At 47.7% G+C, this 72,089-nt stretch overlaps 2 protein-coding genes across 2 annotated transcripts; one reads left to right on the forward strand and one right to left on the reverse strand.

The window, feature by feature from the left end:
- The first annotated feature begins 26,151 nt into the window (after positions 1-26,151).
- On the forward strand, positions 26,152-31,260 carry LOC109787377 (E3 ubiquitin protein ligase DRIP2). Its single transcript, XM_020345937.4, has 7 exons — positions 26,152-26,677; positions 27,491-27,590; positions 28,608-28,935; positions 29,106-29,536; positions 29,650-29,700; positions 29,971-30,043; positions 30,708-31,260. The coding sequence occupies exons 1-7, from the start codon at positions 26,284-26,286 to the stop codon at positions 30,891-30,893; spliced, it is 1,563 nt and encodes a 520-aa protein (XP_020201526.1). The 5' UTR covers positions 26,152-26,283; the 3' UTR covers positions 30,894-31,260.
- A 3,772-nt stretch (positions 31,261-35,032) lies between these two features.
- Positions 35,033-35,449, reverse strand: LOC109787374 (uncharacterized). Its single transcript, XM_020345934.1, has one exon. It carries the CDS (start codon positions 35,447-35,449, stop codon positions 35,033-35,035), a length of 417 nt encoding a protein of 138 aa, XP_020201523.1.
- Between the last annotated feature and the right edge of the window lie 36,640 nt (positions 35,450-72,089).

The following is a 72,089-nucleotide window of genomic DNA, read 5'->3' on the forward strand; positions in this document are numbered from 1 at the left end:
GCCGTGGGATCCATTGGCCTTCTATACGGGCCGTAGGATCCATGGGCCTTCTACGGGCCATACGATGCATGGGCCTTTTATGGGCCGTAGGATCCATGGGCCTTCTACGGGGCGTATCGTCATTTCGCCAATCGTGGGTTGTACTATTCGTGGACAATAATGGGCCGTTTATTGGCCGTATTTGATAACTCTATGAAAACAGCCCAACGGGTTTTTTTTCGACATGAAAATGGCCCAACGTATTAACGGGCCACAAACGGGCCGACTGTAACCACGGGTTGAATTTGGCCCACAAGCAGAAAATGACAGTAACGGGCCGTAAGTAACCGAATGCTGGAAATGAGCCCAAGAATAAATGGGCCCTGAGAAGGCCGAAACATATCATGGGCTGGAAACGGCCCAACGGAATAATGGGTCGTTAATGGGTGTAAAGTGATACACTGTTCATTACGGGTCAGTTTTACCACGGGCCGTTAAGGGGCCGAGGGTTACTAAGGGCCTCATATGGGCCGAAAGACGTCATGGGCCATACATCGGCCGGAAGTTAAAACGGGCTGGAATTATATTGGACGGCCTAGATGACGCTACTAGGCCTAATTCGGATAGGCCGTAAACGGGCCCTGGGATAGCGGGCTGTAAATGGGCTATATGCGAACAGGCCGTTAACAGGCTTGCCGTGGGCCGGCCCACCACCTTTTGACCAAGTCAAACGGGCCGGCCTTTTCACAGGAATGGGCCTCTGTTGGGTCATGCCACGTGTCGGCGTATCATAGGCGCTTTGGGTCCAATGAGTGGATGACATCTGTCCCAATGGTGAGCCGACACGTGTTTTCTCCAGCCAATGATGATTTTACACGTGGAAAATCCCCATTGGTCGGGGCTGTTAACGGGTTATCGGATCCAAAACCGGACCCGATAGCTTAACGGCGTTCCGTTACGGTGGATGCCACGTGTCAGTCACCCTTGACGAAAGCACTTCTGTGACGCGCGATTTATCGTCATGGAAATGGACACTTCCGTGATGATAATTTTGGTAATGTCATGAAACACTTCTACAACAGCACAGGTATGACTATCTTGATTATATCATAAATTTGTCATGGATGTACATGCATGACAGAAAACGTGACCTACTGTGACAAACACGTATCATCACATAAGTGTATTTTTTTGTAGTGACATGTTCCTGTGACTATGAGATTATGCAACTCCCGAATACCGGAAAAACACTTTGTGTGCTACCAAACGTCACAATGTAACTGGGTGATTATAAAGGTGCTCTACAGGTGTCTCCGATGGTGTTTGTTGAGTTGGCATATATCGAGATTAGGATTTGTCACTCCGATTGTCGGAGAGGTATCTTTAGGCCCTCTCGGTAATGCACATCACAGTAAGCCTTGCAAGCAATGTGACTAATGAGTTAGTTGCGGGATGATGCATTACGGAACGAGTAAAGAGACTTGTCGGTAACGAGATTGAGCTAGGTATTACGATACCGACGATCGAATCTCGGGCAAGTAACATAACGATGACAAAGGGAACAACGTATATTGTTATGCGGTTTGACCGGTAAAGATCTTCGTAAATATGTAGGAACCAATATGAGCATCCAGGTTCCGCTATTGGTTATTGACCGGAGACATGTCTCGGTCATGTCTACATAGTTCTCGAACCCGTAGGGTCCGGACGCTTAAAGTTATGTGACGATCGGTATTATGAGTTTTTGTGTTTTGATGTACCGAAGGTAGTTCGGAGTCCCGGATATGATCACGGACATGACGAGGAGTCTCGAAATGGCCGAGATGTAAAGATTGATATATTGGACGACTATGTTCGGACACCGGAAGTGTTTCGGGAGGTTTCGGACATATACCGGAGTACCGGGGGATTACCGGAACCCCCCGGGGAGTATAATGGGCCTATTGGGCCTTGGTGGAGAAGAGGAGGGGCGGCCAGGGCAGGCCGCGCCCCCCCTTCCCCTCTAGTCCGAATTGGACAAGGAGGGGGGCGGCGCCCCCCTTTCCTTCCCCCCTCTCTCCTCCTTCCCCCTTCTCCTACTCCTACTAGGAAAGGAGGAGTCCTACTCCCGGTGGGAGTAGGACTCCCCCTTGACGCGCCCTCCTCCTAGCCGGCCGCCTCCCCCCCAGCTCCTTTATATACGGGGGCAGGGGCACCCCAAGACACAACAATTGATCATTGATCTCTTAGCCGTGTGCGGTGCCCCCTCCACCATAATCCACCTCGGTCATATCGTAGCGGTGCTTAGGCGAAGCCCTGCGTCGGTAGCATCATCATCACCGTCACCACGCTGACGTGCTGAAGAAGCTCTTCCCGGATGCTCTACTGGATCGTGAGTTCGCGGGACGTCACTGAGCTGAACGTGTGCTGAACGCGGAGGTGCCGTACGTTCGGTGCTGAGGATCGGTCGATCGTGAAGACGTACGACTACATCAACCGCATTGTTATAACGCTTCCGCTTACGGTCTACGAGGGTATGTAGACGACACTCTTCCCTCTCGTTGCTATGCATCACCATGATCTTGCGTGTGCGTAGGATTTTTTTCAAAATTACTACGTTCCCCAACAGTGGCATCCGAGCCAGGTTTATGCGTAGATGTTATATGCACGAGTAGAACACAAGTGAGTTGTGGGCGATACAAGTCATACTGCTTACCAGCATGTCATACTTTGGTTCGGCGGTATTGTTGGATGAAGCGGCCCAGACTGACATTACGCATACGCTTACGCGAGACTGGTTCTACCGACGTGCTTTGCACACGGGTGGCTGGCGGGTGTCAGTTTCTCCAACTTTAGTTGAACCGAGTGTGGCTACGCCCGGTCCTTGTGAAGGTTAAAACAGAACTAACTTGACAAAATATCGTTGTGGTTTTGATGCGTAGGTAAGAACGGTTCTTGCTCAGCCCGTAGCAGCCACGTAAAACTTGCAACAACAAAGTAGAGGACGTCTAACTTGTTTTTGCAGGGCATGTTGTGATGTGATATGGTCAAGGCATGATGCTATATTTATTGTATGAGATGATCATGTTTTGTAACGGAGTTATCGGCAACTGGCAGCAGCCATATGGTTGTCGCTTTATTGTATGCAATGCAATTGCCCTGTAATTGCTTTACTTTATCACTAAGCGGTAGCGATAGTCGTAGAAGCAATAGTTGGCGAGATGACAACGATGCTACGACGGAGATCAAGGTGTCGCACCGGTGACGATGGTGATCATGACGGTGCTTTGGAGATGGAGATCAAAGGCACAAGATGATGATGGCCATATCATATCACTTATATTGATTGCATGTGATGTTTATCCTTTATGCATCTTATTCTGCTTTGTTTGGCGGTACCATTATAAGATGATCCCTCACTAAATTTCAAGGTAAAAAGTGTTCTCCCTGAGTATGCACCATTGCCAAAGTTCGTCGTGCCGAGACACCACGTGATGATCGGGTGTGATAAGCTCAACGTTCATCTACAATGGGTGTAAGACAATTTTGCACACGCAGAATACTCGGGTTAAACTTGATGAGCCTAGCATATGCAGATATGGCCTCGGAACACTGAGACTGAAAGGTCGAGCGTGAATCATATAGTAGATATGATCAACATAGTGATGTTCACCATTGAAAACTACTCCATCTCACGGCATGGTCGGTTATGGTTTAGTTGATATGGATCACGTGATCACTTAGATGATTAGAGGGATGTCTATCTAAGTGGGAGTTCTTAAGTAATATGATTAATTGAACTTAAATGTATCATGAACTTAGTACCTGATAGTATTTTGCTTGTCTGTGTTGATGTAGATAGATGGCCCGTGCTGTTGTTCCGTTTAATTTTAATGCGTTCCTTGAGAAAGCAAAGTTGAAAGATGATGGTAGCAATTACATGGACTTTTTCCGTAACTTGAGGATTATCCTCATTGCTGTACAGAAGAATTACGTCCTGGAAGCACCGCTCGGTGCCAGGCCTGCTGCAGATGCAACTGTCGACATTAAGAACGTCTGGCAGAGCAAAGCTGATGACTACTCGATAGTTCAGTGTGCCATGCTTTATGGCTTAGAACCGGGACTTCAACGATGTTTTGAACGTCATGGAGCATATGAGATGTTCCAGGAGTTGAAGTTAATCTTTCAAGCAAATGCCCGGATTGAGAGATATGAAGTCTCCAATAAGTTCTACAGCTGCAAGATGGAGGAGAATAGTTCTGTCAGTGAACATATACTCAAAATGTCTGGGTATAACAATCACTTGATTCAACTAGGAGCTAATCTTCCGGATGATAGTGTCATTGACAGAATTCTTCAATCACTGCCACCAAGCTACAAGAGCTTCGTGATGAACTATAATATGCAAGGGATGGATAAGACAATTCCCGAGCTCTTCGCAATGCTAAAGGCTGCGGAGGTAGAGATCAAAAAGGAGCATCAAGTGTTGATGGTCAACAAGACCACCAGTTTCAAGAAAAAGGGTAAAGGGAAGAAGGGGAACTTCAAGAAGAACGGCAAGCAAGTTGCTGCTCAAGTGAAGAAGCCCAAGTCTGGACCTAAGCCTGAGACTGAGTGCTTCTACTGCAAAGGGACTGGTCACTTGAAGCGGAACTGCCCCAAGTATTTGGCGGATAAGAAGGATGGCAAGGTGAACAAAGGTATATGTGTTATAGATGTGTACCTTACTAATGCTCGTAGTAGTGCCTGGGTATTTGATACTGGTTTTGTTGCTAATATTTGCAACTCGAAACAGGGACTACGAATTAAGCGAAGATTGGCTAAGGACGAGGTGACGATGCGCGTGGGAAATGGTTCCAAAGTCGATGTGATCGCCGTCGGCACGCTACCTCTAGATCTACCTTCGGGATTAGTTTTAGACCTTAATAATTGTTATTTGGTGCTAGCGTTAAGCATGAACATTATATCTGGATCTTGTTTGATGCGAGACGGTTATTCATTTAAATCTGAGAATAATGGTTGTTCTATTTATATGAGTAATATCTTTTATGGTCATGCACCCTTGAAGAGTGGTCTATTTGTGTTGAATCTCGATTGTAGTGATACACATATTCATAATGTTGAAGCCAAAAGATGCAGAGTTGATAATGATAGTGCAACTTATTTGTGGCACTGCCATTTGGGTCATATTGGTGTAAAGTGCATGAAGAAACTCCATACTGATGGACTTCTGGAATCACTTGATTATGAATCACTTGGTACTTGCGAACCATGCCTCATGGGCAAGATGACTAAAACGCCGTTCTCCGGAACAATGGAGCGAGCAACAGATTTATTGGAAATCATACATACTGATGTATGTGGTCCGATGAATATTGAGGCTCGCGGCGGGTATCGTTATTTTCTCACCTTCACAGACGATTTGAGAAGATATGGATATATCTACTTAATGAAACATAAGTCTGAAACATTTGAAAAGTTCAAAGAATTTCAGAGTGAAGTCGAAAATCATCGTAACAAGAAAATAAAGTTTCTACAATCTAATCATGGAGGAGAATATTTGAGTTACGAGTTTGGTCTAGATTTGAAACAATGCGGAATAGTTTCGCAACTCATGCCACCCGGAAAACCACAGCGTAATGGTGTGTCTGAACGTCGTAATCGTACTTTACTGGATATGGTGCGATCTATGATGTCTCTTACTGATTTACTGCTATCATTTTGGGGTTATGCTTTAGAGACGGCTGCATTCACATTAAATAGGGCACCATCGATATCCGTTGAGACGACGCCTTATGAACTGTGGTTTGGCAAGAAACCAAAGTTGTCGTTTCTTAAAGTTTGGGGCTGCGATGCTTATGTGAAAAAGGTTCAACCTGATAAGCTCGAACCCAAATCGGAGAAATGTGTCTTCATAGGATACCCAAAGGAAACTGTTGGGTACACCTTCTATCACCGATCCGAATGCAAGACATTTGTTGCTAAAAATGGATCCTTTCTAGAGAAGGAGTTTCTCTCGAAAGAAGTGAGTGGGAGGAAAGTAGAACTTGATGAGGTAACTGTACCTGCTCCCTTATTGGAAAGTAGTTCATCACAGAAACCGGTTCCTCTGACACCTACACCAATTAGTGAGGAAGCTAATGATGTTGATCATGAAACTTCAGATCAAGTTACTACCGAACCTCGTAGGTCAACCAGAGTAAGATCCGCACCAGAGTGGTACGGTAATCCAATTCTGGAGGTCATGTTACTTGACCAAGGCGAACCAACGAACTATGAAGAAGCGATGGTGAGCCCAGCTTCTGCAAAATGTCTTGAGGCCATGAAATCTGAGATGGGATCCATGTATGAGAACAAAGTGTGGACTTTGGTTGACTTGCCCGATGATCGGCAAGCCATAGAGAATAAATGGATCTTCAAGAAGAAGACTGACGCTGACGGTAATGTTACTGTCTACAAAGCTCGACTTGTTGCGAAAGGTTTTCGACAAGTTCAAGAGGTTGACTACGATGAGACTTTCTCACCCGTAGCGATGCTTAAGTCTGTCCAAATCATGTTAGCAATTGCCGCATTTTATGATTATGAAATTTGGCAAATGGATGTCAAAAACTGCATTCCGAATGGATTTCTGGACGAAGAGTTGTATATGATGCAACCAGAAGGTTTTGTCGATCCAAAGGGAGCTAACAAAGTGTGCAAGCTCCAGCAATCCATTTATGGACTGGTGCAAGCCTCTCGGAGTTGGAATAAACGTTTTGATAGTGTGATCAAAGCATATGGTTTTATACAGACTTTTGGAGAAGCCTGTATTTACAAAAAAGTGAGTGGGAGCTCTGTAGCATTTCTAATATTATATGTGGATGACATATTGTTGATTGGAAATGATATAGAATTTCTGGATAGCATAAAAGGATACTTGAATAAGAGTTTTTTAATGAAAGTCCTCGGTGAAGCTGCTTACATATTGGGCATCAAGATCTATAGAGATAGATCAAGACGCTTAATTGGACTTTCAAAAAGCACATACCTTGACAAAGTTTTGAAAAAGTTCAAAATTGATCAAGCAAAGAAAGGGTTCTTGCTTGTGTTACAAGGTGTGAACTTGAGTCAGACTCAATGCCCGACCACTGCAGAAGATAGAGAGAAAATGAAAAGTGTTCCCTATGCTTCAGCCATAGGCTCTATCATGTATGCAATGTTGTGTACCAGACCAGATGTGTGCCTTGCTATTAGTTTAGCAGGGAGGTACCAAAGTAATCCAGGAGTGGATCACTGGACAGCGGTCAAGAACATCTTGAAGTACCTAAAGAGGACTAAGGATATGTTTCTCGTTTATGGAGGTGACAAAGAGCTAATCGTAAATGGTTACGTCGATACAAGCTTTGACACTGATCCGGACGATTCTAAATCGCAAACCGAATACGTGTTTATATTGAACGGTGGAGCTGTCAGTTGGTGCAGTTCTAAATAAAGCGTCGTGGCGGGATCTACGTGTGAAGCGGAATACATAGCTGCTTCGGAAGCAGCAAATGAAGGAGTCTGGATGAAGGAGTTCATATCCGATCTAGGTGTCATACCTAGTGCATCGGGTCCAATGAAAATCTTTTGTGACAATACTGGTGCAATTGCCTTGGCAAAGGAATCCAGATTTCACAAGAGAACCAAGCAAATCAAGAGATGCTTCAATTCCATCCGGGATCAAGTCCAGGTGGGAGACATAGAGATTTGCAAGATACATACAAATCTGAATGTTGCAGATCCGTTGACTAAGCCTCTTCCACGAGCAAAACATGATCAACACCAAGACTCCATGGGTGTTAGAATCATTACTGTGTAATCTAGATTATTGACTCTAGTGCAAGTGGGAGACTGAAGGAAATATGCCCTAGAGGCAATAATAAAGTTATTATTTATTTCCTCATATCACGATAAATGTTTATTATTCATGCTAGAATTGTATTAACCGGAAACATAATACATGTGTGAATACATAGACAAACATAGTGTCACTAGTATGCCTCTACTTAACTAGCTCGTTAATCAAAGATGGTTGAGTTTCCTAGCCATGGACATGAGTTGTCATTTGATTAACGGGATCACATCATTAGGAGAATGATGTGATTGACTTGACCCATTCCGTTAGCTTAGCACTTGATCGTTTAGTTTACTGCTATTGCTTTCTCCATGACTTATACATGTTCCTGTGACTATGAGATTATGCAACTCCCGAATACCGGAAGAACACTTTGTGTGCTACCAAACGTCACAACGTAACTGGGTGATTATAAAGGTGCTCTACAGGTGTCTCCGATGGTGTTTGTTGAGTTGGCATAGATCGAGATTAGAATTTGTCACTCCGATTGTCGGAGAGGTATCTCTAGGCCCTCTCGGTAATGCACATCACAATAAGCCTTGCGAGCAATGTGACTAATGAGTTAGTTGCGGGATGATGCATTACGAAACAAGTAAAGAGACTTACTGGTAACGAGATTGAGCTAGGTATTAAGATACCGATGATCGAATCTCGAGCAAGTAACATACCGATGACAAAGGGAACAACGTATGTTGTTATGCGGTTTGACCGACAAAGATCTTCGTAGAATATGTAGGAACCAATATGAGCATCCAGGTTCCGCTATTGGTTATTGACCGGAGACATGTCTCAGTCATGCCTACATAGCTCGAACCCGTAGGGTCTGCACGCTTAAAGTTCTGTGACGATCGGTATTATGAGTTTTTGTGTTTTGATGTACCGAAGGTAGTTCGGAGTCCCGAATATGATCACGGACATGACGAGGAGTCTCGAAATGGTCGAGATGTAAAGATCGATATATTGGACGACTATGTTCGGACACCGGAAGTGTTTCGGGAGATTTCGGACATATACCGGAGTACCGGGGGATTATCGGAACCCCCCGGGGAGTATAATGGGCCTATTGGGCCTTGGTGGAGAAGAGGAGGGGCGGCCAGGGCAGGCCGCGCGCCCCCTTCCCCTCTAGTCCGAATTGGACAAGGAGGGAGGCGGCGCCCCCTTTTCCTTCCCCTCTCTCTCCTCCTTCCCCCTTCTCCTACTCCTACTAGGAAAGGAGGAGTCCTACTCCCGGTGGGAGTAGGACTCCCCCCTTGGCGCGCCCTCCTCCTGGCCGGCCGCCTCCCCCCTAGCTCCTTTATATACGGGGGCAGGCGGCACCCCAAGACACAACAATTGATCATTGATCTCTTAGCCGTGTGCGGTGCCCCCCTCCACCATAATCCACCTCGGTCATATCGTAGCGGTGCTTAGGCAAATCCCTGCGTCGGTAGCATCATCATCACCGTCACCATGCCGTCGTGCTGACGAAGCTCTTTCCGGAAGCTCTACTAGATCGTGAGTTCGCGGGACGTCACCGAGCTGAACGTGTGCTGAACGCGGAGGTGTCGTACGTTCGGTGCTGAGGATGAGTCGATCGTGAAGACGTACGACTACATCAACCGCGTTGTTATAACGCTTCTGCTTACGGTCTACGAGGGTACGTAGACGACACTCTCCCCTCTCGTTGCTATGCACCACCATGATCTTGCGTGTGCGTAGGATTTTTTTTTTGAAATTACTACGTTCCCCAACACACGCACCCTTTTAGACCGAAAGCGGAAGCATTAGTTTAATGCGGTTGATATAGTTGAACGTCTTCTCGATTCAACCAATCAAGCACCGAATGTACGGCACCTCCGAGTTCTGCACATGTTCAGCTCGATGACGTCCCTCGAACTCTTGATCCAGCAAAGTGTCGAGGGAGAGTTTTGTCAGCACGACGGCGTGGTGACAGTGATGGTGAAGTGATCCACGCAGGGCTTCGCCTAAGCACTACGACAATATGACCGGAGGCGTAAACTGTGGAGGGGGGCGCCGCACACGGCTAGGAATCAATGTTATGTGTTCTAGCGGTGTCCCCCCCCCCCCACATATATATATATAGGTGGGAGATTGAGAGGGGCTGCAAGGGGCGCCCCAAGTAGGAGTAATCCTACTTGGGCGCCTCCTCCAAGTCGGCCTCCCACCTTCCATGTCCATCGGAGGGGGAAGGAAAGGGTGAGGCCGAATCCTCCCCTTTCCTTCTCCCTTCCATTCCTTTCCTTCTCCTCCTATTCAGCCTATATGGGGCGCACCAGTCCCTTTTGGGGCTGGTCCATGCTACCTCTTGAGCACTGCGTTGGTTTTCCCTTGAAGAGGAAAGGGTGATGCAGCAAAGTAGCATAAGTATTTCCCTCGGTTTTTGAGAACCAAGGTATCAATCCAGTAGGACACTACACGCAAGTCGCCTCGTACCTACACAAACAAATAAGAACCTTGCAACCAAAGCGATAAAGGGGTTGTTAATCCCTTCACGGCCACTTGCAAAAGTGAGATCTGATAGAGATAATAAGATAAATATTTTTGGTATTTTTTATGATATAGATTGAAAGTAAAGATTGCAAAGTAAAATAGATTGGAAACTTATATGATGGAGAATAGACCCGGGGGCCATAGGTTCCACTAGTGGCTTCTCTCAAGATAGCATAAGTATTACGGTGGGTGAAAAAATTACTGTCAAGCAATTGATAGAAAAGTGCATAGTTATGAGAATATCTAGGCATGATCATGTACATAGGCATCACGTCCGCGACAAGTAGACCGAAACGATTCTGCATCTACTACTATTACTCCACACATCGACCGCTATCCAGCATGCATCTAGAGTATTAAGTTCATAAGAACAGAGTAACGCATTAGGCAAGATGACATGATGTAGAGGGATAAACTCAAGCAATATGATATAAACCCCATCTTTTTATCCTCGATGGCAACAATACAATGCGTGCCTTGCTGCCCCTGCTGTCACTGGGAAAGGACACCGCAAGATTGAACCCGAAGCTAAGCACTTCTCCCATTGCAAGAAAGATCAATCTAGTAGGCCAAACCAAACTGATAATTCGAAGAGACTTGCAAATATAACCAATCATACATAAAAGAATTCAGAGGAGATTCAAATATTGTTCAGAGATAATCTTGATCATAAACCCACAATTCATCGGATCTCGACAAACACACCGCAAAAGAAGATTACATCGAATAGATCTCCAAGAAGATCGAGGAGAACTTTGTATTGAGATCCAAAGAGAGAGAAGAAGCCATCTAGCTAATAACTATGGACCCGAAGGTCTGTGGTAAACTACTCACACATCATCGGAGAGGCTATGGTGTTGATGTAGAAGCCCTCCGTGATCGATTCCCCCTCCGGCGGAGTGCCGGAAAAGGCCCCAAGATGGGATCTCACGGGTATAGAAGGTTGCGGTAGTGGAAATAGGGTTTCGTGGTGCTCTCGGATGTTTTCGGGGTATATGAGTATATATAGGGGAAAGAAGTCGGTCAGGGGAGCCACGAGGGGCCCACGAGGGTGGGGGTGCGCCTACCCCCTGGGCGCGCCCTCCTGCCTCGTGGCCTCCTCGTTTCTTTCTTGGCCTCCACTCCAAGTCTCCTGGATTGCGTTTGTTCCAAAAATCACTCTCCCGAAGGTTTCATTCCGTTTGATATTCCTTTTCTGCGAAACACTGAAATAGGTAAAAAAACAGCAATTTGCACTGGGCCTTTGGTTAGTAGGTTAGTCCCAAAAATAATATAAAAGTGTATAATAAAGCCCATTAAACATCCAAAACAGATAATATAATAGCATGGAACAATAAAAAATTATAGATGCGTTGGAGACGTATCAAGCATCCCCAAGCTTAATTCCTGCTCGTCCTCGAGTAGGTAAATGATAAAAACAGAATTTTTGATGTGGAATGCTACCTAGCATATTTTTCAATGTAATTTTCTTTATTGTGGCATGAATGTTCAGATCCAGAAGATTCAAGATCAAAGTTTAATGTTGACATAAAAATAATAATACTTCAAGCATACTAACTAAGCAATCATGTCTTCTCAAAATAACATGGCCAAAGAAAGTTCATCCCTACAAAATCATGTAGTTTGGTCATGCTCCATTTTCGTCACACAAGAATGCTCTCATCATGCACAACCCCGATGACAAGCCAAGAAATTGTTTCATACTTTAGTAATCTCAAACTTTTTCAACCTTCACGCAATACATGATCGTGAGCCATGGATATAGCACTATGGGTGGAATAGAATATAACGATGGGGGTTATGTGGAGAAGAAGAAAAAAGGAGAAAGTCTCACATTGACGCGGCTAATCAACGGGCTAGGGATATGCCCATCAATTGATGTCAATGCAAGGAGTAGGGATTGCCATGCAATGGATGCACTAGAGCTATAAATGTATGAAAGCTCAACAAAAGAAACTAAGTAGATGTGCATCCAACTTGGTTGCTCATGAAGACCTATGGCATTTGAGGAAGCCCATTGTTGGAATGTACAAGCCAAGTTCTATAATGAAAAATTCCCACTGGTACATGAAAGTGACAAAACAAGAGACTCTCTATCATAAAGATCATGGTGCTACTTTGAAGCACAAGTGTGGAAAAAAAGATAGTAGCATTGTCCCTTTTTATTTCTTTTCTGTTTTTTTGGGCCTCTCTTTTTTTATCTGGCCTTTCTTTTTTTTGGGACAATGCTCTATTAATGATGATCATCACACTTCTATTTATTTACAACTCAATGATTACAACTCGATACTAGAACAAAATATGACTCTATATGAATGCCTTCGGCGGTGTACCAGGATGGTCAATGAATCAAGAGTGACATGTATGATAAATTATGCATGGCGGCTTTGCCACATATACGATGTCAACTACATGATCATGCAAGGCAATATGACAATGACGAAGCGTGTCGTAATAAATGAAATGGTGGAAATTTGCATGGCAATATATCTCGGAATGGCTATGGAAATGCCATAATAGGTAGGTATGGTGGCTGTTTTGAGGAAGATATAAGGAGGTTTATGTGTGATAGAGCATATCGTATCACGGGGTTTGGATGCACGGGCGAAGTTTGCACCAACTCTCAAGGTGAGAAAGGGCAATGCACGGTACCGAAGAGGCTAGCAATGATGGAAAGGTGAGAGTGCGTATAATCCATGGACTCAACATTAGTCATAAAGAACTCACATACTTATTGCAAAAATCTCCAACTCATCAAAAACCAAGCATTACGCGGATGCTCCTGGGGGGATAGATTGGTAGAAAAAGACCATCGCTCGTCCTCAACCGCCACTCATAAGGATGACAATCAAAGAAACACCTCATGCTTCAAATTTGTTACACAACGTTTACCATACGTGCATGCTACGGGACTTGCAAACTTCAACACAAGTATTTCTCAAATTCACAACTACTGAACTAGCACGACTCTAATATTACCATCTTCATATCTCAAAACAATCATCAAGTATCAAACTTCTCATGGTATTCAATGCACTTTTTATGAAAGTTTTTATTATACCAATCTTGGATGCCTATCATATTAGGACTAATTTTATAGCCAAAGCAAATTACCATGCTGTTCTAAAGGACTCTCAAAATAATATAAGTGAAGCATGAGATATCAATAATTTCTATAAAATAGAACCACCACCGTGCTCTAAAAGATATAAGTGAAGCACATAGAGTATTCTAATAAATTCCGATTCATGTGTGTATCTCCCAAAAGGTGTGTACAGCAAGGATTATGGTGGTAAACTAAAAAGCAAAGACTCAAATAATACAGGACGCTCCAAGCAAAACACATATCATGTGGTGAATAAAAATATAGCATCAAGTAAAGTGACCGATGGATGAAGACGAAAGAGGGGATGCCTTCCGGGGCATCCCCAAGCTTAGGCTTTTGGTTGTACTTGAATTTTACCTTGGGGTGCCTTGGGCATCCCCAAGCTTAGGCTCTTGCCACTCCTTATTCCATAATCCATCAAATCTTTACCCAAAACTTGAAAACTTCACAACACAAAACTCAACAGAAAATCGCATGAGCTCCGTTAGTGCAAGAAAACAAACCACCACTTTAAGATACTGTAATGAACTTATTCTTTATTTATATTGGTGTTAAACCTAATGTATTCCAACTTCTCTATGGTTCATAGCCCCCGATACTAGCCATAGATTCATCAAAATAAGCAAACAACACACGAAAAACAAAATCTGTCAAAAACAGAACAGTCTGTAGTAATCTGTATCAAACGTATACTTATGGAACTCCAAAAATTCTTAAATAAATTTGTGGACGTGAGGAATTTGTCTATTAATCATCTGCAAAAATAATCAACCTAAAAGCACTCTTCAGTAAAAAATGGCAGTGAATCTCGTGAGCGCTAAAGTTTCTGTTTTTACAGCAAGATCATAAAGACTTCACCCAAGTCTTCCCAAAGGTTCTACTTGGCACAAACACTAATTTAAAACATGAAAACACATCTTAACAGAAGCTAGATGAATTATTTATTACTAAACAGAACCAAAAAGCAAGAAACAAAAATAAAATTGGGTTGCCTCCCAACAAGCGCTATCGTTTAACGCCCCTAGCTAGGCAAAGAGATTTCAATGATGCTCACATGAAAGACAAGAATTGATGCACAAAGAGAGCATCATAAAATACGTGACAAACACATCTAAGTCTAACATACTTCCTATGCATAGGCATCTTATAGGCAAACAAATTATCAAGGCAAGCAAAAACTAGCATATGCAAGGAAGCGGAAAGAAAACAATAGCAATCTCAACATAACGAGAGGTAATTTAGTAACATGAAAATTTGTACAACCATATTTTCCTCTCTCATAATAATTACATGTAGTATCATAGTCAAATTCAACAAAATAGCTATCACATAACATATTCTCTAGATGATCCACATGCATGCGAAGTTGACACTCTTCCAAAATAGTGGGATTATCATTAACTAAAGTCATGACCTCTCCAAACCCACTTTTATAAAAAATACCATAAGATTGAACATTCTAAAAATATGTGGGATCTAAAGTTGAAACTCTTCCAAACCCACTTTCAATATTATTGCAAACACTATTATCAATCTCATATTCATCATGGGGCTTAAATAAATTTTCAAGATCATAAGAAGAATCACCCCAATCATGATCATTGCAACAAGTAGTAGACATAGCAAAACTAGCATCCGCAAGCTTAGGGTTTTGCATATTATTAGCATTGCAAGCATGCTTTTTATTCAAGGAGCTATCGTGAATCTCTTCATAAATTTCTTCATCACAATTTTCAAATTCACTAATTTCAAGAAAAACCTCATAAAGATAATCTAGTGCACTCAAATCACTAGAAATTGGTTCATCATAATTGGATCTCTTAAAAAGATTAGCAAGGGGATGAGGATCCATAAAATTTTAGCAAGTGAAGAGAGACGAACGGAAAAAGAGGGCGAATAAAACGGCAAAGGTGAAGTGGGGGAGAGGAAAACGAGAGGCAAATGGCGAATAATGTAATGCGAGGGATAAGAGTTTGTGATGGGTACTTGGTATCTCTTGACTTAACTTGACTTGACTTGGCGTAGATCTCCCCGGCAACGGCGCCAGAAATCTTTCTTGCTACCTCTTGAGCACTGCGTTGATTTTCCCTTGAAGAGGAAAGGGTGATGCAGCAAAGTAGCGTAAGTATTTCCCTCAGTTTTTGAGAACCAAGGTATAAATCCAGTAGGAGACTACACGCAAGTCGCCTCGTACCTACACAAACAAATAAGAACCTTGCAACCAACGCGATAAAGGGGTTGTCAATCCCTTCACGGCCACTTGCAAAAGTGAGATCTGATAGAGATAATAAGATAAATATTTTTGGTATTTTTTATGATATAGATTGAAAGTAAAGATTGCAAAGTAAAATAGATTGGAAACTTATATGATGGAGAATAGACCTGGGGGCCATAGGTTTCACTAGTGGCTTCTCTCAAGATAGCATAAGTATTACGTTGGGTGAACAAATTACTATCGAGCAATTGATAGAAAAGTGCATAGTTATGAGAATATCTAGGCATGATCATGTATATAGGCATCACGTCCGCGACAAGTAGATCGAAACGATTCTGCATCTACTACTATTACTCCACACATCGACCGCTATCCAACATGCATCTAGAGTATTAAGTTCATAAGAACAGAGTAACGCATTAGGCAAGATGACATGATGTAGAGGGATAAACTCAAGCAATATGATATAAACCCCATCTTTTTATCCTCGATGGCAACAATACAATGCATGCCTTGCTGCCCCTGCTGTCATTGGGAAAGGACACCGCAAGATTGAACCCAAAGCTAAGCACTTCTCCCATTGCAAGAAAGATCAATCTAGTAGGCCAAACCAAACTGATAATTCGAAGAGACTTGCAAAGATAACCAATCATACATAAAAGAATTCAGAGGAGATTCAAATATTGTTCATAGATAATCTTGATCATAAACCCACAATTCATCGGATCTCGACAAACACACCGCAAAAAGAATTACATCGAATAGATCTCCAAGAAGATCGAGGAGAACTTTGTATTGAGATCCAAAGAGAGAGAAGAAGCCATCTAGCTAATAACTATGGACCCGAAGGTCTGTGGTAAACTACTCACACATCATCGGAGAGGCTATGGTGTTGATGTAGAAGCCCTCCGTGATCGATTCCCCCTCCGGCGGAGCACCGGAAAAGGCCCCAAGATGGGATCTCACGGGTACAGAAGGTTGCGGCGGTGGAAATAGGGTTTCGTGGTGCTCTCGGATGTTTTCGGGGTATATGAGTATATATAGGCGAAAGAAGTCCGTCAGGGGAGCCACGAGGGGCCCACGAGGGTGGGGGCGCGCCCTCCTGCCTCGTGGCCTCCTCGTTTCTTTCTTGGCCTCCACTTCAAGTCTCCTGGATTGCGTTTGTTCCAAAAATCATTCTCCCAAAGGTTTCATTCCGTTTGGATTCCGTTTGATATTCCTTTTCTGCGAAACACTGAAATAGGCAAAAAAACAGCAATTTGCACTGGGCCTTTGGTTAGTAGGTTAGTCCCAAAAATAATATAAAAGTGTATAATAAAGTCCATTTAACATCCAAAACAGATAATATAATAGCATGGAACAATAAAAAATTATAGATACGTTGGAGACGTATCAGTTTGTCCAACTCTTGGCCCATTAGGCCCATATAGCTTGCCGGGGGTTGCCCGGAACCCCTTCTGGTGACCCGATACGTACCCCGTACGCCCAGGACACTTCCGGTGTCTGAATATTATCGTCCTATATATGAATCTTTACCTCTCGACCATTTCAAGACTCCTCGTCATGTCCGTGATCTCATCCGGGACTCCGAACAATATTCGGTCACCAAATCACCTAACTCATATAATACAAAATCGTCATCGAACGTTTAGCGTGCGGACCCTACGGGTTCGAGAACTATGTAGACATGACCGAGACACCTCTCCGGTCAATAACCAACAGCGGAACCTGGATGCTCATATTGGTTCCCACATATTCTCTGAAGATCTTTATCGGTCGTACCGTAAAGACAACATACGTTATTCCCTTTGTCATCGGTATGTTACTTGCCCGAGATTCGATCGTCGGTATCTTCATACCTAGTTCAATCTCGTTACCGGCAAGTCTTTTTACTCGTTCCGTAATACATCATTCCACAACTAACTCATTAGTCACATTGGTTGCAAGGCTTATTATGATGTGCATTACCGAGAGGGCCCAGAGATACCTCCCCGATACTCGGAGTGACAAATCCTAATCTCGATCTATGCCAACCCAACAAACACCTTCGGAGATACCTGTAGAGCATCTTTATAATCACCTAGTTATGTTGTGACATTTGATAGCACACAAGGTATTCCTCCGGTATCCGGGAGTTGCATAATCTCATAGTCGAAGGAATATGTATTTGACATGAAGAAAGCAATAGCAATAAAACTGAACGATCAACATGCTAAGCTAACGGATGGGTCTTGTCCATCACATCATTCTCCTAATGATGTGACCCCATTTATCAAATGACAACACATGTCTATGGTTAGGAAACTTAACCATCTTTGATAACGAGCTAGTCTAGTGGAGGCTTACTAGGGACACAGTGTTTTGTCTATGTATCCACACATGTATCAAGTTTTCGGTTAATACAATTCTAGCATGAATAATAAACATTTATCATGATATAAGGAAATATAAAATAACAACTTTATTATTGCCTCTAGGGCATATTTCATTCAGAGAGCGCATTTTCTCTATTCATTTTCTCGTTGCGGCCTCTTTTTTAAATATAATCTAGTTGCACCTTTGTTGACCACCGCCTCTGTCTTCTTATCCTTCGCCCCTTCCATACTGAGGATCGTGTCACCACCCGGCAGTAACATGGTGCGCCGGCGCGACAAAATATGCTGGCCGTAGGATAATTCATTCGACAATGGGGATGAATTGGAAATTCCGCATCGAGATGACGTGAGATCTCTGTTCTTCCTTTTTTTCCAACAAAGTTGCACGGCTTTTTGAGCAGTCTTACAGAAAAAACATTGATATCCATTAGTAGTCTAGATGACACTGATAAAAAAAAATAACTAGGTCTCAACTGACGGAACTAAAAACATTATTTTCAGCCAGATATATACGTCTTGATACGGTGTAGCCACTATGGATGGGCCAAGTGAAATGGAGGTGGGTAAAAGGTTGGCATGAGCGAGGGTAGTCATCGACACACCATAGTGATGGAGGAGACAGGGGAGATCTCACCAAAGTGGCCAGGGTACCAAGAAAAACCCACTACAAGTAACAACAAAGGTAGAGCCCACACAGGAGACCTCGATTTAAATTGGGGGTTAACATTGAGGATGTTCATCAAGGTTTGGAAAAGGCACAGATTGATCCTTGACTAGCAGAGCCAATATGTTGGGATCGGATGACGCAATTGTGACACCGCGATAGTTGCTTTTAAAGGACACCCCTGCAATTTTAGGGTCGAGAGATGGCGAAGACAGAAGCGAATGTGATCATGTTGCACACAAAGGGCCAAACTAAATAAAAGGTGATGGTTCTTTATGTTAGCAATGTCGTGCCTTGGTGGAGATGGAATACTCAAAATGGAACTACTAGAGGAATGGATCTTCAAAAGCAAAACTTGAGTTTTTTTTGCACAAATCGATTGTATCATTTGAGCATATCCCACGTGGACCCTCAAACAACCCGCAAAACGTCTGAACGGAGTTGTCCGAAAGTAGCAAGCCATCCAACATCGTCCCGCATACGTTGCGGACTCGTCCGGCTGTCCCAAATCCCGCAACCCAAAAGCAAAGCCGTAGGAGCTTTGCGGGCGTTCGAACCTCCGTCACGTAAAGACTCCGACATCGTCGGCCCATCCAAAGACCCACTCGAAGCCCGTGTCTCTGTCCTTTCCCTCACTGCTATTATTTTGAGTGTCGTGGACTTAAGAAAAAAACAGGAGCATACGTTTAGGGGACGGGGTTGGATGGCCGGCTCCTATATCACTGTCCGCGGATTGGTTTGGACATTGTGTAACCTTGGTTGCATCAATTCCCCCGTACTCCCTTTGCTTCTTCCTCTTCTTCCCTTGCTCTATTGGTTTTCTCTCTTCTTCTTCCTTGGAGGATGAACTGATTTTCGTCACCCTTGGTGGTGGTTGTTGGATGGAGGGTAAAGCATCCCCATTCACTCATCTGCAAAGTCCAAAATGACCCTAGGGTATAACCCTAATGGGTAGTGGGTTTATGCACCTGTTTGGGCTGCCTAAAAGGCTTCAAATGGCCATCTCCTCACAACCCATACGAGGAGGATATCCCAACATTAAGTTCGGCCATATACACTTGATCATGGAGGCAACAAGGTTGATGAAGAAGACTACGACAATGGATTCCCCCTCCGGCAGAACTCTGTAATAGGCCTATAGATTGGATTTTCGCGAAATAGGAACTTGCCATGGCGATGAACTTTTTTCAAAATCGATAAACTTGTTGCTAAGAACAAGAGCAAAACGGTTTTTTTTCTAAGAAAAACTACACATATTGTGAATGGGGATGCTGGCGGTTTGAGCCTTGTGTTGGAGAAGCCCACTTTTTTTCTGGTCAAAGCATTTGATGGTGATATGACAATCTCCCCAAAGGTCGTGATTTTTTCCGGTCGAGGTGTAATCTTGCCGTACCTGTTCGGGTGGAGGCATGGAGCATCAGTATGCCGTGCTGTGTTCGACTGATTGTCGTCGACAAACCTTTGTTTTTCATGAGAAAAGCAAACTGATGAACGCAAGTGTGAGCTCGTGACCTTTGGCACTTCGATGCTGATTATTCGACTCTCGTCAAGCCATCTCGCAGCCGCGGATTCGTATGTTTGACAATAGCATGCCGTAATATTCTCGTTGACCATTTCATCACATTAAATACTTTTTCATAGAAGCAAAAAGACAGTCTTCCACAGAGGAAACAGGGCTTCCTCGAAACAACGAATAGTACAAGGAAGCACATGACGACTGACAAAAACAATAACAAAGTACTATTAACTAAGAATAACTCGGTAACCAGGAAACCAACTAATAGCTACTCCCTCTCTCCTATAATATAAGAGCATTTTTTATACTTTACTAGTGGAAAAAACGCTCTTATATTATGGGACGGAGGGAGTAGTAATCTTGTGCTGCGAAATCAAATTCTGCTTCTTCGAATGCGGTGAGTAATTTCCTGCAACAATAGGACAGGTTTAGTCGAAGCGAAAGCACTGCAAAAATCTATCAAAGATGCAGGTAGCTAAAATATCCTGAACGAGCAGATCAGGGCACATACTCCCTCCGTTTCATTTTAGTTCGCATATAAGATTTGGTCAAAGTCAAACTTTGTAAAGTTTGACTAACTTTATAGAAAAAATGTATTAACATCTACAATACTAAAGTTATATGTTATGAAAATTAATTTCATCATGCATCTAATAGTATTGACTATATAGTGTGGATGTTAATATCTTTTCTTATAAAGCTAGTCAAATTTTACAAAGTTTGACTTTGACCAAATTTTATATGCAAACTAAAAAGAAACAGAGGGAGTACATATTTTGTTGAAGCTGGCAATGTCGCAGCTCTGCACGAACTCGTCGACGGGCTCAGCACAGAGATGGTCCTCGATGAGGTCGTCGACGGACAGGAGATCGTCGACGATCGTCAGCATGATCTGCATCTTGCTCATCCCGTACCCAACCGGAACAAGCTTGGCTGCAAGAATAAGGTGGCACGCAATCCAAATAAGCGCCCTAAATTAAGTGCTTGATTTAATTTCACGAGTGGATAGACAGCCGCGTAATTCAGAGCTAGCGGCAAGGAAACCAGACATGCATGCTCCCCCATGTCAATCCTTCCATGGCGACGCCTCGCACGGCTTCCTCGAGCTTGGCCATGTCGGTCTCGTCGTCCCACGGCTTCACGTCAGCAGAACCGACGACTTCGCGCCCGCCATCAGTCTTGTGGGGTTATATGTCAGAAAATTAAGAAATCTATAACGGCGCCATGAAAAAAAAAAGCTTCGACCCAGCTCTGAGAGATGTTTCATTGTTTATCTCCAATACGTGGGCAGGTGATGGTGGACTTGGCGTCGACGAGGTAAAGGCGACGTGACGCAAAGCAAACGCTATCGATGGAGAGTTCTACTGGAAAAATATCTGGTGCTCCGGGAGCACCTAAGGTTAGGCGCTCCCATGCGAGCTCGGCCGTTGGATCTCAGATCCAAAAGCTCCTGTGAAATGATACACCTTTTTGCAAAAAAGGCCATGTAGAATCTAAAATGCGCGCAAGTACAGCAGCTACGGAAGCTCCTCGTGTGTCGTTGGATCTGAGATCCGAGGGTCCAGAAGTCCGTATCATGGGAGCACCTATGCTCCCGTATCACAGGATACTCTCCCGAGTTCTGCTCTACGGGGAAGGAGAGGCGAGCGGAGACTCACCGGTGGAGGCGCCGCAAATCGACCGGCTACGACGAAGGCGACGTACGTACGTACGGTTGCCGCGACCGAGCTCGGTTCCGGAGAGGGGGCGGCTAAGGTTTGGAGCGTTTGACGTGCGTGACGTGATGAGCGTCGTCAAATTAAATAGGCACGCAGCCGAGAAGGCCGACGGCGTCACGGCTCGGGAGGGCTCCGTGCGTGCCACGATCGGGCGGTGTCTAACTCGAATCCGGACAGGACCCGCCTCGTGGACGATCGATCCACGGCGCGTACAGCCGCTTCGAGGTTGATGGAAGGAGGTCACGTCGCGGATCGGCGTCCCATCCAATGCGCCCGAACCGCACGGCACGGGTGCAGACCGCGGGACCTCCCAGGAAACAAACACCAGCGCAGCTCGTGTCTATCTATCTACGCGCGCGACGCCGGCCGACGCGGCCGGAACCCATGGCCCCCGGCTGCCTCCTCCGCTTCTCTGCTCTGCCCATCGTCTCTCGACACACACAGAGCAGAAGCAAAAAAAGCACGAGTGTACGTAGGTATATGGCCGGCAGCATACGACACGCGTGTTCCGTTCCACCGGGGGTGGGGTGGGGTGGGGTAGCAGGTTGGGTTCACCTCACGCTTTCCCTTCGTGATAAGATTGCACGATTTCTCCTCCCTCCCCGTCTCTTTGTATCGGTGATCCGCAGTCGGTATTCAGAACAGCAGGGCATAATGCGCCCGGCAGCCCTGGCACCGCCTGGCCATATGATCTACAGACAACGACTTTCAGCAACGGAACTGCGCCAGGGATGCGAGGCCGGTCACGATGGGGAGTAACTTAGACTAGTAACATGTAATGGTTAGTAACATATAGATATATGTAAGCCTTCATTAATTAAGATATAGACTCATTTTATCTCGGGGTGTGTTATGTTACAGTAACATATTATGCTACCACAAGCATCTCTCTCCTCATTAACTCCATGCCACATAAGCAAATTTATGTTGGGATGTGTTATGTTACTACCTAAATTACTCTCACTATGACTAACCTTACTAAGGCTGAAAAACGAAGAAACCCAGGAAAAAAAATCCCGGAGAACCTAGGCCACTGTAGTTGTTTTTTCTTGAGAAATAGATCACTGTAGTAGGTTGTATTTAAGATCCGGGTTAAAGTAAGCGGCAAGGCAGCAACATGCAGCTGCAGCCCGAACATGCGGGGTACTACTACTAGTGGGCCAGGCCAGGCCAGGCTACGCGTGATTAATTCCAGTCCAGACCCAGCCAACCAAATCTCAATTCTCTGACCAAAAGAGCACTGATTATCTACAGAGCTGCGCACAGAGAATACTCGTCACGTGTCCAAAACATGTTGTTGTTTATACTTTCCAGAAAAGAAAACACGCTACTGCCCGTTGTTTTTTGCACGTACGTAAAAGAGACCAACCAAGATCGCATCCGCATCCGCTGCACAAAAAGCACAAATCACCAATCTTCCAGCAGCAGGACAGACAAGGAGGAACAATCAGGATCCTTCTTAAGAGCACGGTTAACAATATAGCCGATTGATGTCTATAACATATTATCGTGTCATCTATAGCTAATGTAATAGGCAACATGTATAGTATTCCCTCCGTCCGGGTTTATTAGGCTTAAAGACTTAGACCAAGACACATAGTAATTTGCTCACATTAATTCTTTTATTTCACTTCCAATGCACTCTCTCACATGCACACGGCCAATAAAAAAGCACGCATGAAGTGTATTAATTTTCCAGCCATGACACTAACAATAATGGCTTTCAATGCAACCAATGAAATGGTTGCATGCATGTACCTTTCCAAAGCGTGGCCTTATAAAAAAAGACATGCTTGTGATGCTGAGAGGCCTGATAAACCTATACCAAGAGAGCAGTGGACTACAAGAATATTATATTTTTACCATATGACCACCACACACTCTCGCATAGTTGGTGTGATGACGTACTTTTTATTCACTCTCCATGCTTAGATGAATATAATGTATCAGATATGAGATACATGTGGGGGACATAAATTAACGATTGTCCGGTCAGTAGCGTGTCCATGTATGTTTGAGGGCCGGATTGGATAGATGCTTTTAGAGCAACTCTAACGGGCCGACCCAAACGGATGGCGCATTTGTCCGTTTGGATCGGCCGTCAGTCCGGCGTCCGCCCAGTTTTGCATTTGGATCGGCAGTGCGCCCAACGCACCGACCCATTTCATGTTCGCATTCAACTTTTAAATAAAAAAGGCCCGCGGCCGATCATGCCAGCGTCCATGTCTCATGCCAGCACCATGCCGGCTTCAGAAAATACCACAGTTCATGCTGGCGCACTCACCAGCCGGCCGGCACACATGCCAGCACACAAAAAAGGGTGGGACTTGAGTTCGACCACGCCATCGCGGCTTCCGTGGTCATGCCGGCACACCTGGCGGCATACAAAGAAGATGGTCCTCGCCGCCATAAATCACTCGTCATCGAACTTGAGCATGTCGGCCTGCATCTTCTCGAACCAAGGCCTCTTCCTTGGCGACACGGTGTTGAGATCCACCTTCATGATCTCCACCCCGGGTTATCATGCTCGCAAGAGGCACTTCTTTCGCCTTTGTCTTGGCGTTGGCTAAGGTTTACCCCTAGCATGTAGAGCGCCTACCTCGTTCCCGCCGCGACGCGGGCGTTGGTGAACTCCTGCTGCGCGGCGGCGACGGCGGCGGCCTCATCCCTCGTGTCTGCGGCGTGCCTCCGGCCCTTCCTCTTGGCCGACTCCCTTGCCCGCTGTTCGGGCGTCAGCGCCTTCTTCGGCTTGGTCGCGGCGGCGGTCTTGCGCGGGGCACGAGGCTTGCTTTTCCCGGAGGGGACGACGGCACAGGACGAGGCGAGGGAGGCGAGGTCGGCGGCGGCGTCGAGGTCGAGGTCGATTGCGTCCTCCATGGCTGGTTGGGGGGCGGGGGCGCGCGCGGGCGGGAGTGTTTTTGGGAAAAATGGGGGGAAATGATGGTGGCTGCCACCGACCGACGGGCCCGGGGAAAGGAGTAGGTGCGCGCGCCCGTCCGTCTCGTGTCCGCGCCTACGCAAATCCGGCTCAAAATTGGGCCGGGAGTGGGTCGCCCGCGGACAAAAACGGACGCGGGCGGACGAAATGGGTCGTCCCATTGTAGTTGCTGTTAGGAGCCAGCTCAAGTAGCCCATACTACTATTTTCGAGTGAGACATTCGTTTTTTTCTCCTTTATTATTTTCGATCATTTCTCTCCTGCTTTGGGCGCACAAGAATGCAGGTCACATCGCGAATCGCCGCCCCGTCCCATCCCACGCATCCAAACCGCACGGGTGCAAGACCGGAGAGCCGCCCGGCCGTGCGGCCTCCCAGGAAACAAACACCAGCCAGTGCCAGTGCCAGTGCCAGTGCCTATCTCTATCTGCGCGCGCGACGCGACCCAAACCCATGGGCCCGGCACCGCGTGCCGCCCGGCGTCTCTGAAGACACAGACACAAAGCAGAAGCACGACTGAGCGTAGTACATGGCCGGCAGCATACGTACGGCACGCGTGTTCCGTTCCACCGGGAGGCAGGTTCGCCTCACGCTTTCGTGATATTCTCTTTCCCGTGATAATATTGCACGTCACGATTTTTCGTCCCTCCCGTCCCGTCGCCCTCTCTCTCGGCGATCAGCATTCAGCAGCAGCAGTTTCTCAGGAATACAAGAGCACAATGCGCCTGGATAGACAGATACTAGTAGAGCCAGGGTTCTTTGACCGATCTGGCACAGGCACTGAACTGAACGGCTGTATGTAAGGCCCAGGGTTAGTTAAGAGCCGGCTTAAAGTAAGCAGCCAACATGCGGGGTGCTACCAGTGGGCCAGGCTACGCGTGATTAACACCAAACCCAGCCAAGCAACCCATCTCAATTCTCCGACCAAAAAGAGCTCTGATTATCTAGAGACACAGAAAACAGAGAACGCTCGTCACGTGTGGAAAACATGCTGCCTGTTGTTTATCCTTTCCGGAAAGGAAAACACGCTACTGCCCATTGTTTTTTGCACGTACGTAAAGAGACCAACCGAGATCGCATCCGCATCCTCATCGGCCGCGCAAAAAGCACAGACCACCAATCTTCAGCAGCAAGACGGAACAATCAGAGGAGAGGAGAGGAGAGATAGACGACGCGGCATCCCAGCCCAGCTGGGACGACACGTTAACGAACCGCCAGCTCGCCCTCGCCTCGCGTCGCAGCTCGCCCGCTTTTCTTTTCTTTCTTTTGCCTTTTTCTCTCTCTCTTTTGCTTGTCTTGGTCGCTCTCAGCCTCGCACCGCACCACGCATCCTTTCTCCGCCTCCCTCCCTCACCCCCCCCCTCGATCTCTCCTCCCCTCCCTTCCACCATCCCGCAACGACCATCGACGACCCATGCGCCGCTAGCCAGCCATGCAGCCACACCCGGACCCCGCCTCGCCCGAGCGTCAGGAGGGCAGCCCGCCGCCCCCGCCGGAGCCCATGCCCACGGAGGAGACGCAGGCGGCGCCCGAGCCGGATGCGGAGGAGGAGGTGAAGGACGCGCCTGCCGTGGAGGTGGAGCCGGAGGAGGCGGTGGACCGGGACGACGAGGAGGCCAAGGGACGGGAGGAGGAGGCCAAGGACGGGGACGAGCAGGAGGAGGCGGAGGAGAGGAGGGGCAGGGGGCGGAAGCGAGGGAGGCGGCCCGGCGCGCCCAGGGGCCTGGTCATGGTGAAGCGGGAGCTGCTCGCGCGATGCATGACGTGCCCGCTCTGCAACCGCCTCCTCCGCGACGCCACCACCGTCTCCGAGTGCCTCCACACATGTGAGCACCACCAAATTCTCCTCCCCTTCCACCTCCTCCCTCCTCCCCTGCCTCCGTCGCGCCACGATTCGGTACGTCCCTGATCTGGCCAGCGCGTACGGCGCATCCGGGACGTGGGCGCTCGTCCGCTCCAGCGCGTTGACGCCTCGCCCGCGCTGGGATTTCGCTTAATTTACTACAGCTTGCCGGGCCTGGCTCCCACCTCACGTCGCATGAGTCGTCGTCGTCGCTCGCTCTGTTTTACGTGCGTGGCCTCTGTTTCCGTTCGTCGGTCATCGATCTGCATGGATAATATGCCAATCTTAAACCTTCCACGTCCTGGATCGCTGCTACTCCATCCGGTTTGAGTGCTTGCCATGATGCCTCATTCATGACCAAGACTTGATTAGCCATTATTTATTGTCGACACTCCAGAAATGCTTCGACCATTCGTCCATGTCGACCCTCTGTTTCATTACGCCTCTGCCTATTCTGGGGCTAACTAGAACTAGAAATAACTGACGCCTACTCAGCATGGAAGTTATCACTGTTACCCCATACGATATCCGAGTTGCTTCTGCAGCATTTCTGTTGTTCCTTCTTTCCTGGGTAACCGTGATACTTCTTTTCATTATTTATTCCATGGTACTATGTTCTACCGCTAGGCGTCTGAGCCTACCATTAACTATTGAGCTCAGTGTACAACAGAGGAGTAATATAGGTTGTGCGAAGCTATGTTTCCTCTATTTACTGAGTATTTACATCACTTGTTACTACTAAATTTATCTTACGTTGTTCATTATGTCAGAGCTCTAATTCTTGCATTTGATGCAGTTTGTAGAAAGTGTATATACAAGAAGTTTAATGACGAGGAGGTAGAGTCCTGCCCAGTATGTGACATTGATCTTGGCTGCACTCCAGTCGAGAAGCTTAGGTATGCTTATGCTTACGACTATGTACTCCATTGTTTCCACTTTCTTTGTTGATGTACATCTTAAGGCGAATATAACTGTGCGCGGTACTGTCAGTTTTCACCTTATTGTTAGCTTTTCTGGAAATAACTTTGCAGTAGTTAGTGCTACATGTAGAACTTATTTGCTCAGTTCAATTTTTCGTTAGCAAAGTTTGAACACAATAGGAGGTAACACACTGGAATAAAGCGTGCAAATGTTGCAATCTGCGCTGGAACTTAGAAACCATCTGCATAAATCTGGTGGACACATAGATTTTTAAGGCCCCTCACATCTTAGAATTCTCGGCAACACAGCAAGCAATTTATATGAATGCTGTAATACACCAATACTGTTTGCCTAAGTTGTATGCTTTCTAGTTTCTACGCTGATGATACTGCAATTTGAAAGCATAAGGGCCCATTTTGGTGGTAGGCTGTTGTGTTTCTGATTGGCTACACTTGTTGCCTTTTATACAGACTAGGCTTTTTGTGCCTAAACTCTTCCAACCTGAATAAAGATTGGCTCTTGGGCCCTTCGGGATAAGTAATTTGAATTAGAGATTCCCACTTGTCATAATACTCTACTAAATAAAAGCTTGCTCTGTTTCTTGTTTTGTTGCGGTGTCTTTTCCAGTGCTTTGATTCTGATTTTCTCCCTCACTGGACTATATTGGACTGCTGGTAGCCTGTGAAAGTGTTGGTTGAGGTCAATTTCATTCATGTCCTGCGAAAACAGTCAGTTTGTCATACTCATTGTTTGCCTGTTAAAATGAGCTGTTATATTACCATAATATACACCTAAATAGTTTTGCAAAGACCCTAACAGTATGTCAATCTTGATGTGACTCCAGTCTGTAGTACCCGCTGTGGGAGTGTGTGGTGGTGTGTGTGTGCGTGCCTACATTGTACTTGGTGTTTCTAAAAAAGACCCAAACAGTATTTTTCTTCTTCTAATATATGTATTCCTTATACTGATATTTATACATTTTCTGTATTCAGAGCTGACCACAGTCTGCAAGATGTAAGATCCAAAATCTTCCCCTTCAAAAGAAAGAAGATTAAGGCTGAAGATGTTGCATCTCCTGATTCACCTCCTAATAAAAGGAAAGAGAGATCCATCTCTTCATTAGTGGTCCATACACCTAGATTAACACCGACAGGATCGACTGGACGGCGGACAAAGGTAGTTACCAGGAAAGCTGCTGCTGCCTTGCATAGCCTTGGTCCTACCATTGACAGTCCTGTGAAAAAGGAAAACAGTGACAAGAGTGCTCATAGCTCAAGCTTTCCTGCTAATTTGGGCAAAGTGCCAAAAACAAAGAGACAGGTAAACAAGCGACACCTTAGCATTTTCCTGCTAGTTGCGCTAGAGTTTAAAAAAAAAAAATAGTTGCGTTGGAGTTAGCTGTGGAATGTGCACCGAATTACCAAACACAACAATTGGATTAGCTAGAAGACTGTGCAAGCTCTGCAGTAACTTGAACCTTTTTTCTCCAGATATTGTCAAATGCGGAGGAGGCATCTAACTATTCCAGCAATAAAGATACTGAAGACGATAGTAAGGACATGGCAGATAATGCTGAGCTCTGGAGACCTTTAAATTGTTTGGTTGAAGCTGCAAACAGGACAAAGTCCTTTCGGTCGAGTTTACAAGGTTCAGGTGTTAAAAGAGAGCAGCTTAATGGTTCTCCCAGTAGCACAAATGGTATCCAAACAAACCCAAAAGAGCATCCGAAGAGACCCAAAACTGAGGATGATAAGAAAGATGCTCCAGTTTCACCAGTGACGCTAAAAAGGAAACTTAAAGGGACTGGGCGGAGAAGGAGCGGACTTCGAGCTCCAGCCGATGGGGATCCTGATGGGGCACTTACGCAGAACGAAAAGAGATTCAACTGCATATGGTTTTCGTTGGTTGCTTCACTCGAACAGTAAGCATAATCAGTTCATCACGCTGTCATAGTGTCACTTTGTTTTAAATTCAGAAGAAGCAACAACTCGCACAGGTTTGTATCTTATCTTCTTGTGCCACTATATTTTTCAGGAAAGGGGACTCACCTCTACCACAGATACCTTCACACTATTTGCGAATAAAGTAAGCTCGTGTTTATACCCTGTTTTTTTGTGGATCTGAGGTTAACGAGTTTTGTTTAGATTTATAAGCTGGGTTATCAGTAGATATATGATAGATAAGCACAAACCTCAGTAACCTTTTTTCGCTATGTCTTGACATGTTGATTGCTTCACATTGAAATCAGACGTTAACATTTTAAACAGCACCATAAGCATGCATTTGTGTTACATATTTCTCAACTATATCCTGTGAGAGTTCCCTGTGGCTAATGGACTAACTGTTTTACATCAGAGATGCAAATATACCTGCTTCCTCTATCCAAAAGTACCTCGTGCAGAAACTCAGTCTCCCAAGTGAGTCCGAGGTAAGAGTCACATCTGTCTCATATATGATGTATAAATTACTGTTTTATGCACAGCTGGATTGTTTTTCTATAAATGATTGGGATTTGAAATATAAGTTTCTTTTCTCGTCTGGATGTAGCAGAGTTACCTCATTTCTGCTATCTGTTCTCCAATATGGTTCACTTCTTGCCATTTGAACAGTAAAGTGCACTTATCAAAATTCATGTTATATTGATAACTGGGAGTGATATTCGTAAAGCTTGAGTTTGCTGTCTAGGTGTTTTGATGAAATATGCCGAGCAATAATAAAGCTTGAAACTTTGCTTCCACTTTTTTTGAGACTGTCGGCTTTCATATGCTCATCACACATTACCATGCAATAGTTTCACTGCATATTATATTTTTCACTCTCATAATACTAGTAACCAAGCCTAGCTCAGTTAGTGGATGTAGAGTCCCACCACCTAATAGTTTTGAGTTCGCGGCATGTGCTTACTAAAAGAACACGTAGTTCCTCCTACATGCTGTTTATAACTTTTTCATAAGAAATATATGTAGCATCTGGCTCTCAAGAACATTTTGCACAAGGATATGTCAGGCCAGTTTTTGGAACTCTGCATGCCCCTGTAAGCTCAACTGGTCATGTTCGCTCATATGAATAGTACTTAATCTTCATATTTACAGGTGGAAATAAATTGCTGCGGGCAGCCAGTGAACCCTACACAACCTCTGCGCAATTTAGTAGAGTTGTGGCTGAGGGGGCGATCAGCACAGGCAACACCGGCCATTGTAGGCTCCCCCGCGGAAGAGTTTGTGATGGTGCTAAATTATGGACGGCCAAAGCCCATGGAACCTTTGAGTGCACAGTAATGATTCAACCCATTTCCTTTTGAAAGGTCGGGTCTTTTCTGCCATAGCCAGCCATTTGCTGGGCCGATGGAAGAGGTTGTCGAAAGATGAAATCCCCGTTGGTACACAACGTCGCGATGTGGCTGGCTCCCTTGACAGCCAGCCCTCGGCGACATATTCATGTATTCATTCATGTTGGTAGGTGTTGTTGTTCTTCGATTCCATTATGACATATTTTTTTCTTATTTATTATACACCAAAGATAGATGAAAAATGATCTTTAGATTGGATATAAAGAGAGGGAACAGTCTCATCCATTGATGCTTCTGATTGTAAGAGGTGTGACCATGACTATGAGTGGATTGAAAATTGCCATTTGGTTGTGTCATGACTTGCTGTAGCACCACATGTATTTTATTGGGTACTTGCACGGATGCTAAATTAAATGCTGTTATAAAGATGTAGGGGGAAATTGGTACTGGTGTTATGTTAGGATGAGGTAATAGCATCCCAGGTACCCTAACTTGCATGGAATGTGATGATTTAGTCCCAAACTTGCAAAATGCTACTCCACCATACCCCAACTTGCACTAGATGTGATGATTTAGTCCCCGGCCTATCACAGCACGACAAGTGGCAGCCAGCTGGCCGGACAAGTCGTCGCCTGCACTTTTACAAAAAAACACCCTGCGTTTTGTCTAATTAACCCCCGCTACAGGCAGCTCTTCTGTTGCTCCGCGTCCTGAATTTCGAGGACGGCACCGGCAAGGTGTGGCGGTTCCGCTACTCGTCCTGGAACAACAGCCAGAGCTACGTCCTCACCAAGGCTGGAGCCGCTTCGTGAAGGAGAAGGGCCTTGGCGCCTGAGACGTCGTCGGGTTCTACCGCTCCGCCGCCGGCAGCACTGGCGAAGGCACCAAGTGTTAGAAAATAAACCATGACGCGTGTGAGTCCGTGGTCACCAGCGTGTGTGCGTGTGTATGTCTAGGTCTACACCGGACGCCGGTGCATGGCTGCGTGGGTGCTCGAGTTCGAGCCGCAGTCCATTGGCATCGTGCGCGCGTAAAGCTAGCTAGTTAGTTGGATACGTCGTGCGCGCGGCCGTATCAGTAGTAGTTAGTTAATGTATAGCGTGCATGCAATAGTCAGTTAGTGCATGCATGTAGATATCCGTTGGTTGCCAGCCGAGACGTACGCGTACGAGCGCGCATCGTGGGCGCTGGCGAGTGCGGATCGCGCGAAACAGTAGACCTGGCTTCGCGTGCCCGCCAGCCGCGCCTCCAGCCCCTCGGCGAAGCAGTGCGCCAGCCTCTACGTGGCGTCTCCCGTCGGCCCGGAGTGCTGCTTGATCTGCCTGAGCAGCTCCGTCGCGCCCCGGCGGTCGCCCGCGGCCACGGCCTGCGCGCAGTGGATGAGCATGGTGCGCAGGTCGACCGCCTCGCTCTTCTTCGCGCGCGCCGCCTTCCCGTTCTTCTTCTTGGCCTCGCTATCCATGGCGTGGCGCAGCTCCTCTATCCCCTGCATGCATGCCTCGTACCCCTCCAGCATTATTTCGTCGAACATCTCGCGGGCGCCGGTCTCCTCGCTGTCCGGCATCATCAACTTGCTGCTCCTGGCGGTCTCCGCCTCCAGGTCGTCCTCGTCGTACCTGTATTTGCGGCCCCGGCCATTGCCGGACGTCGGTGTTCCATTCGCCACCTCCTTCTTGAGTTAAGCCGCGCTCCTTGCCGGGGATGGCCTCGAGGAGGGTGTTGTTGGTCGGCAAGAACTTGTTGGCCTCCTCCATGCCCTTGAGGAAGGCCGAGTTGAGCATGTCCATGTCACCGCCGTTACTGAAGAAGGCCGAGAGCAGCCCGCCCTGGCCGCCATCGCCGGCGGAAAACATCGCCATCTTCCGCTCGGCCTCCTTCTCCTCCGCCGGGCCATTTAAGATTGCCGAACTCTGGGTACCCGGGCTGCCGCCGTTCTGGCCGAAGAAGGCGCTGGCCCCATCGGCCGCGCAAGTTGCGCCGGATTCTGCTGGAACCCCGCAGCTGGGGCGTCAGCAAGGAACAGGATACTGTTTAATTAGACAAGACGCATCGTGGGCGCTGGCGAGTGCGGATCGCGCGAAAGTATCCTGTAAATCGCGCGAAACAGAAGAGCTGCCTGTAGCGGGGGTTAATTAGACAAGACGCAGGGTGTTTTTTGTAAAAATACAGGCGACGACCTGTCCGGCCAGCTGGCTGCCACTTGTCGTGCTGTGATAGGCAGGGGACTAAATCATCACATCTAGTGCAAGTTGGGATACGGTGGAGTAGCATTTTGCAAGTTTGGGACTAAATCATCCCATTCCATACAAGTTAGGGTACCTGGGGTGCTATTACCTCATGTTGGATTGTACAATGTTGGTCTTCCTAGCTTTACAGTATCTCGAGAGGCCAGACAAGAGTTTCAAAGTCAACCTTTTATCCTGAATCATATTTGTTTTCTGGGGCAGTATCCTGAACCATATGGATGTGTTACTTTTATTTTTCTTTCTAAGAAAGCCGGAATTATTTTTTGTAAATGTTTCATGCATTGCATAGCAACGAAGTACTCCATACTGACGGACGAAGGTTTCAGGAAACAACAGACAGGGGCTTATATTAAAGTTCTAAATCAACAACCTGATCATGTGGTAAAAACTGAATATACGGTTGAAATTCTAGCATAGTTTATGCATTGTTCAATGGAGACCAATAGCATGAAAGCGGGGTGCAAACAAAAGCTAAACTATTGCAACAAATAAATTACATATATGTCAACTACACATTAGTACAAGAAATGGAAGAAACAAAAGTTTATGTGACAATTTTTTGTAGTTGTATGGAACATAATATTTTTTTAAGGAAACATCAGATCTATTCATTTTCAATCATGGCATTACAACGAACACCAGAAATAATAAAAATTACATCCAAATTCATAGACCATTTAGCAACAAATTTTTGTAGTTATATGAAACATAACTTAACCTTTAATGTGACAGCAAAACAACACTCTTGCAATAAACTCAAAAGTGAGTCACACAAATAATCCACTTTCACCACAACATAAAATAATAATAATTAAAATACATCGCATCAAACAACAATACTCATCCCAAGAACAATAATTGCTTCTCAGTGACAAGCGAGCCACGTAGGAGGCCTCTCAGAGAACACCGACATGCCTGGCCTCCTTGTCCTATTCTCGCTCTCTCTAAAGATAGGAAGAACATCAAACATAAGGGCATCTTCAACGGCAACCCGCAAAAATTCTCCCACATCCGTCCGCGTACAGGGGGACTAGTCCGCGGACACGGATACAGGAGGACGCCATCCAACCGTAGCCGCATACATCCGGCCTTCTGTTTATTTTTTCAAGTCCACACGATCAAGTAGCCGCATGCAAAGAGTGCAGACGTTCAAATAGCCGCATGCAGTACTAGTTCAAATTTAAAAAAGTTCAAATATTACATTCCAACATTGTTGTCCCCTTTCACCGCCCACTGATACTCAATCAGATCTTCCTTCAACTGCTCGTGAGTTGGTCGATGCCGAATTTGTTGATGCACTTGAATAAACTCCTCATATATGGCCGGATTCTGGTCCGGAAGTTGGATAGGATCATCAATGTTCTCTAATTCCAAAGCTGCGGCAGCATCGTCACCCTCATCCTCGATGATCATGTTGTGCATGATCACACAACATGTCATCACCTCCCACAAGGTCTCCGGATCCCACTTGTTTTGCACGTCCACGAACAACTGCATAATGGGCCTGCAGAACTCCAAATGCCCTCTCGATATCCTTTCTAGCTGGTTCTTGTCTTTGGGCAAAGTGAGCCTTTTTCTGGCCAACTGGGTTTGAGATGGTGCTGACAAAGGTAGCCCATGGAGGATAGATACCGTCAACCAGATAGTAGCCCATGTTGTACTCATGTCCATTGACAGTATAGTGGCAAGGAGGAGCTTTGCCTTCAGTCAGCCTCGCAAACAACGGCGATCGTTGCAGCACATTGATGTCATTGTGAGACCCAGGCATGCCAAAGAAAGCGCGCCAAATCCAAAAATCCTATGATGCAACTGCTTCAAGAATGATGGTAGGCTTCTTAACATGATACTGATATTGCCCTCGTAAAGCCTGCGGGCAGTTCTTTCATTTCCAATGCATGCAGTCAAGAGATCCAAGCAAACCTGGCCACCCTCTTGCTTCTGAGATTGCCAGGAGCCTCTCAGTGTCTGCCACAACTGGTTCTCTCAGGTACTGGGGTCTGAACACCTCGACCACGGCAGTTGCAAACCTGACTATGGCATCTCTGCATGTGCCCTCAGACATCTGTTGGTACTCATCCCACGAATCAGTGGTCGTGCCATATGTAAGCATCCAGAGTGTGGCCGTGCACTTCTGGTAACCAGAGAAGCCAATTGTTACCACGGCGTCCTTCTTTAGGATGAAGTAGTCATCGTAGGACCGGATGCCATGGTACAAACGATCGAAGACAGTCTTGCGCATCCGAAAACGCTGGCGAAAATGGTCAGCGAATAGTGCATCGAGGGCAAAGTAGTCGGCCATCAGTGTCTAATGCCCGTGCGCCCTGTTGTGGTTGAGCACTCGATGACCCTTGATTGAGCCCTTGAAATTGAGAACATGCTCCTCCGCACGCTCCGCGTCTTCAAGGACTGCCTACATCATCGTCGTCTCATCGGAGTACCCCTCGTCCGACGACTCAACATACTTCTCATATGTGTACTCCATATCAAAATCCGTTGCCAGAAAGAAGAAGGGAGAACGTTTTTCAGCTTTGGCGATTCATCAAACAGTTGCCGGGCATGGTGAGAATAGCAGTAGCGGATGGTACCTGGCAGGGCGGTCAGAGGACAGCGGTTGAACAGAGATGGAGGAGAAGCGGGGTGGAGGTCTGCTGGAGCGCCGGAGGTGACGGAGACACAGATTTTTGGCAGGGGTGTGGCGTGGTGGCCGGGCTGGTGGAGCGGCGATGACGGCAAGAGAGAAAGAGGGAAGGAGAGAAAATGGGGAGGATGGAGTCGCGGGATACGAGAAGGGTTTTGGGTGGGCCTATGGTGCCGGGTTCCTATGTTTCACGTGTCCGGACTCCCGCAAAGCTCCTCCACTTTTATCTTCGTTTTGCGGGAGAAATCGCGTCCGGACCGCCTTGCGGACCGATACAAGCCCGAGTTGGATGGCTCCCGCTGCCCGGACGGATATGGGCGGTTTGCGGGTCCGCCTTGGAGATGCCCTAATAGAAACATTGCAACTATGATTCAGAGTTGTTCATATTTTTAGATGGCCAGAGCATACTGACGTGTTCTCAAGTTGTATCACCAAGGATTGTTTTGGTTGGCATTAAGGATGACGATAAGAACCGAGAATGGCTCGTGGCATTGTAGGGAAGTGATGCTTTTGCAAAAGAGACAATTTTGAGAAACTATTTCATCTCATTATGCTATATTAGTAGGCTTGCTACATTTGTAATATATGCAAGCATGAATATATATGTTTTCTTTGTCAAAATATTGTGCGTTTTTGTACATTATTGTTCACTAGCTCAGCAGATATTATATGGCAACAACAAAAATATCACACATTTTTTTGATAATCTAGTGTCTAAGATGGGAGCATCTAGTGTGATTATGATTAGAGGATCAGTCACGAGAAATTCATAGCCACTGGATCCCTATTAATTGCACTATAGAACAAGTTATATATCTAACTCTTTTAGTTCAAAATAGTTGACAACTAGGGAGTCTAAATGTTTCTCCTTCCTCTTCCATACATTGACAAGTCTTGGGCACGAGCAACAAACGGCTGAGTATATGTTCTGTCCGCGTGCCCAACTCAATGTCATCACTAAAAGTGAACACTACCCCGTTTAATATGCGAGATGTGCATAGTTTTGACTTTCACCCCAAAGAAACATATAGCCCTAGGATTATTCCCACCCTCGAGCCACATCCACTCCTTCGCCACAGGTTCATGCCAGCGAACTCCCGTAAGGCCCACGTTGCCCCCACCACAAAAATCTCCATATATAATGACCACACTTTCGTGGACAAATCTTCGTCCAATTTGACTGCAGAACCTAAAGTACTTTTTTTTGCTTTCTAAGAATTATGCGATTTGAGATTTCAAATAGTCTAATTATAAAAACCCTACCCCCGATGATTCTAGCCTAGTTTGGTCATATAATTTGGTAAGGATTTGAATCCTAAGGTTTTCCTTCGTGTGGATCTCATTTGACTCACATGAGTCGGATTTCAGGAAAAAAATTCCAAGGATTCGTCGCACTATAGTTCGAGGAAAACTTGAATCTACTCAAATCTCTTGATAGAATTCCTTCGTTTTTCTCGGGACGCGTTAAATAACCTTTTTGCGAATTCCTGTATTTTTACAAATCCTATAGGACTTCAAAAGTGTAAGACATTCTATTGTTTTCCATTCACTAGTATAATATGTTTTGAAAATCTAGCGAATTAAATAGGCGCTATGTTTGTTGTCGCAGGTCAGAGCAACTCTGTTATAGGGTGAAACCCTAAGAGGGATCTTTTCACACTTGGGGGGGGGAGGAGATGAACACAAAGAACATAAAGAGGAGATCACTCCAACAAAACCCAATTACACATCCACTAGAATAGCAAGCACACAAATCCACAAGAATACATGAACAATCAAAGGAAACAAGCACTAGATAGAGTTCTTCCCACTCCTAAGGAGGTGAGGTCTTGATGATAATCTTCTCCAAATGGAGGTCTTGAAATCCACAAGTGGATCCTCTCCTAAGAGGCCTTGATCTCCAATGGAGTGCTACAAGGAGCAAAGCTCTCAAAATATCTCACATATATATGTCTTTGCTAACCCTAAACATGACCCTAGGTACGGAATATATAGGCATGGGGACGAAGTGGATGAAGTGGAGGCCCAAACAGCAATCACGTCCGTCCATCCTGTAGAGCCCGTGCGCACGGGGTAAGTGAGGCCCGTGCGCACGGGGGCCCCGTGGGCATGGTACACGCCCGTGTGCACGGACTCAGCAGATCTATAGCGAGGGGCCCCGTGTGCACGGGGTCTTCTGGGCCCGTGCGCACGGGGTTCGAACAGCCCGTGGGCACGGGGTTTCCTGGGCAGAACTTCGTCTTCCAGCTGCTGGCCTCCGTCTTCATGGGAATCTTCATGTCCTTCTTCTTGGACTCCTTCTCCTTCCTTGTGGACTTGGGGTGCTTCCCCTTCGTACCTAATGATACATAGTGCATTTTGGTGAGGTAGCAACCAAGTTCCACTTGTGCCCATATGCATGTTGAGTAGGAAGGAGTTCACCTCGGTTTCCATTGTGCGTGCTTAAGCTCTTGTCATAGGTCCACGTGGTGCTTGATGTGTTGGTGTAGAGTCCATGGGGATGATGGAAGGATGCTCCACATCATCTCCCCCCCTTGGGAGAGATCCATCTGCGGATCGTGATCTTCATCACTGTCGTGGGAACATATCTGATAGTAGAGGTTAGGGGGACGTAGGAGAGGGCAGATCCTAGCTACGGTGAAGTTGTACACTCGGATTTATGAGTTCAGGCTCCTCTCGGAAGAGGTAAAGACCCTACGTCTAGATGCCGCGGGAGCTTTGTTGTATGGGGTGTTGAGTTACAGGGGGTGCGAACCCTTGTGCAGGAGCGGAGGGGCGGTTTATATAGAGTTTGCTGAGCCCTCATCAACCTTCGTTACACAAGGGTTCAATAGGACAGTAAAGGTGCGAGCGTTTCTGGTAACACCTATACTTAATGATCTTTATAGCGACGAACTGATCGCCTGACTGTTGCCATCCCGGAGTGGCTCTATGTCTTCTTCCTTCGAGTGAAGTCAGGCACTCCGAGTGTATAAGGATGGTCGAGTGGTGGAGGAGTAATCGAGTGGATATGCTGTCGAGTGACTTGCATGTTGTGGTCATTCCAGTTGACACCTCCTTTCTAATTTTGTAGGTCTTGGATTCTTATATGTAGTGTTCTTGGGTAGGGCGTGTAGGTCAGGCCTAGGACCCTACCGTAGGTACATGTCATCGTCATTAGCCCCCGAATGGATCGGGGTTCGAATGAGAAAAGTTTGAAGCTGATTCCGACCAGACTTAATGCCTCGGAGACATTTTTTAGAGGTCAGTAGGAACATGACCTGCTAAATCCTTTGTCAATCGCCTTGATCGATTCTGGCTTGTTAAGTGTCCGAGTGAGACAAACTGCGAGTCGCCGAGCGTTGGACCCGACCGAATGAATGTGGACATCTCTGATGCGATCGATTGTTCTGCCAGATCCCAGATTTCATGGGATTCGAAAATTTGGAGAAGCGCGCGGGATAGTTGCGGCACGGCAAGTGGGGAAAGTGGGGAGGGACTCCTCGATTTTTGCTCCTCCTTTATCGCCACGTATCAAGCAGGCGCCGGTTGTGGGATGTGTTGGGATTCTGTTGGCCCACAAGTCAACGACTCGGGCGTGCGGGTATAAAGGACGACGCAGCCAAGGGGTGTAACAGTGCTCTCCCCTTTTCCTCTCTCCACCTTGCCTCTCTGCTTCCTCCGCCCTTGCGCCACGCCGCCCTGCTCGTCTCCGACGACCACCGCGGAGATGGCGAAGGACAAGACGGCGAAGCTGGAGCGCGCCAAGAAGGGGCCAAGGGGAAGAAGGCATCGAGCTCTCGGGCCGTGCTGCCAGCAGGCTGGATCCAGGGCGCTTGGCTACCCTCGACGGTCTCGACGGAGGACCTCGAGGGGCTCATCGCCGATGGCTTGTTGGCCCCTGGATCTTGGATGTTGTTGGAGGGGGAAAACTTTTGGGGAACGTAGTAATTTCAAAAATTTCCTACGCACACGCAAGATCATGGTGATGCATAGCAACGAGAGGGGAGAGTGTTGTCTACGTACCCTGTTAGACCGTAAGCGGAAGCGTTTATCAACGCGGTTGATGTAGTCGCACACCTTCACGATCCGTCCCGATCAAGTACCGAACGTACGACACCTCCGCGTTCAACACACGTTCAGCTCGATGACGTCCTCACCTTCTTGATCCAGCAAGAGGGGCAAAGTAGTAGATGAGTTCCGGCAGCACGACGGCGTGGTGACGGTGTTGGTGAAGAACAATCTCCGCAGGGCTTCGCCTAAGCACTACGAAAACTATGACGGAGGATAAACTAGGGGGGACGGGGTTGCCGGCACACGGCTTGGTGTTTTTTGATGTGTCTTGGGTGCTAGCCCTACCCCTCTATTTATATGTTGAGCCCTGGGGTCGAAACTTGGAGTAAAAGCCTCCTCAAAGTCGGTTTTGCCCGAAAGGCAAGAGTCCTTCTCGGACTCCACGGCTAGACGCCAGGGTTCCCGTCGTCTACCCCCTAGACATCAGGGTTCCTGACGTCTAGCCTCTGGTCTCCACAAAACTTCCTTTTGCACTTTCCAAAAGCCTCGTGGGCTTTCCCCTTTGGCCCAAATAAAGTGTTCTCGTACCCAAACATTTCGGGAAACATCCGGAACCCATTCAGATGAATTCCGGAACCCTTCCGGAGACCAAACACTATTATCCCATATATCAATCTTTATCTCCGAACCATTCCGGAGTTCCTCGTCATGTCCGTGATCTTATCCGGAACTCCGAACAACATTCAGTTACCAACATACATAACTCATAAATACTATATCGTCAACGAACGTTAAGCGTGCAGACCCTACGGGTTCGAGAACTATGTAGACATGACCGAGACATCTCTCTGGTCAATAACCAATAGCGGAACCTAGATGCCCATATTGGCTCCTACATATTCTACGAAGATCTTTATCGGTCGAACCGCAAAACAACATACGTTGTTCCCTTTGTCATCGGTATGTTACTTGCCCGAGGTTCGATCGTCGGTATCTCAATACCTAGTTCAATCTTGTTACCGGCAAGTCTCTTTACTCGTTCCGTAATACATCATCCCGCAACTAACTCATTAGTTACAATGCTTGCAAGGCTCATAGTGATGTGTATTACCGAGTGGGCCCAGAGATACCTCTCCGACAATCGGAGTGACAAATCCTAATCTCGAAATACACCAACTCAACAAGTACCTTCGGAGACACCTGTAGAGCACCTTTATAATCACCCAGTTACGTTGTGATGTTTGGTAGTACACAAAGTGTTCCTCGTCATAGGAACATGTATAAGGCATGAAGAAAGCAATAGCAACATACTAAACGATCAGGTGCTAAGCTAACGGAATGGGTCAAGTCAATCACATCATTCTCTAATGATGTGATCCCGTTAATCAAATGACAACGCATGTCTATGGTTAGGAAACATAACCATCTTTGATTCAACGAGCGAGTCAAGTAGAGGCATACTAGTGACACTCTGTTTGTCTATGTATTCACACATGTACTAAGTTTCCGGTTAATACAATTCTAGCATGAATAATAAACATTTATCATGAAATAAGGAAATAAATAAAAACTTTATTATTGCCTCTAGGGCATATTTCCTTCAAAAACAAACCTGCGCTGCACCACGGCGAACGGGTCCTCCTCCTCACTCACGTGGAGAGAGGTTTTTCCTTGCCTCCTCATCCATTCTTTCGTGGATTCTTGAATTTCTTCAGTGCACAAATCCACCATTTTCCTCTGAATGCCATCTCGTATCTTGCTGCCTTCGTCTCGATGTGCGAAAATTTCTTGGGCTGCCATCCTCATTGGGGGTTGTCAAACATATTTTCACTTGTCGATCCCAGTCGGTCAAGAAAGCTAACCCGGGTGATGAGAGGACCCATGTGATCCAGATGTGAGGGGGTTTAGGTATCCAGACGTGGGGTAGGAGTGCATTCCCTACAATGAATTTTCCTGAGTTTGTTAGGGGTTGGCAGTCCACTTCTCCTGCCGTGTCGACTGGTCTTCCCCCTTTTCACTGGCAAGGCTCAATGGTACCCGTTCACTGACTGTGACCGAAGAGGAGAAAGCCGAAGTGGGAATTTTGGTTGAAGCAGTAGTTGAGTTGATTCGGAGCGGGGTGACAGGCTTGGATCTGTTCAAGGTGTTCCTCAGTCGACGGATATAGCCTCTGCAAGCACGCGACCACCCCATGTGGCTATACTCGGGCCCAGATGACTCCGATCGGACCCACCCAGAGGAAGTCAAGGAAGAGACCGTGATGCAATGGCTCAGGAGCATCACAGGAGCTCGTGACAATCCACGTGGATTCAAGCGGGTTCTGCCTTTTGATGCCGAGCATCCTCTAGGGGAGGTGAGACATAACTTGTCGAATGTTTTACTTTTTGTTTCCAATATGCTACTATGTTAAGAACCGACTGACTTTGAATTTTGTGTCCTGCAGGCATTCACAAAGATGTATTCGCCTGTGCCGAATGGTGAACAGCTCATTAAAGGAATGGAGAGCAAAGGTGGCAGTGCTGATATCGATTATGCTGACGACGGCGAGGACAATAGGGATGACTCGGAGGAGAGTGATGAGATCGAGTCTCCTCCACGCACCGAGCGTCGATCCAAACAGACCCAAGATCCGGTGGCCAGCCAGGGCAAGGCCATGGTGTCGAGTGTCAGGAACCCAAAATGCACTCGGACTGCAATGCCAGACCTGATTGAGAAGTCTGCGAAACGGCCCAAGGTCGCACCAGTGAAACCTCGGAAGGCACTGCCAGAATCAAGGTCTCGGTGCCCATCGCTTCGACGTCAGTGCTCTTCTCTTTCTCTTTCTTTCTTATTGCTGCAGAACTTTGTGCCTTTGCTGACAGAGTGAACATTGTGTGCCAGAGATGCTACTTCGATAACATCACCCATCCAGGTTAATGAGGAGCATGCGGAGGTGGACACTGTGGACACGGCCACCTCTCGGCGAGGTACGACAAGTTTGCACTTTGTTCTGTTTCATTGGTTGATTCGTTGATTGAACGGGCGGTTGTTGTTGAATGACTGCAGAGCCAACATATATCATACATCTTGCTGACGACGACGAAGACGAGCTTCCGAAAGGTGCGGGTGACGAAGGTACGACCTTGAGTACTCCCCGCAGTTTCACTCGGAGGGTGCCGTCGAGCAGAACACCGCGAGTGTTGCCCGCTGCGATGCCTCAGGAGCCTGGTGGTTCGTCTCAAGCTGGCGCTATCTATACTGCTCCACTATAGACTATGTCGCCTTTGGTATCGACTCTTCCAGCTTCAGGACCTACTGGCCAATCTCAAGTGCTGACCCCGGTCTCCAATGTATTCACTATGCATCATGTGCCTGAAGACCAGACTAGAGCCAGCAAAGAGGCTATGATCCAAGCCGATCTGACGATGCAGCGTCTGAAGGAGGTGTATGAAGGTAGCAAGTTAGCTTACGATGCCAGCACAGCCCTTCAGGCGAATGTCCGAGTAAGTACGATTGTAAGTTGATTTTCGATTGAATTTTTTCCTGTTCATCTTGACTTTGTACGGCCACTGGGTGTCTCCGTACACCCACTGGGTGTTTTTTGACGTTTGGTCGTAGTTGTTTGCTCTGTAACTCTCCACTCGCCCTGGTCAGGCCGTGCCGAATGGGAGTCGATCTAGTGGGGGCACGCTAAGTGCACCCACTGGGTGTAGTCCCCGAGACCGCCGTCGAATGTTTGATTCAGTGGGGGTCTCAGGATGTGTTTGGCTGCAACTCTTCACTCGGACCGGTCAGGCCGTGCCGAGTGGGAATGGATCCAGTGGGGGCACGCTGAGTGCACCCACTGGGTGTAGTTCCAAGACCACCATCGAGTGTGTGACTCGGTGGGGGTCTGAGAAATCTCCCCCCTTTTTAGTAGCTCTTCACTCAGACCAGTCAGGCTGAAACCGAGTGGAAATGAATCCAGTGGGGGCACGCTGAGTGCACCCACTTGGTGTAGTCCCTGAGACCGTTGTCGAATGTTTGATTCAGCGGGGGTCTTAGAACTATTTGCTTGTAGCAACTGAATTTGCTCTTCTCCACTCGGAAGTGGAGGACTTGAAAATCTTGTTCATCGTCGACTGAATCGTTTCTTTGCTGATCTCAGAAAACTTGTGAGCTTGGGACTCAGTATGTTGCCCTGGGGAAGGAGAAGATCCAACTTCAACTGGACTTGGAGCTGGCTAAAAGGAACTTGGAACATGCTCAGGCTGAGGTGAAGACCATGGTAGGTAATTCTCGTCGACTATGCGATCTGTCGTTCTTTCTTTCCGTCCTTTGAGCCGAGTGGTTTCACTCGAACAGATGTGCGTAATGAGAACTGTCAACTTCAAGCGCGACTCAGGAATGTTATTTCTTTAGACACCACGAAGCAGGCTCTGGAAAAGAAAGATAATGAACCCATGGGGGCGCAGAAGGTGGCTAAAGAGAAGACCGAGGCTGCTGAGGCAAAGTTGGCCTCAGTCGGAAAGTTGGAGGAGAAGAACACATCCTTGAAGACTGCCATTGAAGAGCTCGAGAAGGAAAAAACCGAGTGGGCCAAGAAGATGGAAGATCGAGCGAGTGTTTTCGAATCGGAGAAGACAGCTCTGAATGACAAGGTGGACCAGCTCACCCAGAAGAGGGATGCTTTGGAAGAGTATTTGGGAAGTCTTGCGAAGAAAATGTACATCATGCTTGAAGGTATCTTTCTTCACTCAAGCGAATTTCCGAGAACTTCGAAAACGATGCCATGACTAACTCATTCCTTCCTCTTTGTGTAGAATTCTGCCAGAATTTCGAGCTGGAGACAGACTAGATTGAGACACGTCTGGATCCCACCAAGTCACTCGTCAAGGATGCTGCGGCTATGAACGTGCTGCGACTTGAAGCTCGCCTCAACAGTGTCTTGGGGTATATCGCTCATCAGAAGGTTGCGCTGGCGAAAATAGACAAGGAATTGTGGTCGGAGGACACGCTTCAGAATGATCTTGAGTCGCTGATGACTCGGCTCAATGAAATCCCCGGTCGAGTGCAAGCATGGAAGAAGTATGCCGCTCGCTGTGGAGCTGATGTGGCACTTTCACTCATCCACGTTCATTGTCGAGATGCCAAGGAAGACAAACTGAAGGGTCTCCAAGTGGTGAACACAAAGAAACTCAAGTTTGAAGACTTTATGGAGACTTTTATTGAGGCGACCACTCGAATCGCGGATGGCATTGGCCTGGACACCTTCATCGAACCTGCGAGCCCCACCGGCTCTTGAAGGAAAACTTTATGACCAAAGCGTCTTTCAGACGGAACTTATTTGCCTCGGTATTTCGAGAGATTTTGTAATCGTTAAAACTCGTTTGGGCTTGGTTTTTTGCCCGAGAACTTTTATCCGCACTTGAGAATCTGGATTTATTTGCCTGCTGGTTTCCAGTTTCTTGCATAGATTAGTTTATTTTCATAACTTGGGGGCGAAAATCGGTTTGCAGCTAAGTCCCCTAGTGAGAGGGATGTTCGTCACTCGGAGTAGTTTTTAACTTAGGTGAGGACTGGCTCGCGGCTAAGCCCCCGAGTGGGAGGGATGCTCTCCACTCGGAGTAGTTTTAACTTAGGCGGGGACTGGCTCGCGGCTAAGCCCCCGAGTGGGAGGGATGCTCTCACTCAGAGTAATTTTTTAACTTAGGCGAGGACTGGCTCGCGGCTAAGCCCCCGAGTGGGAGGGATGCTCTCACTTGGAGTAATTTTGTAACTTAGGCGAGGACTGGCTCGCGGCTAAGCCCCCCGAGTGGGAGGCGTGCTCTCACTCGGAGTACTTTTTAAACTTAGGCGAGGACTGGCTCGCGGCTAAGCCCCCGAGTGGGAGGGATGCTCTCACTCGGAGTAGTTTTTAACTTTGGTGAGGACTAGCTCGCAGCTAAGCCCCCGAGTGGGAGGGATGCTCTCATTCGAAATAATTTTTTAACTTAGGCGAAGACTGGCTCACGACTAAGCCCTCGAGTGGGAGGGATGCTCTCATTCGGAGTAGTTTTTTAACTTTAGGCGAATACTGGCTTGCGGCTAAGCCCTCGAGTGGGAGGCATGCTCTCACTCGGAGTAGTTTTTAAGTTAGGCGAGGACTGGCTCGTGGCTAAGCCCCCGAGTGGGAGGGATGCTCTCACTCGGAGTAATTTTTTAACTTAGGCAAAGACTGGCTCGCGGCTAAGCCCACGAGTGGGAGGGATGCTCTCATTCGGAGTAGTTTTTTTAACTTAGGCGAATACTGGCTCGCGGCTCAGCCCCTGGGTGGGAGGCATGCTCTCACTCGGAGTAGTTTTTGACTTAGGCGAGGACTGGCTCGCGGCTAAGCCTCCGAGTGGGAGGGATGCTCTCACTCGGAGTAGTTTTTAACTTAGGTGAGGACTGGCTCGCGGCTAAGCCCCCGAGTGGGAGGGATGCTCTCACTCGGAGTAGTTTTTGAACTTAGGCGAGGACTGGCTCGCGGCTAAGCCCCCGATTGGGAGGGATGCTCTCACTCAGAGTAGTTTTTAACTTAGGCAAGGAATGGCTCGCGGCTAAGCCCCCGAGTGGGATGGATGCTCTCACTCGGAGTAGTTTTTAACTTAGGCGGGGAATGGCCCGCGGCTAAGCCTCCGAGTGGGAGGGATGCTCTCACTCGGAGTAGTTTTTAACTTAGGCGAGGACTGGCTCGCGGCTAAGCCCCCGTGTGGGAGGGATGCCCTCACTCAGAGTAGTTTTTAACTTAGGCGGGGACTGGCCCGCGGCTAAGCCCCCGAATGGGAGGGATGCTCTCACTCGGAGTAGTTTTTAACTTAGGCGAGGACTGGCTCACGTCTAAGCCCCCGAGTGGGAGGGATGTACTCACTCGGAGTAGTTTTTAACTTAGGCGGGGACTGGCCCGCGGCTAAGCCCCCGAGTGGGAGGGATGCTCTCACTCGGAATAATTTTTTAACTTGGGCGAGGACTGACTCGCGGCTAAGCCCCCGAGTGGGAGGGATGCTCTCACTCGGAGTAATTTTTTAACTTAGGCGAAAAACTGGTTCACAGCTAAGCTACCCACTGGGGGTTTGGAACATGCACTCATGCAAGTGAAATCATCGTAGGACTGCAGGAGTCATGTCTTTGATATACAATCTAAAAGTACTCTTATTACATCTTGACAACTCGATCGTCAAGTATAGAATCGACGGAGAAGATCTGCGTTCCAGGAGCACGGCTCGTCGATTCTCTTTGCGAGGTTGTAGAGCTGGTAAGCCCCGTTATGTAGCACCTTGGTGACGATGAAGGGGCCTTCCCACGTGGGGCCGAGTTTGTGTGGTCGCCGCTGATCCACTCGTAGCACAAGATCTCCTTCTCGGAATGCTCGACCTTTGACGTTCCTGGCATGGAACCGACGAAGGTATGGCTGATAAACAATCGACCGTATCAGGGCCATCTCTCGTTTTTCCTCCAAAAGGTCAATGACGTCCTGCCGCGTGTGCTCCGCCTCAGCTTCTGAATAGAGTTATACTCGGGGTGAATTATGGAGGAGATCACTTGGCAGCACGGCTTCGGTTCCATACACCATGAAGAAAGGGGTGCAGTCAGTGGACCGGTTAGGAGTTGTCCTTAAACCCCACAGGATAGACAGCACTTCTGTCACCCAGGCTCCAGCTGCGAGCTCAAGGTCGCGCATGAGTCGTGGCTTCAACCCCTGAAGGATAAGGCCATTCGCCCTCTCGGCCTGACCATTCAACTGCGGGTGCGCAACGGATGCGTAATCTACCCGAGTGCCTTGGGTAGCGCAGAAGCTTCTGAACTCTTCCGAATCAAAGTTTGAGCCATTATCTATGATAATACTGTTGGAAATATGCCCTAGAGGCAATAATAAATGGTTATTATTATATTTCTTTGTTCATGATAATTGTCTATTGTTCATGTTATAATTGTGTTATCCGGAAATCGTAATACATGTGTGAATATATAGACCACAACGTGTCCCTAGTAAGCCTCTAGTTGACTAGCTCGTTGATCAACAGATAGTCATGGTTTCCTGACTATGGACATTGGATGTCATTGATAACGGGATCACATCATTAGGAGAATGATGTGATGGACAAGACCCAATCCTAAGCATAGCATAAAAAATCGTGTAGTTCGTTTGCTAGAGCTTTTCCAATGTCAAGTATCTTTTCCTTAGACCATGAGATCGTGTAACTCCCGGATGCCGCAGGAGTGCTTTGGGTGTACCCAACGTCACAACATAACTGGGTGACTATAAAGGTACACTACGGGTATCTCTGAAAGTGTCTGTTGGGTTGACACGGATCGAGACTGGGATTTGTCACTCCGTATGACGGAGAGGTATCTCTGGGCCCACTCGGTAATGCATCATCATAATGAGCTCAATGTGACTAAGGAGTTAGCCACGGGATCATGCATTACGGTACGAGTAAAGTGACTTGCCGGTAACGAGATTGAACAAGGTATTGGGATACCGACGATCGAATCTCGGGCAAGTAACGTACCGATTGACAAAGGGAATTGTATACGGGATTGATTGAATCCTCGACATCGTGGTTCATCCGATGAGATCATCGTGGAACATGTGGGAGCCAGCATGGGTATCCAGATCCCGCTGTTGGTTATTGATCGGAGAGGCGTCTCGGTCATGTCTGCATGTCTCCCGAACCCGTAGGGTCTACACACTTAAGGTTCGGTGACGCTAGGGTTGTAGAGATATTAGTATGCGGAAACCCAAAAGTTGTTCGGAGTCCCGGATGAGATCCCGGACATCACGAGGAGTTCCGGAATGGTCCGGAGGTGAAGAATTATATATAGGAAGTCCAGTTTCGGCCACCGGGAAAGTTTCGGGGGTATTGTACCGGGACCACCGGAAGGGTCCCGGGGGTCCACCGGGTGGGGCCACCTATCCCGGAGGTCCCCATGGGCTGAAGTGGGAAGGGAACCAGCCATTAGTGGGCTGGGGCGCCCCCCATGGGCCTCCCCCTGCGCCTAGGGTTGGAAACCCTGGGGGTGGGGGCGCCCCACTTGACTTGGGGGGAAGTTTCCCCCCTGGCCGCCGCCCCCCTTGTAGATGGGTTCCAGGGCCGGCGCCCCCCCTCCAGGGGCCTATATAAAGGGGGGGAGGGAGGGCTGCTGTACCCTAGCCCTTGGCGCCTCCCTCTCCTCCTGCAACACCTCTCCCTCCCGCTTGCGCTTGGCGAAGCCCTGCCGGGATCCCGCTACTTCCACCACCACGCCGTCGTGCTGCTGGATCTCCATCAACCTCTCCTTCCCCCTTGCTGGATCAAGAAGGAGGAGACATCGCTGCTTCGTACGTGTGTTGAACGCGGAGGTGCCGTCCGTTCGGCACTCGGTCATCGGTGATTTGGATCACGGCGAGTACGACTCCATCAACCCCGTTCATTAGAACGCTTCCGCTCGCGATCTACATGGGTATGTAGATGCACTCCTTTCCCCTCGTTGCTAGTATACTCCATAGATGGATCTTGGTGATGCGTAGGAATTTTAAAATTCTGCTACGATCCCCAACAGCGGCATCATGAGCCAGGCCTGTGCGTAGTTACTATGCACGAGTAGAACACAAAGCAGTTGTGGGCGTAGATGTTGCCAATTCTTCTTGCCGCTACTAGTCTTATCTTGTTTCGGCGGCATTGTGGGATGAAGTGACCCGGACCGACCTTACACGTACGCTTACGTGAGACAGGTTCCACCGACTGACATGCACTAGTTGCATAAGGTGGCTAGCGGGTGTCTGTCTCTCCCACTTTAGTCGGAACGGATTCGATGAAAAGGGTCCTTATGAAGGGTAAATAGAAATTGGCATATCACGTTGTGGTTTTACGTAGGTAAGAAACGTTCTTGCTAGAAACCTATACAAGCCACGTAAAAAACTTGCAACAACAATTAGAGGACGTCTAACTTGTTTTTGCAGCATGTGCCTTGTGATGTGATATGGCCAGAAGATGTGATGAATGATATATGTGATGTATGAGATTGATCATATTCTTGTAATAGGAATCACGACTTGCATGTCGATGAGTATAACAACCGGCAGGAGCCATAAGAGTTGTCTTTATTTTTTGTATGACCTGCGTGTCATTGAAGAACGCCATGTAAATTACTTTACTTTATTGCTAAACGCGTTAGCCATAGAAGTAGAAGTAATCGTTGGCGTGACAACTTCATGAAGACATAATGATGGAGATCATGATGATGGAGATCATGGTGTCATGCCGGTGACGAAGATGATCATGACGCCCCGAAGATGGAGATCAAAGAAGCAGAATGATATTGGCCATATCATGTCACTATTTGATTGCATGTGATGTTTATCATGTTTTGCATCTTATTTGCTTAGAACGACGGTAGTAAGTAAGATGATCCCTTATAATAATTTCAAGGAAGTGTTCCCCCTAACTGTGCACCGTTGCGAAGGTTCGTTGTTTCGAAGCACCACGTGATGATCGGGTGTGATAGATTCTAACGTTCGCATACAACGGGTGTTGACGAGCCTAGCATGTACAGACATGGCCTCGGAACACACGCAATACACTTAGGTTGACTTGACGAGCCTAGCATGTACAGACATGGCCTCGGAACACGGAAGACCGAAAGGTCGAGCATGAGTCGTATAGAAGATACGATCAACATGGAGATGTTCACCGATCTTGACTAGTCCGTCTCACGTGATGATCGGACACGGCCTAGTTAACTCGGATCATGTTTCACTTAGATGACTAGAGGGATGTCTATCTGAGTGGGAGTTCATTGAGTAATTTGATTAGATGAACTTAATTATCATGAACTTAGTCTAAAATCTTTACAATATGTCTTGTAGATCAAATGGCCCACGTTGTCCTCAACTTCAACGCGTTCCTAGAGAAAACCAAGCTGAAAGATGATGGCAGCAACTATACGGACTGGGTCCGGAACCTGAGGATCATCCTCATAGCTGCCAAGAAAGATTATGTCCTAGAAGCACCGCTAGGTGAAGCACCAATCCCAGAGAACCAAGACGTTATGAACGCTTACCAATCACGTGCTGATGATTACTCCCTCGTTCAGTGCGGCATGCTTTACAACTTAGAACCGGGTCTCCAAAAGCGTTTTGAGAAACATGGAGCATATGAGATGTTCGAAGAGCTGAAAATGGTTTTCCAAGCTCATGCCCGGGTCGAGAGATATGAAGTCTCCGACAAGTTCTTCAGCTGTAAAATGGAGGAAAATAGTTCTGTTAGTGAGCACATACTCAGAATGTCTGGGTTACACAACCGCTTGTCTCAGCTGGGAGTTAATCTCCCGGATGACGCGGTCATTGACAGAATCCTTCAGTCGCTTCCACCGAGCTACAAGAGCTTTGTGATGAACTTCAATATGCAGGGGATGGAAAAGACCATTCCTGAGGTATATTCAATGCTGAAATCAGCGGAGGTGGAGATCAGAAAGGAACATCAAGTGTTGATGGTGAATAAAACCACTAAGTTCAAGAAAGGCAAGGGTAAGAAGAACTTCAAGAAGGACGACAAGAGAGTTGCCGCGCCCGGTAAGCCAGTTGCCGGGAAGAAGTCGAAGAATGGACCCAAGCCTGAGACTGAGTGCTTTTATTGCAAGGGAAGTGGTCACTGGAAGCGGAACTGCCCCAAATACTTAGCGGACAAGAAGGCCGGCAACACCAAAGGTATATGTGATATACATGTAATTGATGTGTACCTTACCAGTACTCGTAGTAGCTCCTGGGTATTTGATACCGGTGCGATTGCTCATATTTGTAACTCAAAACAGGAACTGCGGAATAAGCGGAGACTGGCAAAGGATGAGGTGACGATGCGCGTCGGGAATGGTTCCAAGGTCGATGTGATCGCCGTCGGCACGCTGCCTCTACATTTACCTATGGGATTAGTTTTAAACCTCAATAATTGTTATTTAGTGCCAGCTTTGAGCATGAACATTGTATCTGGATCTCGTTTAATTCGAGAAGGCTACTCATTTAAATCCGAGAATAATGGTTGTTCTATTTATATGAGAGATATGTTTTATGGTCATGCCCCGCTGGTCAATGGTTTATTCTTGATGAATCTCGAACGTGATGTTACACATATTCATAGTGTGAATACCAAAAGATGTAAAGTTGATAACGATAGTCCCACATACTTGTGGCACTGCCGCCTTGGTCACATTGGTGTCAGGCGCATGAAGAAGCTCCATGCAGATGGACTTTTGGAGTCTCTTGATTACGAATCATTTGACACGTGCGAACCATGCCTCATGGGTAAGATGACCAAGACTCCGTTCTCCGGAACAATGGAGCGAGCAACCAACTTATTGGAAATCATACATACCGATGTGTGCGGTCCAATGAGTGTTGAGGCTCGCGGAGGATATCGTTATGTTCTCACTCTCACTGATGACTTAAGTAGATATGGGTATGTCTACCTAATGAAACACAAGTCTGAAACCTTTGAAAAGTTCAAGGAATTTCAGAGTGAGGTTGAGAATCAACGTGACAGGAAAATAAAGTTCTTACGATCAGATCGTGGTGGAGAATATTTAAGTCACGAATTTGGTACGCACTTAAGGAAATGTGGAATCGTTTCACAACTCACGCCGCCTGGAACACCTCAGCGAAACGGTGTGTCCGAACGTCGTAATCGCACTCTATTGGATATGGTGTGATCTATGATGTCTCTTACCGATCTACCGCTCTCATTTTGGGGCTATGCTTTAGAGACCGCCGCATTCACTTAAATAGGGCTCCGTCGAAATCCGTTGAGACGACACCGTATGAATTATGGTTTGGGAAGAAACCTAAGCTGTCGTTTCTAAAAGTTTGGGGATGCGATGCTTATGTCAAGAAACTTCAAACTGAAAAGCTCGAACCCAAGTCGGAAAAATGCGTCTTCATAGGATACCCTAAGGAAACTATTGGGTATACATTCTACCTCAGATCCGAAGGCAAGATCTTTGTTGCCAAGAATGGGTCCTTTCTGGAGAAAGAGTTTCTCTCGAAAGAATCAAGTGGGAGGAAAGTGGAACTTGATGAGGTGATAGTCACCCCTTCCGAACCGGAAAGTAGCGCAGCGCGGGAAGATGTTCCTGTGGTGCCTACACCGACTGGGGAGGAAGTTAACGATGATGATCATGAAGCTTCGGATCAAGTTACTGCTGAACTTCGTAGGTCCACAAGGACACGTTCCGCACCAGAGTGGTACTGCAACCCTGTCCTGGAAATCATATTGTTAGACAACGGTGAACCTTTGAACTATGAAGAAGCAATGGCGGGCCCGGATTCCGACAAATGGCTAGAAGCCATGAAATTCGAGATAGGATCCATGTATGAAAACGAAGTATGGACTTTGACTGACTTGCCCGATGATCGGCGAGCCATAGAAAATAAATGGATCTTTAAGAAGAAGACAGACGCGGATGGTAATGTGACCATCTATAAGGCTCGACTTGTCGCTAAGGGTTATCATCAAGTTCAAGGGGTTGACTACGATGAGACTTTCTCACCCGTAGCGAAGCTGAAGTCCGTCCGAATCATGTTAGCAATTGCCGCATTCTATGATTATGAGATATGGCAAATGGACGTCAAAATGGCATTCCTTAACGGTTTTCTTAAGGAAGAATTGTATATGATGCAGCCGGAAGGTTTTGTCGATCCTAAGAATGCTAACAAGGTATGCAAGCTCCAGCGCTCCATCTATGGACTGGTGCAAGCATCTCGGAGTTGGAACATTCGTTTTGATGAGATGATCAAAGCGTTTGGGTTTACACAGACTTATGGAGAAGCCTGTGTTTACAAGAAAGTGAGTGGGAGCTCTGTAGCATTTCTCTTATTATATGTGGATGACATACTGTTCATGGGAAATGATATAGAATTCTTGGAAAGTATAAAGGCCTATTTGAATAAGTGTTTTTCAATGAAGGACCTTGGAGAAGCTGCTTATATATTAGGCATCAAGATCTATAGAGATAGATCAAGACGCCTCATTGGTCTTTCACAGAGTACGTACCTTGACAAGATATTGAAGAAGTTCAATATGGATCAGTCCAAGAAGGGGTTCTTGCCTGTATTGCAAGGTGTGCAATTCAGCACGGCTCAATGCCCGACCACGGCAGAAGATAGAGAAAAGATGAGTGTCATCCCCTATGCCTCGGCCATAGGGTCTATTATGTATGCCATGCTGTGTACCAGACCTGATGTAAACCTTGCCGTAAGTTTGGTAGGAAGGTACCAAAGTAATCCCGGCATGGAACACTGGACAGCGGTCAAGAATATCCTGAAGTACCTGAAGAGGACTAAGGATATGTTTCTCGTTTATGGAGGTGACGAAGAGCTCGTCGTAAAGGGTTACGTCGATGCTAGCTTCGACACAGATCTGGATGACTCGAAGTCACAAACCGGATACGTGTATATTTTGAATGGAGGAGCAGTAAGCTGGTGCAGTTGCAAGCAAAGCGTCGTGGCGGGATCTACATGTGAAGCGGAGTACATGGCAGCCTCAGAGGCAGCGCAAGAAGCAATCTGGATGAAGGAGTTCATTACCGACCTAGGGGTGATTCCCAATGCGTCGGGCCCGATGACTCTCTTCTGTGACAACACTGGAGCTATTGCCCTTGCCAAGGAGCCCAGGTTTCACAGGAAGACCAGGCATATCAAGCGTCGCTTCAACTCCATTCGTGAAAGTGTTCAAAATGGAGACATAGATATTTGTAAAGTACATACGGACCTGAATGTAGCAGATCCGTTGACTAAACCTCTCCCTAGAGCAAAACATGATCAACACCAGAACGCTATGGGTGTTCGATTCATCACAATGTAACTAGATTATTGACTCTAGTGCAAGTGGGAGACTATTGGAAATATGCCCTAGAGGCAATAATAAATGGTTATTATTATATTTCTTTGTTCATGATAATTGTCTATTGTTCATGCTATAATTGTGTTATCCAGAAATCGTAATACATGTGTGAATATATAGACCACAGCGTGTCCCTAGTAAGCCTCTAGTTGACTAGCTCGTTGATCAACAGATAGTCATGGTTTCCTGACTATGGACATTGGATGCCGTTGATAACGGGATCACATCATTAGGAGAATGATGTGATGGACAAGACCCAATCCTAAGCATAGCATAAAAGATCGTGTAGTTCGTTTGCTAGAGCTTTTCCAATGTCAAGTATCTTTTCCTTAGACCATGAGATCGTGTAACTCCCGGATGCCGTAGGAGTGCTTTGGGTGTACCCAACGTCACAACGTAACTGGGTGACTATAAAGGTACACTACGGGTATCTCTGAAAGTGTCTGTTGGGTTGACACGGATCGAGACTGGGATTTGTCACTCCGTATGACGGAGAGGTATCTCTGGGCCCACTCGGTAATGCATCATCATAATGAGCTCAATGTGACTAAGGAGTTAGCCACGGGATCATGCATTACGGTACGAGTAAAGTGACTTGCCGGTAACGAGATTGAACAAGGTATTGGGATACCGACGATCGAATCTCGGGCAAGTAACGTACCAATTGACAAAGGGAATTGTATACGGGATTGATTGAATCCTCGACATCATGGTTCATCCGATGAGATCATCGTGGAACATGTGGGAGCCAACATGGGTATCCAGATCCCGCTGTTGGTTATTGACCGGAGAGGCGTCTCGGTCATGTGTGCATGTCTCCCGAACCCGTAGGGTCTACACACTTAAGGTTCGGTGACGCTAGGGTTGTAGAGATATTAGTATGCGGAAACCCAAAAGTTGTTCGGAGTCCCGGATGAGATCCCGGACGTCACGAGGAGTTCCGGAGGTGAAGAATTATATATAGGAAGTCCAGTTTCGGCCACCGTGAAAGTTTCGGGGGTTATCGGTATTGTACCGGGACCACCGGAAGGGTCCCGGGGGTCCACCGGGTGGGGCCATCTATCCCGGAGGGCCCCATGGGCTGAAGTGGGAAGGGAACCAGCCCTTAGTGGGCTGGGGCGCCCCCCATGGGCCTCCCCCTGCGCCTAGGGTTGGAAACCCTGGGGGTGGGGGCGCCCCACTTGACTTCGGGGGGGGGGGGGAGTTTCCCCCCTGGCCGCCGCCCCCCCTTGTAGATGGGTTCCAGGGCCGGCCGCCCCCCTCCAGGGGGCCTATATAAAGGGGGGGAGTGAGGGCTGCTGTACCCTAGCCTTGGCGCCTCCCTCTCCCCCTGCAACACCTCTCCCTCCCGCTTGCGCTTGGCGATGCCCTGCCGGGATCCCGCTACTTCCACCACCACGCTGTCGTGCTGCTGGATCTCCATCAACCTCTCCTTCCCCCTTGCTGGATCAAGAAGGAGGAGACGTTGCTGCTCCGCACGTGTGTTGAACGCGGAGGTGCCGTCCGTTCGACACTCGGTCATCGGTGATTTGGATCACGGCGAGTACGACTCCATCAACCCCGTTCATTAGAACGCTTCCGCTCGCGATCTACAAGGGTATGTAGATGCACTCCTTTCCCCTCGTTGCTAGTATACTCCATAGATGGATCTTGGTGATGCGTAGGAAATTTTAAAATTCTGCTACGATCCCCAACAAATACTGTGTGGGACTGCATATCTGAATATCAACTCCGTCATGAACTTGATGGTTGTTCGCGAATCTTGCTTCTTAATAGGTTTAGCTTCAATCCACTTGGTGAATTTGTCGACTGCTACGAGCAGATGAGTGAAACCGCTCCTGCCAGTCCTGAGTGGTCTAACCATGTCTAATCCCCACACAGCAAACGGCCAGACGAGTGGTATGGTCTTCGAAGCAGATGCAGGTTTGTGGGACAAGTTTGCATAAAACTGACACCCCTGGCAGTTTTGAACAATCTCTTTGGCAGCTTCGTTGGCGTGTGGCCAGTAAAATCCATCTCGGTATGCTTTGGCCTCGATTGTCCGAGAGGACGCGTGATGACCACATGTCCCCGAGTGGATCTCCTCTAAGATCAGTCGACCTTCCTCAGGAGGAATACATCGTTGTGCTATGCTAGTGACACTTTCTCTGTAAGGCTGTCCGTTCATCACAGTGAAAGCTTTGGATCTGCGGACAATCTGATGCGCCTCAACTTCATCCTCTAGGAGTTCTTGCCTGAGAAAATATGCAATATATGGCACTATCTAGTTGGGGGTAATTACCAGAATCTCCATAACCAAGTCAATGACTGCAGGGACCTCGATTTCAGTCGAGTCAGTGGGACTTATCGCCTGGGGAGGCTCTTCAGTGAAAGGATCTTCCTGCACTGACGGGGAATGGAGGTGTTCAAGAAACACGTTGTTGGGGATAGGCTTCCGAGTGGAACCTATTTTTGCAAGATCATTGGCTGCTTGATTTTTGATTCGGGGAATGTGATGAAGCTCCAAACCCTCGAATTTATTTTCTAACTTCCTCACTTCATTGCAGTATCCTGTCATAGCAGGGTTTCTGACGTCCCACTCCTTCATCACTTGATTAACCACCAAATCCGAGTCGCCGTAAACCATCAGGCGACGGACGCCAAGTGAGATGGCCATACGGAACCCGTAAAGGAGTGCTTCGTATTCGGCCTCGTTATTGGAGGAATCGAAGTGAATCTGGAGGACATAACTGAGCCGATCACCTTTTGGAGATACCAGGACCACTCCAGCGCCAGAACCATTCAGTATCTTGGAGCCGTCGAAGAACATAGTCCAGTGCTTCGAGTGAATCTGAGTCGGCTGCTGCTGCTCTATCCATTCGGCCAAGAAATCTGCAAGTGCTTGGGACTTGATTGCCTTTTTTGATTCAAACTTGATATCAAAAGGGAGGAGTTCGATAGCCCACTTGGTCACTCGGCCGGCTGCATCCTGATTTTTCATGATTTTAGACAGCGGGGCGTCACTGATGACTGAGACCGAGTGTTCTTGAAATAATGTGCAACTCTCTTTGTTGTTGAGTAAATACCATAGACCAGCTTCTAGTAATGGGTATACCTCTGCTTAGACGGAGTCAGGACTTCAGAAATGTAATAAACTGGACACTGAACTTTGTAAGCCTTGCCCTCTTCTTCTCGTTCCACTCTGAGGACCGTACTGACGACTTGTCCAGTGGCCGCAATGTACAAAAGCACAAGCTCTTTGTTGTTCGGGGTAGCAAGCACCGGCTGGGTGGAGAGCAGGGCTTTGAGCTCAACAAACGCTGCTTCTGCTTCGGGAGCCCACTCGAATGTATCGGATTTCTTCATCAGTCGGTACAAAGGTAATGCCTTTTCCTTGAGATGAGAAATGAACCGACTCAACGCTGCGAGACAACCCGTGAGCTTCTGGACATCGTGCACGCGCACAGGACGCTTCATTCAGACAATTGCACTGATTTTCTCGGGATTGGCATCTATTCCTAGTTCGAAAAAGAGAAAAACGAGTAACTTGCCTCCAGGGACTCCAAAAGTGTACTTGGACGTATTCAACTTTATGTCATACCTCCTTAAGTTGGGAAAGGTTTCAGCAACGCCAGTCAGCAGGTCGGAACCTTTGCGTGACTTGACCACGATATCATCCATGTAAGCCTCAATGTTCCGACTGATCTCAGTGAGCAGACACTTCTGGATCATGCACATAAAAGTAGCGCCAGCATTTTTGAGACCGAATGGCATGGTGACATAGCAGAAACACCCGAAAGGGTGATGAAGGCAGTTTTTATTTCATCTGGCCCATATAGTCGAATTTGATGGTACCCGGAGTACGCATCAAGAAAAGATAGACGCTCGCATCCCGCAGTCGAATTAACTATTTGGTCGATGCGAGGGAGCGGAAAATGATCCTTCGGGCAGGATCGATTGATATGTTTGAAGTCGATACACATACGGAGTGACTTGTCCTTCTTGAGGACCATGACGACGTTGGCGAGCCACTTGGAGTGGTATATCTCACATATGAACTCAGGCGCCAGGAGCCGAGCTACTTCCTCACGAATCGCCTTTCTCTTCTCCGCGGCAGAATGGCGGAGATGCTCCTTAATGGGTTTGGCCTTTGAGTCAACTCTCAAATGGTGCTCAGCCAGTCCCCTGGTCACACCTGGCATGTCAGATGGTTTCCATGCGAAGATGTCCCAGTTCTCATGGAGGAACTGGATGAGCGTGGCTTCCTATTTACTGTCGAGTGTTGTCGAGATGTTGGTTGGGGCGGCTGCAGGATCTGTCGGCTAAACATGAACTTGCTTTGTCTCACTTGCCTACGGGAAAGCGGACTCAGATGCTGGCTTCTTGGAACAAAGCAAATCAGTCGGATCAGCATTCTTCTTGTACTCTTCCAACTCCACCATTTCCATATGCTCATCAGCGATTTTGGACCCCTGTTGAGGACACTCTTCGGCTCTTTTCCTATTCCCCTTAACCGTGATTACGCCCTTGGGTCCGGGCATCTTTAGCTTGAGGTACACGTAACATGGACGGGCCATGAAACGTGCGTAAGCCGGTCGACCAAGGATAGCATGATAGGCACTGTGAAAGTCTACTACTTCAAACGTCATTTTCTCCTTCCGAAAATTCTTTGAGTCACTAAAAACCACATCAAGAGCAATTTGACCGAGTGAATTTGCCTTCTTGCACGGAATGACTCCATGGAACTGCATGTTAGAGTCGGGACATCGGAATGCCCATTCCCTTTAGGTTTCAGCGTAGAGTATGTTCAAACCACTCTCGCCGTCCACGAGGACCTTGCGCAACCGAGTGCCTCCCACAACTTGATCCACTACTAGCGCTTGCCGCCCAGGGGTAGCAACATGAGCTGGGTGGTCTGACTGATCGAAGGATATGGGAGTCTTCGACCACTTGAGATATGTCGTAGTCGCTGGGACAGCCATATTCACCTCTCGGTTGATGAGTTTCAGTCGGCTTTTGCTCTCAACGTCAGTGAAAATCACGAGAGTGGCATTGACTTTGGGGTAATCCACAGGTTTCTCTTCGTCGTCATCCTTGTCCGAGCCTTTTTCACTCGGCTGACCTTCACGAAACTGCTGAATCAAGAACCTGCACTACCGAGTGGTATGCTTGGGTAAAATTAGGTTACCCTCCTCGTCTTTCTTCGTGTGAATGGCACACGGTAGATCCAGGACGTCTTGGCCCAACTGATCTCTCTTCTTCTTAGGAACCCACTGCTCTTTGGCTTTCCCTTTGAACTTGCCTTGAGCGGCAACCGCTGCCACTTCTGCTTGACCAGTGGCCTCAGCTTTGCGCTTTTGTTTCCAACTGGGATTGGTGTTGTTGGTGTCGTGCTCATTAGCCTTTCCTTTGCCGCTGCGGAGGCGGTCTTCTTCTTCGCCATGCACGTACCGAGTGGCAATCTCCATCATTCGGTTCATGGTCGGGGTCCCAGACCGCCCAAATTTTAGGATGAGTTCTCTGTACCTGACGCCTTCTTTGAAGGCACAAACTGCTTGATGCTCTGTAACATTCTCCACCACATGGTGAAGTGTGGTCCAACGCTGGATGTAATCTCTCAAAGTTTCATTCGGCTTCTGGACACAGTGCTGCAGTTCGGTCAGCCCGGCAGGATGCTTGCAAGTGCCTTCAAATGTTTTAATGAACACTCGGGCCAAGTCTTCCCAACAGTATATGCTGGCAGGAGCCAGCTGATTCAACCACGCCCGGGCTGAACCTTCAAGCATCAAGGGCGGGTGTTTCATGGCAACATAGTCGTTTCCTCCACCAATCTGCACGGCCACCCGGTAATCCTCTAACCACATATCTAGCTTCGACTCGCCAGTGAACTTGTTCACGCCCGTGGCCAACCTGAAATCGGGTGGTATCTCAGTAGCTCGTATGACCCTGCTGAAACACTCGGGCCCGGAGACAAACACACCACTTCCACTCGGACGATCTCTATCCAGACCCTCTCGGTGAGCCCTGCCTCTGTCAACTAGGCCTTGCACGAGGACTGACCTTGCGTCGAATCCAGGCTCCCGGGCGTCGATTAGATCTCTCCGCTCGTTGCCATACGGGCGCTTGTCGTCGTACCGCCGGGGCGCGTACGATCCGTCCCTCGGAGGGGGTGTTGGCACTCGATGGCAGTCATCACGGTGATGTCGAGGAGCAAACGAACCGCGACCTTGATTCAGGTACTGATCCTAGCGATAATCGTGATCAACGTGCCTCGGAGGCTATCTTGGCACTACAAAAAAAAGACACATCCGTGACATTTTGGGCCGAACGAATTTTTTTTCTGTCATACATATGACACTTCTATGACGATAATTGTGACAAAACCCGGTATCATCATAGATGTGGTGGGCTCCTACTTCTATGACAAAAAATCATGACAGAAAATGGGATTTTCGTCCTCAGCAGGCCGGAGACACAGCTGCATGACATTCTTTGGGCCGTCCATGACGGAAAAAACCATGGTAGAAGCGAGGGGGAGGAAAATTTCGGGGAGTTCCCGGTTACGGTGGGAGGTCGGGGGCCGAGCGATGCGCCTTTCTCTCGTACACGTACGCGCGTGTGTGCGACGCGTTGGCTCTAACTGAACCCGAGCGAGGCGTTGGGCTCTAACTGAACCCGAGCAATTGCACTGCAGGCTACGCGTTACTGAACCCGAGCGATCGATCGATGGCTGTTAACTGAACCCAATCGAGTGATTCCTTCGCTACTGCTGCTAACTGAAGCTGACCAATTGGATGAACAGTGAGCGTTGCGGGGGGGGGGGGGGGGTTGGATGAACAGTGAGCGGTGGTGTTGCCTCTGGATGAACAGGACCCCGTGGTGTGGAGGGCTGGATGAACAGTAGACGGTGGAGGGGTGCCCGTGGAGGGGTGGTTGAACACGACCCCGTGGTGTGGAGGGCTGGATGAACAGTAGATGGTGGAGGGGTGCCCGTGGAGGGGTGGTTGAACAGTAGCCGGTGGAGTAGCGCGCGGTGGAGGCTGGATGAACAGGAGCCCGTGGAGGCTGGAGGAGGTCGACAGTAGCCCGTGGAGGCTGGAGGAGGTCGATGGTGGAGATGAACAGTATCCCGTGGAGTCCCGTTTTGCGGTACGCCACACCCCTCCCGATGACCAGGACCCCCGTTTCGACCGTAGGAGGTCCGTTTCGTCCGTTTTGCGGTACGCCACACCCCTCCCGATCAACAATACCCCCGTTTCGACCGTAGGAGGTCCGTTTCGTCCGTTTTGCGGTACGCCACACCCCTCCTGATCAACAGGACCCCCGTTTCGACCGTAGGAGGTCCGTTTCGTCCGTTTTGCGGTACGCCAGACCCCTCCCAATCAACAGGACCCCCGTTTCGACCGTAGGAAGTCCGTTTCCTCCGTTTTGCGGTACGCTACACCCCTCCCGATCAACAGGACCCCGTTCCGAATGTAGGAGGTCCGTTTCCTCCGTTTTGCGGTACGCCAGGCCTCGTTTCCATCGCCTGTTCCGTCCAAGCCCTCCCGATGAATACGACCACGCATTCCGTTCTGACCCAGCCGGTTGGCTCCCACGTGTTCCGTTGCCTCCCGATGAACACAACGCATTCCGTTGCCTCCCCATGAACACGACGCATTCTGTTGCCTCCCCATGAACACAACGCATTCCGTTGCCTCCCCATGAACATGACGACGACGATGTTTCTTCGTTCCGACCTAGCCATGTACACGAGCCCTGGCCGTACGTATGCGCGAGTAGGCGTTCGAGACCCCGCCTGTATGTACACATACATGACCGTATTTTCTTTCTTGCACCCTGGCCGCTGTACGTACGTGTACATGCTACGTGCGCGCCTCTACTATGACATGTGCGCGCCTCTACTACGACACGTGCGCGCCTCTACATCGACCAGTATGTACGTACACGTTCGCGACCAGAATGACAACGCTACGTACGCTTCAACCAGGTGGGTCCCGACTGTCGGGCACTTCCTTGCCTGCGAAGATGTAGCTAGTGGGTCCCAGCAGTCTGGGGGCGAATCGTTTTTTTTGCCCGGACGCACTTCCTTGCGTGCGAAGATGTAGCCGGTGGGTCCCAGCAGTCAGGGGGCGAATTGTTTTTTTTGCCCGGACGCACTTCCTTGCGTGCGAAGGAGTAGCTGGTGGGTCCCAGCAGTCAGGGGGCGAATCGTTTTTTTTGCCCGGACGCACTTCCTTGCGTGCGAAGATGAAGCTGGTGGGTCCCAGCAGTCAGGGGGAAACGTTTTTTCCGCGAAATACAGTGGCCTGTCCGGTGGGTCCCAACTGTCAGGTGGAGGAATCATTATTTTTCGCGTAATAAGGAGGCACTTCCTTGCTGCGGCCGTGGACCCAGCTGTCAGCCTCTCCACGTACAGTCCACGTCCGATGGAAGTCGTTCCTTAACCACGTTGACCAGGCCGTGCCGAGAGCACCACGGCGGTGGACGATGGCGAGGCCTAGGAAGGGGACGACGCAGAGCCGGGGAAGACGCGGCAGTGGAAGCCCGCGCGGAGAGGAGTACGAGGGTTCACTGGTTCGGCTGCGGTGTGAGGCTGCCGTCGCCGCAAGGCCTGGCTAGCGGTGGGAATAGTAGGGGGCGGTGAGGCCTCCGCGGCAGCACAGCCGGCCACGGGAGGCAGGAGCATGCGGCACGACCGGCGCTGCTTTGGGCGGCTGGAGCAAGAAGACCAGAGGTTGAAGAAGCACTACGGCCGTTGGATGGACATCGTACAGTCACTGGAGCTAGAATCGTTCATATTGACTAAGTTGACAAAGCCCTCCGTCCCCATCAACTTAGTTGGCCCACAAGTCATCCTCCTACTATGGTGGGTCCCAGCTAGCAGGGGGTATTCATTTTTTTGTGCGTAATAAGGAGGCACTTCCTTGCGTGCGAAGATATAGCTGGTGGGTCCGATATGTCAGCGGGGGGAACGTTTTTTTGCGAAATACAGAGGCCCTTCCGGTGGGTCCCAGCTGTCAGGTGGAGGAATCATTATTTTGTGCGTACAGTCCACGGCCGATGGATATAGTTCGTTGACCACGTTGACCAGGCCGCGCCGAGAGCACCATGGCGGTGGACGACAGCGAGGCCTAGGAAGGGAACGACACGGAGCCGTGGAAGACTCGGCAATGGTTGCCCACGCGGTGGGGAGTACGAGGGTTTACTGGTCCGGCTGCCGTCGCCGGAAAATAACAGGAGGTGTGGGTGAGTAGAGGAATGGCCTGGCCAGCAATGAAGTAGGGTGGGGCGGTGCGGCCTGTGTGGCAGCATAGCCGGCCACGGGAGGCAGGAGTAGGCAGTCCCACCGGAGCTGGTTTGGGCGGTTGGAGCAAGAAGATCAGATATTGAAGAAGCAGCACAGCCGTTGGATTAACATCCAACGGTCACTGCTACTAGAATCGTTTGTGGACTAAGTTGACAAAGCCAAAGTACACGTCAACCTAGTAGACCCACAAGTCAGCCTCCAAATCTGTCCCAAACAGCATACAGCCCGAAATTTCTAGCCAGATTCAAATTAATTTTAAATCTAAATATACCTTAATTTAAATTCAATGAAATTTTACCCGCACAAAAACAATGAAATTTAAAATATCAAAATCCAAAAGAAAACAGTATTTTGGAACTAATTGTCTGTTTGCTGTATTTTTTCATTTTACAGCCCACTTATTATTACTTATAGCCCATTTTCTGGGCAAAATGCATCCCTCCTCGTCTTGAAAGATTTCCGGCCCAGCAGGGCGTAGAAAAGCAAGTAGGCCTACGTTGGTTATTCTGCAAAAAACAAAATAGCTGGCTAGCCATTTTCAGAAAGGAAATAAACAAACTGGGCTGGTCATGTGCTAAACATATGAAATAAAAGCCTGGGCTAGACGGGCCACGGGTCCCGCACAACCCAGTTGATACCCTTCTCCGTCCCGAGAAAACAAAATTACTGCGCGCGCTGCTGGGTCCCTACTGTTATCCTCACCATGTACAGTCATCTCCTTATTCCTCTCGGTTGTTGACCATGTTGACAACACCGGAGGGCGGCGCAGCGGCGAGCGAACCATGGCGGAGGACGATGGTGAGGCCTCGGACGGGAACGAACAGGAGCCGGGGAAGATCACATCCAGCCGTGGGAGGCGGGAGCAGGCGGTCCCGCCGGCGCTGGTTTGGCTTTGGCGGCTCGAGGAAGAAGAGACTGAAGAAACGCGACAGACGTTGAATGTCAATCCAACGGTCAAGGTTGGCACAATCGTTTGTTGACTAAGCGGACACCAAGTAGCATACTTTTTTATATATAGGAAGAAAACTGCGAGGAAAATGCGTTCGTCTGCCGTCCTCCTCACAGGGAACGTTCGCCACATAAGTGACTAGCACCCTTGGTTTTCAACTGAGGGGTCTTGGGTTCGAGTCCCAGGAACTCTCAATTTTGTCCTCCTTCCTTTCTCGCAAAAAAGGGAAAGAAAATCAAAGACTTGGGAAGGCGTACAGAACAAGCTAGTGTACCAGTAAAGAGACATTGTCGAGTTTTAGAAAAAAGAAAGACGTGCTCCTGTAGCTGGTTCGAATCCAAACCTAGACTATGACTATATATGGTGCTATGCTACTCTGCAAGTAATGAAACTGACATACCCAACGTTCGCTTCTCCTCTTCTCTACTTACTCTGCCTAGCATCAGAAGCTCTGGCCGCAGCAACCATGTCCGCTGGCTGCTCGTCCACCTGCTCTTCAGCAGGCAACAACCAGATATGCGCCAAGTCGCCACCCGTACCATTGCCTGTGGGTCTCATCACACCCCCGCCGGCACGCCCACCGCAGCCGATTGCTCATCGCAACCCGCTGCCGTTGGTGTGGTGCCACTGCTTCAAATCACGCAGAGTCATCCGTCACATCTCAACCACAATCCGCAACCCTGGCCGAGTCTTCTACAAATGCCCGAATCATGGGGTAATAATATGTTTAAGTGTTGTTCTGCTGCTTTCAGTTGCTGATTTTTTTAATAGTTTGGTTGATGATCTTCCAATTTGATTCGTGCAGAAAAGGGAAGATTCGTGTGATTTGTATTTCTGGGAAGTTGCTGATGTGGGGGAATGCAAGTACGCTGATTATTTGGTTAGCCGAGGAATCCCAATACCAGCAGGTTGGGGTGTTGGACAAGTAACTAAAGGAACGGCAGAAGAGGAAGATGCAGAGCAGAAGGTTAAAGATGCAGTTCCTCTGATCATGGCCAAGCAACAGCTGCTGAACGGCCTTGACAGCAATGAGGAGATGAAAGAGCTTGTGAAGATAATGGGCAAAATCGATGTGCTCTGTAGGATGATTGTCTCTTTATTTGTAGTGTATGTAGCACTCGTGATGTATTCAGTGGCTACGACATGAGCACTTTGCTGAAACTAGTAATGAATGAAACCTGTGTAGCAGGCTGGGCGTAGTGTTGTGAACATCTAATGATTTCTATTAACAGAAATCCGGGGCTATCCCCTTTTGCTCATATAAATAAATAAATAGCAGAGGCCCTGTCGGGTCAGCTTTGTTCTCATTCGAAGACGTTGAGCAAATTGCAGTCCAACAACAAACTATGTCATCAAATTCAAGTTTCACAGCCAAATATGAGTACAACTAAACAACAATGTCATCATGTTTTAGTTGTCATACAATCACCAAACACAAATCAGCATACATAACAAGTGATGTTCTCACAGCAAAATACTAAACAACATGTTCATCAGGTTCAGTTGTCATAGCAAACACAATTTCACATAGTAGATAAAAAATGTCTTCTGACAGGCAAATACAACAAAAGCAATATCATCATCCGCAGCAGCAGCGTCAACATCTTCGCCATGTGTATCAGTCTGAATCGTAATTCCCCACGGTGTCATCTTCTTCTTCATCCTCAACGTCCTCGAACGTTGGCTTCTTCTTGATCAACTCTTGTATGTACACAGCACGACAGGCAATCTTTTCGCCGGCGTCATTGACGTGATGGTTCTCAAAGATATTAGGAACATCTGTGTTATCTTGTACATCAGGAGCAGTGTAAGCATCATCTTGTTGTGCAACTTCATTAAACGAATTCCTCTGCTCAAACCTTTGCAATAATCTCCAGTCATCGCTACGTGCAAATGTGTCTTCCAAGAAAAATACCTGTGTTGCTTGATTTGCCAAAATAAAAGGCTCGTTGGTCTGGTACGCTGCCTTGACATTGATGGATTTGAAATAATCATCAGCTCTGGGTTTTGCGATCCTGGAAAACAGGTTATACTAACGACAGCACAACAGAACCACACACCGATGATCCTCAAAACTGGAGATATACTGCAACTGAACAATGTCTGTTATGTTAGCATACATTTCAGTTGTCTCTTTGTCATACGTTCCTGCCTTCGTCTCGTGCAAGGGTGTTGTAGCGCACATCTCCAACAACGCAAGATTCATAATGTCTTACCCGAGTATCAGGACCCATTGCTAGTGAGTAAAGGGCATCATCAACTGCCTGCCCATCCTCCCGCATCTTCTTAACCTATGGTTAGAAAATAGACAAGCTGATCATCTTATGTACTCAATATATTAAAAAAACTGACAGTGCACTTCAAAAGCTTACATGGTTCTTGAACCATTTCGCAAATCCTGCCATAACCAGTTTGTCAATGTTTCTTTTCTTTTTACCTTGTCCAAGACAGGACCTCGCAGAATTCTTTTCTTTTTACCTTGTCCAAGACATACACAGCTGGTGCCATATCCCGTGGTTTACCTTCATCTTGCACCTGCAAATCCTTTCTGATACCCAGGTGTGTTAAATCAATCCTAGATTTTAAGGTATCTTTCGTCTTGCCTTCAATATTAAGAAGTGTGCCGATAATGATGTCACATATATTTTTCTCGATGTGCATCACATCAAGATTATGCCGCAGATCCAAATCTTTCCAATACTCCAAGTCCCACAAAGTGGACCTGCAGGTATACAATAATCTCTCTTCTACCCTGCCACGCTTCCTTTTCCCGCTACCATTACCAGGATGGTTTCCTGGTGTAATATGCCTGACCTTCTCTAATTCCACTTGCAACTCATCGGCGGTGAGCCTCTTTGGCGCATCACGGTTTTCATGCTTTGCATTGAACACATGTCTTCGGTATTTTCTAGGATGTGGCTTGTCCTTGGCAAGGAAACGGCGGTGTCCAATGTAACAGATCTTGCTAAGTATTGCGTATGACAGCTAATTCCCGTCAGAGCGAACACATGCATTGTAACCATGTGTCATTCGCCCTGACATAGTGCCCAAAGCCGGATAATCATGGATGCACCAAATTATAACAGCACGCAGAAAGAAATTAGCTGGTGGGCTGCTATATAGGTCTCGAGTGAGAACACCCTTCCATAGCTGTTGAAGTTCCTCCACAAGAGGCTCCATGAACAAATCAAAATCCTTTCCAGGACTTTTTGGACCTGGGATGAGCAAGGCCATCATGTAGTTTGATTCTTTGGTACAGACATTTGGAGGCATGTTGTAAGGGATAACAAGCACTGGCCACATGCTATATGTGGCGCTCTGGTGGCGAAATGGGTTAAATCCATCTGAAGCTAAGCCAAGTCTAATGTTTCTCGGGTCAGCAGCAAACTCTTTGTGTTTATCATTGAAGCTTTTCCACTCACTACCATGAGATGGATGGCTCATTACATTATGATCTCTGTACTCCTGGTTCCTAGAATGCCACAGTACATCCTCTCTTGTTTCAGCATCATGAAACAACCTCTGCAATCTTGGTGTAATTGGAAAATGTCTTAGAACATTATGAAGAATCCTCTTCACAGCATCGCCATCTTTCCATCTTGATGATTTGCATTTCAGGCATTCACTTAAGTTGGCATAATCCTTCCGAAACAGAACACAATTATTCTTACAAACATGGATCATATCATATCCAATTCCAACTGCACGAAGGAAATTCTTCATTTTACTGTAGGTGTGTGGCAGCTCAGACGCATTTGGGAAAGATTTGCGGAAAGCAGCCAACATCACAACGAATGATTTGTTGGTCATCCGCTCAGATGTCTTCACCTGAAGAAAGGTGACCATAGCTGAGAATACTGACAGCTTATTTCCTGGGGTGACAGCAACATTGCATTGTTCCAACATGCGGGCCCACCGTTTTTCTTCTGCAGGTGAAAGTTCACGGAATGCACGAGCATTTCGTAGCATTGTTTCAATGTTGGTCAAACTCACTGGCTCCGCCACCACCACCTCCTCCTCCTCTTCCACCTGAGCATCAGGCAGATCAAGATGGTGATCTGCTGCTTCCACGTAGTCAATAACATTGACGTTCACAGCTTCACCACGATGAACCCACCTAGTATATGTGACCGACATCCCATACAAGTGTAGATGATTTTGCATAGTTGACTGGGGTCTTGTAACTGAATTCATACAACTGCTACACGGGCAGAGCACATCTTATTTCGGACCATCGTACTCAGCTCTGATAAAGTTCATGAAGTTTTCAACCCCCTCGACATATGCAGCGGAGAATCTTCGAGCAGAAGTTATCCAACTTCTGTCCATCTGTTAGACATACAAATTAGTTCTCTACTAGATATTACAGGAAAAACATATATGCTTTTTTATGAAGTCCAAAAAAAATACCTAGGTCGATGTCTAAAGCTATGGCAAGATATTTGGACGAGCAGATCTAAGTAACGAAATATATGTAAAGCTAATTCAGCAAACAGATTTGAGTGCCAAATTATGGCAGGCTGTTTCAGCAGTCAATGAGGCCGAGCACACAGCCATCAAACTATCGAAGGCCATCGCAGCAACAAAGATCGAGTATAAAACGGTGTAGAGCTATTTCACCTAACAGATTGGCTACTAGACCATGGCAATCTACGTCACAATAAATATATGGCAGGATATTTTAGCAACTAATCGGCCTTGGCATGCCATCTCAGCTAAGCAGATTGAGTGCAGAACAGGGCAAGGAAGCTTCTTAAGCAGAGCATATTAACAGTAAACTACTTCGAAAAATAGTGAGATTAACAACGTCTATCAGCTAACATTCAGCGCTACACCGACATGAACGGGGCCTCAGTCTAGAATGCGCGTACCGTGGGAGAAGCTGACCGCCGTGCATCTCCACACGAACGTCGCCAGCGGTGGCGGCGCTGACCGCCGTGCGCCTCCACAAGAACGTAGCCAGAGGTGGCGGCGCGGCTAGAGAACGGCAGTCTACGAGAGCGTACTGTGGGAGCGAGAGGATCGCCGAACCGCGGCGCCGACGTACGGTGTGGCGGGGAGGGCGGCTTTGGCGGAGCGAATGGAGTGGAGGGGGACAGGGGGAGGGGGTTTGGGGAATATTATTGGCTAGTTGGTCGAAGGGCGGTTGAATCGGATTTGGGGGGAATTTTTGGGTGTGGGGGGGGGGAGGATTTTCGCGTGGTGGGCGGGGGAGTTTGGCGCATGGTCGGTTTCTCCAAGTGCAGTCCCACGTGTCAGTGAAGAGGCAAGCTGAAGCGTGTTCCGTTTGCGTGAGCCGTGTGCAGGACCGAACGTGTGTGGGGTGCAATGCGACCGCGACAGGAGTGCTGTGAGTGTACCGCCTTTTTTCCTTTTAAACTAGGTGCTTCGCCCCCTCAAAAAAAAATTTGTTGCTTCACGCGATCCATCGATACTACTACTAGTAATCCGGTAATCCCGACTAAAACGGCGCGGCCGGGTCTTTTGCCGCGCGATATGCTGGGAGGTTGGCTTAGTTGGGTTTTTTAGGACGAGTAATGCTACACCTACGTAATCGCAGTTACGTAATTAACGTAATGTGAAACGTGTGAGCTGTTGATTGTAGATTGGGGGAGGGAGGGGCCCACCACCCTGAAAATCAGGGGAGGAGAGAGAGAGGCAATTTACGTTAACCCTTTCGTAGGTTCCCGTAGATGTAGAAAGATGTGAAATGCGTGAATGTGTAGTGGACGTACTATTGGAGTGCCTAAGATAATTTGTGTATGTATAGACCCTATGTGTTTATTTTACTTCGCATGTTAGATTTGTCTCGGTTCAATAAAAAGCAGAGTTGGTGATGATGGTGTGCCTGTCATCCTGCAATATAGGCCGTCCGATCTATATCTAACGGATAGGAAGGAAACTATGACAATTTACCCGCACTCCTCTCCACATTTGCAGATAAGGCTTTCCCTCGTTCATCCTTTTCTCCCACAAGATCTTGATCTTCCGTGCAACGCACGCGAATCTTGCTAGTACTCCTACAATATGTATATTATTGTGAAAGTTCATATACACCGGCCGAGATTAATGCAAACATGGCAGATTTTCATTACATTTCAAACTTTAATAGGACAGAAAAATAACAGAAACCCGACCCTAAACCTATTCTACGGCGGCGACCGACGTCCTCCATCTGCGATCTCTATGTACAGGGGTGGGGTTCAAGACCCGTGAAGTGAAGGTGCGGTCTCCGGCGAGGAAGAGTAGAACACGGGATACAGACCGGCTAGTTGGCACACCATGCCCTGCCGCCTCCCATGCCCTACTCATCCTCGGAGGAGTCCCCGACCTCGGCGGTGCCGGACGTTGGACGGCGGCAAGTAGGACGCGTGGCTGACGGTGCTCCCGTCGTCGGCCGCCAGCGTGGCCACCGCTTGTGCAGTCGCGTCCGCATCCGGCTACGCCGCTATTGCGTCGAGAGAGGCGACTTGAGCGAGCGCGGCGACCTCGAGCTTCATCCCCGAAGACAAGCTCTCCCGCAGAGCGTTCGCACTTGCGGTCATGGCGGATGTGGTGCCGGGTAGGAGGACGATGCGCTATGGTGTGGAGGTTAGCTGGGCGTTGGCGCTTTAAGTAGCGCATTCCGGTGAGGCCAAGCGTCCGGGTGCGTCATTAAGTCGCCGGAGTTGGTTCCTCGGGCACCGAGCCTCTTAACGACGACATACGAACGGACGGCATGAATGCGGGCAGCTAGCCGGCTGGGAACGCACCGCGCGACGACGCGAGGGACGAGGGTTTTGGTGTGCCAGGGTAGTCAGCTGCGGTCGTGACAACGTTGGAGATGCCCTTTGCTCACATGCGATCCCCGCATGTCATTGAAAAAGCAAGACGACCCGGCATGGTCTCGGGTCCAGAGGATGCAGTTGGCCGCGCTACACCACTCCGCGGACGCGTCGCGGCGCCCCGTGCATCCTCGACGAGCCGGGTGTTGGGGTGTGTTTGGATTGTGGCCAAAGTGCACCTTACCAAAATTTTGGTCATGACCCAAAGATTGGTCTTTGTTTGGATGGTTGCCATTTTTTTGGCATGCCAATGAACTCTAGCCAACTCTAGTTCATTTTTCTTGCCAATGTCGGCCAAATCATGGTCAACCAATACCTCAACCAAAATTTTGGTCATGACCCAAAGATTGGTCTTTGTTTGGATGGTTGCCATTTCTTTGGCATGCCAATGAAC

Source organism: Aegilops tauschii, chromosome 5 (assembly GCF_002575655.3).
Source record: "Aegilops tauschii subsp. strangulata cultivar AL8/78 chromosome 5, Aet v6.0, whole genome shotgun sequence".
Lineage (NCBI taxonomy): Eukaryota > Viridiplantae > Streptophyta > Magnoliopsida > Poales > Poaceae > Aegilops > Aegilops tauschii.

Bases quoted from the DNA above. Each gene is read 5' to 3' on its own strand.
- LOC109787377 (XM_020345937.4), top strand. From the start codon at position 26,284: ATGCAGCCACACCCGGACCCCGCCTCGCCCGAGCGTCAGGAGGGCAGC. The intron at 27,591-28,607 runs GTATGCTTATGC...TTCTGTATTCAG, and splicing joins ACTCCAGTCGAGAAGCTTAG to AGCTGACCACAGTCTGCAAG. The intron at 29,701-29,970 runs GTAAGCTCGTGT...GTTTTACATCAG, and splicing joins TCACACTATTTGCGAATAAA to AGATGCAAATATACCTGCTT.
- LOC109787374 (XM_020345934.1), bottom strand. From the start codon at position 35,449: ATGGCCGACTACTTTGCCCTCGATGCACTATTCGCTGACCATTTTCGC.